This window comes from Indicator indicator, chromosome 16 (genome assembly GCF_027791375.1).
Source record: "Indicator indicator isolate 239-I01 chromosome 16, UM_Iind_1.1, whole genome shotgun sequence".
Taxonomy (NCBI): Eukaryota; Metazoa; Chordata; class Aves; order Piciformes; family Indicatoridae; genus Indicator; species Indicator indicator.
The window spans coordinates 12,482,921-12,534,220 of record NC_072025.1 but is presented as its reverse complement, the minus strand read 5'-3'; the positions used below and the strand labels follow the sequence as shown (position 1 = coordinate 12,534,220).

The following is a 51,300-nucleotide window of genomic DNA, read 5'->3' as shown; positions in this document are numbered from 1 at the left end:
TAAGCCCGCCGAGGGCAGAGAGCGACGCACGGCTCCTGCTCCGGGAGCGGGCAGACCTAGCCTCGGAAGGCGCCCACCGCTCTGGTGGAAAGGAGACAAGGCCTGGCTTGTCTTCACGGGGCAGCTTACCCTCCCTGCGCCGCCGCCGGGCCGCTGCATGAAGCCTTTATGTGATCTGCGAACGGAGCTAAGGGCATCCATCTTCCCACAGGATGCCCTTCCCGTGCACCACAAGGTGATGCCGCGGTCCCAGGAGGAGCTGGCCTCTGGCCGAGCCGTACTCAGGTGCACCACCCGCCGCCATGAGTGCTCCCTACCCTCCTCACCTCGTGCGGCCGCCATTTCCTGCGGGCGGAGGGCCTGTGCCGTGCCGTGCCGTGCAGTGCCTCGCCGAGCCCCCGCCCCACTCCGCCGGGAGAGGCCGCCCAGCGCCGCTTCCTGCCCGGGGCGGCAGGCGGGAGCCGGCTCCGTGTTTGCTTGAATAAACATGACCTTATCGCCGGGCGCTGCCTTCCCTTTGCCGGCATGGCCGTGGCCCAGCGCACGCCGACACGGCAGGCTCGGGCGGTGGCAGATGACCTGTGTTTTACTCCGGGTGCAAGCTGACCCGGCGCGGTTCCCGTCAGCCGCTGGCCACGCGTGATACAGAGGAACGCGGTGGTGGCGGCCATCAGACCTCCCGCCGCATGTCCCGGAGGAAATGGCGGCTGCGACGGCGCCCGGGGGTCAGCGGGAGCCGCCAGGGCCGGGCTCGCGGCTGAGGAGGCGGCTGGCTGGGACGACACAGAAACCCCAGCCGAGACGCCCTGACCCTCGCTTCCGCAACGCAGCGTTTCCCCGAGAAGTAACCCAGAAGTAACCCCAAGTCCGCGTACTGCATCCTACCTGACCGCAGGCTGGGCAATGCAATGGATTTTTTTCCAGCCATGGCTCTGCCTCTGTTGCCTCCAGCAGCCCTTTCTCACAAGCCTCCATCTTGTGCAATACTTGCTTAGCATCGTCTCCTGAGGTGTACGATCCTGCGGAATCAAGCATGTGAATAACATCCCGTGCCAGGGCTGGGCAAGGAATTTTCTTTCCTCCTGGTCCCTACTCAGGGCACAGCTCTGGCATTGCTGAATGACAGCCACCAGCTCTCAGTGGCCACAGCATCCACTGGACCTCTATCAGCATGGCTTGGGCCACGACAAAGCTGCTGAGTTACCTCAACCCTAGGGGCAGGTGGCCCACTGTTCCCAAACACATGTGGACACCCATCGTCAAAGCTGGACTGGGTCAAAAGTTGTGTGGAGTCCCTCTATTTGGAAGCATTTTGCAGCTAATTTGATACACTCAAATTTTCTCTCAATCTTTAAACAAAATCCCTATGTTCCACCTACAATGTTGGAAAGCGCATAGTCAGGAAATGCCTGTGGCCAGCCCAGCACCTCCTGTCCTGCTTCCATGCTGGCCTGAATGCTGCAGCTAGGCTCTTGCATGAGTGTCAGACCTATCTCATGGCCTATGTAGTAAGACACTTGAGGAAACGAACTTTGAAGAGCCTTCAGTTTGTAAAGGTTTCTTGTAGCAAGTCAGTAGCAACCCTGCTTGCCTTCATTTATTTGGTTTGGCTTTTCCTGCCTTTGGGAAGGCACCTGGTGCATTTGGTATGATCCAAGGCTTTGGAAGAACTTCAGTATCCTCAGACTATATCAGGATAGCCCAACCCAAAGCCTTATTTGCTAAGGGCCCACCTAAGGGCTCCACTCCTCTCTGGGCCAGCTGCACTCCTGGGTTTCATGCACTCCTAATTCCTCAAGGCCTCCCAAGGCAGCCATAAGCAGGAAAAACAGCTGTGTGGAGGGAAAGCTGGGGAGATGATGGCTGCTGAGGCTCATCTTACCAGCAGGGAGAGGCTGCTGGCTTTATTCAGAGCTTGTTATTCTTGCACAAGGCCAGAGGTAAGGAGCAGTAGCCATAAACCACCTCTGTAGTTTCTGTATTATGGAGGTAACAAAGTTCTGCTTGGTCTCAGCAAAAGAAAAGCAAAGTGCTCATCAGATTCCTCTTCCAAGTAAAGAAAACACTTTGCATCCTGTCCTTGAAATGGCTTACCAAAGAGCAATATCTCATCAAAGCCTCTTTCAAACCTGGGCTAACTACTACGGTTCATGCTATTGTTAACTGGAGGCAGTTTGAGAAAGGGAAATGGGGAGCTTCAATTCCTGTGACATGAAAGCTTTAAAGAAGAGGAAAATTCATAGTATCAGCCTGTGATGTCATAGCATACAGATGAAAACCTGGCTGTCATTTTTGCCTGCAGAGCCTCGCTGTGACTTCAGTGGCCTGACTTTGGGGTAGCTCATGCTTGATTTATGAACTGCAGTTTCCCCACCTTGTGTCACACAGTACTCAACCTTTCCTCCGTTCTAACACCCCACAGAGAGAAAAACACATTGCTTCCCATACATGGAAGCATGTGGTCTGCAGTGATCATTTATTAAGCCCAAAATTTCTGAGCATGCCCAAAGAGATCACTTGTATTGACACAGAGGAAAGGACATAAGAAACAGTCCAGCTTCCTCACAGCCCACCAAATGTAAAGAAAGCCTCTGTTCCTGGTGGACAACTTAAAATGCAGCATCATCACTGCTACAACCTGTTCTCTTGCTTTGCATTCCTGTCTCTGCATGAACTATAGAGTTAATATCTGGCTCTTAAAAGAATTAAATAAGCTGAAAGGTCAAAGGATAGACAAAACCACAAATATATATACTAAGATCTGTTTAAATTAGGAATTGGTACTTCTTTTTTCTTTTCTGCACATGGAAAAGCCTTCATTGGCATTTAGGCTGTGTGGTGCCCTCTTGGTACCTCAGTGGCTTCCTGCATATTGCTAGTGTACCTTGGTTGGCACTGAGTCAGCTCAGTTGTGAAGCTATGAAGAGCATCCATCTGCAGGGGGTGCTCTGTGTGCTTGCAGCACTAGCGTCAGACTGAAGAAAATGTAAGCTCAGGGAGCAGCAGGGAATACATCTGGCTTTGCTCAGCCATGGCACTGTGGCATTTCAGGTACAGATTATAATAATTTGATCATGGATTTGCAACCAGTGTCAGGTTAGATTTTGTTCAGAAAGTCAGAATGATCTAGGAGGTGGATCTGTGGGGGAAAAATAACACCTAAGAGGCAGATTATGAACTGACCTAAGCCAGTGAAAGTGAAGGGTAACAGCACCCAAATCAGTGCATTGGGAAGATTCTTTTACTTGAAAGTTCTGAGGTGGGGCTACTGGTGCAGATGTTTCTCTGTGGGATGCTAAGTGGGAAAACCCCCCAAAATCCCTTTTTTCAGACCACCTTCTAGAAGCACTATTGACTCTTGTTACAACAAAAGCAACACAAATACCACTTTGCTAATATGCACTGAGCCAGACTTACACATGTCCCCGATATTTACTTAACAAATAGTTAGGTATGTACTCTGATGTGGTTCAAAGAATACTTGTTTATTTAAAATAGCTTATTTTAAAACAAGGCTTTTTGTTTGTTTTGGCTTTTTTTTAATTTTGTTTTCGTTTGGTTCCTGGCATGATAGAACAGCTAAAACTTTCTGCTTTCTGACCTTGGCTTGTCAGAGATTTGTCATAACAGGGGACAGCAGTCTGCCAGCATGGATTTTCAGGGGCTGGGAGAGGCTCCTCACTTTTAGGGCTTGGTTGTACAACCAGGAGAATTTCATTCTCTTCCCACGATATCCTGAGACTGTCTATGGTGCAACTGGAGTCTTTCTCCTTGACTGTCCCCCAGAGCTGTATCTGGCGTTCTGCATGCCATTCCCAGCCCAGCCTCGGTGGGGTGGCATCTCGCCTCTTCCTGCTGTATCATTGCCGTCTTTCTAACTTACGGTAAGCTGCGGCTGCTGTGGCCGGCACCACCCACTGCAGGGACTCGGCGTGCACATGCTGATGGCCTTCGGCACTCAGGTGATTCTCGCTGAGATCGGGACAAAATCAGGCGGGAGGAGGGACTGCTGGCTTCTCAGGAGCTCTGACCGGTATCTCTGTAAAGCAGCAAAGACAAACTGTTATGAAAGCTCCTTCTTTCTAAGTTTCTCCTCCTGCTTTATTGAAAGCCAGTGTGGTTCAGCCCAGAGCCCTCAGCAGCAGCCTGGCAGCCTCCCGAACTAGACTGGGGTTTGCCTTGGGATGGATGCCAATAAGCAGCTGTGCTTCCCTGCAACTTGTTTTACCCACCTGAAAAAGAGCTCTGTGGGTCTTCCTGTAAAGCACTTGGGCATCTGTAAAGAAAAAATGTCATTTTCTGTAAAGAAAAATGTTAGAAGCAAAGTAACTTCTTTTTTTTTTTTTTTTTTTTTTTTTGTAAGGCCAAAAAGGACAGTTCTTGCTGGAGGTGCAAAGCAGTGTTCCTCACACATTCCACACTGCAGATACCAAGGGAATCTCATAAAACATAATCCATTTCATCTTTAGGCTGAAGACAAAGCTGTGCCTTCTCCCAAGGAACTAGGGAGCTGCAGGATCACTAGGATGATGTCATTCAACTTGGTTATAAAACATGCTGCACACTGAACTTGGCACTCGGCATGCTCAAGTTGAGCTCAAAGCTCATGTAATGAACACTGGGCAAGGGCTTACATCAAATATCACTTTGGAATATTAAAGACAGACAGGACCAGCTTCTCACCTAAATAATTACACACTGGCTGAATTCCTCCTTTATTTCAAAACCAGGCAATCACTTTCCTCACTTCCTCTCTAAAACAGTGTGCAGAGCTATCTCACTACCTCAGGAGAAATGCATGTGATTAAAAGATGAAGTAACTTATGTTCATTACCATGGGCTGAGCAAAGATTACTTTTAGCTCTAGCAGTGACTCCTGCCTCTCGAGGGGGAGAGCAAGCAAACCAAGAAAAGAGAGATTCAAATTTTCCACAAGTGTTCACAGCTACTTGTATTAACCTCAAAGGCAGAGGTGCCTGCAAACCCTCCTGAACTTCAGTTTGCATGGGGGGGTACAATACAAAAGACCTTGCATATACATGTTCACACCACACACAGTAGCAATGCAGTGCTCACAAGCTCTTTTAATTAACTATGTTTGTATTCTCCTTCTTCCTGTGGATATCATTGTAAGGCTTTCAGCCATTACAGAGTATTCTTCCAGGCTCATTTTCCTTTAAGTCAGAAAAAGATTTTTTTTTTTTGGTGGTAAAAGTTCTTGTAAGTGGCAAGAGTCAGTCTGAAAGGCAGGATTTAGTCCTAGTGTTATAGCTCTGTGTTTGGGTGAGATCCACAACCACTGGAAGTTAAAAAAAACGGGATCACAACTAAAATGTAAGATGGAGAAGCTGATAAGAAAAAATGTGGAACATCAGAAGGCTGTTTCCTGGCCTGAGAAGGACTTAAACCACAGGCAGGGCTTGAAGATCCAGGACTTCAAAGATATTTAGAAGCCTCAAACCCATTTTGCTTAGTATCTCTGGGTCCTCTGGCCTTTTCTAACTTAACTGCCTTGCTTGTTAAGGAGGATGCTAACACATATCATCACAGGGTTTGCAAAGCCAGATTCACTGAGGTTTGTGTGGGAAGTGTGGGAGGAGATTCTTCAAGATGTTAAAAAGGAAAACATGAGACACTTTGCCCTAGTAACATTCACTGTGAGAAAGCATGCAGCAGAGTTACAACATAGAAGTCCCATAGAGCCATAGCTTCAACAGAACAAAAAATAGCTGAAGCATGTGGACATCCCCTTTGTCCTGCACTGGTTTAGGCTACACAGGGACATGGCAGTAATTTAAGAGCTCAATTTCTGCATCCAAACATCATGCCAGGATGAAATGCAATCCATACAGCTATCATTTAACGAGCACACCTGGGACCACGGTCCCTTGGAGGCATGATGCCACACGTCAGCAGAGATTATTTGTTTTGAAACTTGTAAATAGCTCTGAGACTTCATTGCAAAGTGCTCTATGCAGAGTCATGACTCAGACCCTTCTGGGTTCACAGAAGGGCACAACTGAGTACAGCCGCCCTGTGCTGTTTCTAAGCATCCTGTAAGGGATTAGTAGATATTTAATTTCATTATCCTTTCTTCTTTTTAATGTAGGGATGGCTTTGTCATTGCTTCATATTGCTGACACATTTTCTTAAGTGTCGTATCAATGATGACAAGCAGAGATGACTTGATGACAAGCAGAGACAGCCACAGCAAAAAGCACTACAACAAATACCCAAGGCATTCATTCAATTTCAGATGATTTTTAATTTCTATATAGCCACTGGGAACATCATAGTATGAAAGCCATAGCTGTGCACACCACCTGTGTGGTTTCTTCTTTTGTAAGAATAAGCAATTAACCACTCAGAATTTTATACCTACCCCTTAAAGAGACCAAGATATTTATCTAGGGAAATTTGCTGAGGAGCTAACATTTATTTTACCAGACCATAGTAGTTCAGACTTCCTTGGAAGCAACTGAAATGATACTCAGGTTTAACAGCAATGTAACCTGATAAAAAATATGCAGCGTGGAAAATAGAGCCACTGATTCTGAATGGGTCATTTAATGCTGAGCTACTGACCCTCAGTTTTAAAACACAAAGCTTTAAGATCAAAACCCTGGAGGTACATAAAGGACCAATCCATCATCACATCAGTATTGGAATTTGCTCTTGTATTAGCTTTAAAGCAAGAACAAATGAAAAGTGCAGACACTGTATGAGACTGACAGCCTGTCTGAAATTGGGGATTACTTCAATCATACTCTTGCAGTTTATTCCAGTCTTCTCCCTTCAGTGGTGAAGGTCCATCAGTAAAACCATGGTTTCTGTCCCAAGCAGAGTTCCCATCATTGAGTGATAACTTCAAAAAACATGGGAAGAAATATTAAACTGGAAAGGATTCAGAGCACAGGGCATGTAATGTTGCCATGTAATCTTGGAGAAGAAAGGAAGGGGATCTGGAAGGGCTGAAGAATTTGCAGTGGTATCCAAAGACATCTGGATCCTGAAGTGATGACTATCACATTAGAGCTATTAATGCTGCACATCAAAGTCCTTCTTGCTGCATGGGCAGCAGACTGAATCATTCTCACTGAAGCTGCACAGGCTCAGACTGCACATAAGGTCTAAGAGGCGTAACTCGTAGAGAGAAGCTCAGCATGAATAGATCTTAGGTGAGGACCAAGAATGGTGGCTCCAGGCTTTAATTATAATCTATCCTTGGCAGCTGTTAAATTTAGGTGGACAACAGAATGAACAGAGCTGCATTCAGTGCCTGCAAATCAGTGTTTTATGTTAAGTGAAATTATTGTACACCAGTATGGACATAAATCTAGCTGACACAGAGGGTTGATTAGCACAGCTCTGCACTCCCAAGTAATGGCATTAAAGATGCAGTGTGACTTTCAGGGAATTAATCATAGTGACCACATCTTTTCAATGATTATGTATCAGGCATTTTTATAGCAAGATTAAATTAACTGCTTTTACCATTCATTGATATAATACAGAATATTAACTATGTTTATGAAGAAATATGTTTACCCCCTTCCTGCAGACACTCTCTGAGCTCATAAGCTGTTACTTTTCCTCTCCTATCCTCATTGCAGGTAATTGGAGGAGTTATTGACAGTGTGGTGCAGCTTCCCTTTAATGGTGCCAGAGCAGCTTTTCCTTGAACAGAAAAGATGCATAGGAAAGATGCACAGGAAGATGCATGCAGTAGAAGAGATTAACTACAGGTGCCAAATCACAGCTGATTACAACAGGTACCTGTGTAGGGAACTACAATGTATCACAAAGTATCTAGCAGCCAACTCTCCCTTTCCTTGCATATTCTCTTTGAAAATAGGATACTTGAGGTTTTCAGGCTTCAGTGGAAGTGTATCTGCTCCTTCAGTACTGACTGTGGAACCCTTGGAAGATCAACAAGGACCCAATGCCCTCTGTCCTACAGTCAGTGAGACAGTGGCATGGTCTGGGCACTCCTAGGCAGGATCTGCCAGCTTAGACAACATACACACATCAGTGAACTAAAGGAAATTACAAAAGGGATTTCCCTGCCCCAACAGCACAAACCCTGAATTCTCTGTAGGAAGGGAGAGCACACAAGCAGGGTAAGGGCAGCACTGACAGAAAGGCATGATGCAAACATGAACAGTAATGACCTACAAGTGGTGGTGGTCCATGAGTCTCATAGCCTTGGTGATGAAGGAGAAACACAGAAACAGGTTACAGCTGGAGAGGCTGCCCTTTCCTTTCTTACCTGCTTTAAGGCTCATACTTCTGCAGTTCCTGAACTGCTCCATCATCCACCTCTGCCCTGCTTGCTCTTCTTCAGGAATGGTTCAAAACGTCTCTAAAGTCAGTTGCCTCTGCACTGACAACAATCAGCAGTTCTTTCAGTGCTTTTGGAGTGCCTTTCTGCCTACTGGGAAGGCTGGCAGGATGCTCCTCTAGTCCTTCAGTGGAATACAGCGTGGCACTGCTTTTAGCTGTGAAGAGACTTGTCCAAGGATACACAGGGCTTGATGGGCTTGCTGGGGCCAAGCCATAAGCACAGAGACAACCTCTCACCACCCTTACATCAGTCCAACCCCCTCAGCTCTTGCCCAGACAGCAAGTATCTTATTTTTAAAATAATTTCATGTATCTATTAGCCTGCGGACTACAAAGTAAAGATATGTTTCAAATGAAATGGCTAGGACTTTGACACTTCTTAAAATATACATTTTATTATTTTCTGGTGTTTGCTATGAAGGTTTCGTTCAAGTTGTGAAGGTACACAGCCTTTACAAACTTCTTGAGTTAAAGATTTCTGAGTTGGTGGTTTTATGTTCTGTTTCTTTCATGGCAGAGGAAAATACATAGGCTATAAAATGGTGAAATTGATTAGATGTTTAGTATTACCTCTTTGTATATGCTGTGGAATGCTTTGTAGAAACACTGTACAAAATAAGGCAGACTTGGACAGGGAATTCAATCATAAAATTTCACGGGAGAAAACAAAAAGTTCCAGCATACTATTATTACTTTTGTAGCCATGGGAAGATCAGGTGGTTGTCACTGGCTTGTGAGAGAACTACTGCAGTTCTGGTGCTCAGACAGTATATATTTCTTGTTTATTCTACTGTTCTCAAGTGAGACCTTTTCAATAAAACTTATTTTAATTAACATAAATCAGACAATATTTAAACATACACATCTATCCTTACAGTGCAATAAAAATGTATCATTGTATAGTATCTTGTATTTGCATTATGAAAATAAAAGGTCTGTACATCAATTAAATGTATATTAATGAGTATGAATCATGTAAATTTGTAATGCATCTAAAGTTGGCTTTGGCTTTTAAGTATTTATAAATTCATAGAAAATATTGAACATCTAACAAAATAAATAAAAGGTATCATTATAATCATAGATGCTAACGATCAACCTCAAAAATTCTTGTGTTATTTTTTTACATTGCTACTAAATTTCTTAAAGAGAACTCACTTTCAGTAGTGCTCAGAAGTGAATGATTGCACCTTTGGTGATGTGAAAAAATAGAGTACATCTATTTTTCATAGATCAAAAATTCCTTCTTAAGAGAGCTGCATTTTAAACGTCTGATTGTTCTATGTAGCTGTCTTAAGTGCTTATAAAAAGCATGTAGCTTTCTCATAAAAGCTGTGAGCCTCTATTAACAGAGATTTCTTTTCCACTTGCGAGACTGAGGATTAAGCAAAATCTTCTAGTGAGTGTCCTTTTCATGAGGATTCTTCACGGTCTCCCAGCTTCACAGACTGGTAGGAAGATATCGCAAAAATGCGTTCACTACTAAACCCTCTTCAGTACAAATACTGCAGCAATCCAGTGTAATTCCACTCTGTTAGGCTTATTTCATCAGAGTCCACACATGGCAGTTTGTGGAAGTCAACTGCTGACCTCATGTTCTCTTGAATTTGAAAGTTCCCCAAGCGCATGAGCTAGCTTTACTGTAATACTGAAGAAACCAAAACAAATCTCAAATCACATGAATAGAAGTGAGCTTGAATAAATATGCATCTGGTTAGTAAATTACACACCATGGCCTAATTGCTATTCTGGTGGTGGTCGAAGGCTCCGCAGCTTTCTTTCATCTAGTCCTTTCCAGTATTTAAAGTTATTATCCAGATTCTGCATCAAATTTGGCAGGTCTGCAAATGCTAGGGAAGAAAGGGCAGAGTGTGTTTAGTTTGCAGAATTGAAAGAGTCACATGATTCTTTCTGCTTAAATATCTCTTCAAATGTCTGGGCGACTGTGTTAAGCAGGAAAGCTTAAATCTGTCATACTGATACTTGAAATGGTTTTGGCTGTATAGCTCTCATCACTCATCTCTCACTCAGGCCACTGAGAACAGCTCTGTAAGTCTCCTTAACGTTGGTATTGCAAGCCCCAGCAAAGGGACCCAGTTTCCCAGGAGGGGCATAGCTAATTAGGCTTGTAATTACCCTACTTCATCAAATCTCAGTCACATGTCACGATCTGGCATTCAGCAGAGTCACATTTCTGACCGCTTTCACCACAGAGGCAGCACTTGGAAGGAAACAGCTGCTCCCCCAAGCACTTTCCAGACTGTAGAAATTTGTCTTGAAGAATAACTGATATTTAACACGAACAAAATGATTGTGCCTAAAGTGCTGTCAGGGAGAATACGTTCAGCATTTACAGAGAAGCAAGTTTAAAACAGAGTTAAACATTGCCTGAATCTAATGTATTAAAGAGAAGTCACAAGAATGGCTTGCAGCAGTATCAAATACTTCTAAGTAATAATGAAGTTATTAAGCTCACTTGTACTGCAGAAATCTTCCATTTTCTCCCCCTTTCTTTAGAAGCCATAAGAGAGCAATTTTATATCACAGTAGTTTCAAATGCTCACAAAATAGTTAACTGTCAGGAAATACAGCAGAGTTTTACTTACCATCCCAGGCATCAAACATATCAGTAATGAAGTAGTCAATGAATGATATTTGGGATTTGGGGATGCTGCAAGTATTTCTGTCAAAAACTGGCATCACGACAGGTAAACCTTGCCTCTTTTCTTCATCAGTCTGCAAAAAACATTCTTGTCATTATTCATCTAAGACACATTCTGTTAATGGACTTCTTTGATCAGCAGACTGATTGGCAGCAACTAGAGCATGCAATTGCTAAATAGACAGAGGAACCTGAATAAATCTGAAGCAGCAGCAATTTAATTTAATCTAAGTACCTAGTCATCTAGGTTTCAGTGAAACAGCAGACAAATAGTGCCTTCCAGTGTACCCTGCAGAGATTCCTGCATTTACCTTCTGCATCTACACACAAAGCTGCCCCTAAGTAACTTCACACATTACTGATTAAATTATGACTGCTTTGGAGTCAGCCATTTTCAGTCTCTGATGGAAGCAACAATCTGTACAACTGAGAGATGGCAAAATACCTTTTTTTTACCCTCCTTTTCCTGCCTTGAGGTACCAAGTCCCAGTGCAGCATTTGGTCTGCCATATGTAATGATTGCCCTCTCCCTTTCCCTATCTTCCTAAACCCTTTCTTCAGCACAGTGTGCTAAGGTCTTACAGCATTTCTTGGAGTGCTGTTGCCCTGCTAACACTAGCACCTAATGATCCTGTTCTTGAAGCATAGCCAGCACATGGGAACAAAGAAAGTGCCCTTCTTCTGCCTCTTGTGATGGGAATGCATTTGCAGGCACAACTCAGAAAGCCCAGCTCCAAACTAAACAACTTGAAAGCTTAAATTTTTTGTGCTATATAAGTTGTCAACTTCCATCTGTCAGAAGGCAAGTGGTACCAGCATGCACAATACCCCATCATTTAAAATACAAAAAAAGAGTTGCTTGCTACTTTTCACATTACATAGTGCTGCCTTAGATGTTCTGGGACACTGGCAGTACATGCACCCTTCTCTTCCCTTCTAAAGAGATGCTCACCTGGAATTTCAGCAGTTCATTTTAGCTGCCTTACCTGTGCAAAGTACTCCTCAGAGATGCGTCCAGCCCACTCTATACACTGCTCTATGGGTCTGCAGGGGTTGGAAATGTCAGCACACTTTATCAGCATGCGCTTGATAAGGATACGGTTCTCAGGAGACGTGAGAACAGTTTTGATTGACTCTCCATCACCATTATTCTGCAATAGTTAAGAATTAAAAACTATCCATTAGCCAGATCTCTGTGTACTTACTCAAAAGCTTTGTGCCTTGGGAATGCTTTCAGCAGATACTACAGGGATTAGTCCTGCTGCTGGCTACCGTATTTGATGTCCAGCTGAATTTATAGGGGGATTATAAATGTTAGCCACAGCTCTGAACTAGGTCTGAACTCCAGTTTCTGGATTCAGTCACTGTCTTTGTGACAAATCTCTTGGGCATCTTTGGGCAAGCCATCTAATCCCTGTATGCCTTATCTGTCTCCCTAAAAGTGTGGAGAGGATCCATTCATCAATACACACATAGTGCTGAGTGCTGTGTAGGCAGAAAAATGTCATTCTCTTCTGAAATCCAAGGATTAATGGACTTACCACATTAAGAGTGGAATAGCTGATTTAGGAAGGGGGAAAAAAAAAAAAGGCCTGACCTAAGATGCATGGCCACCCGCTGCATGCAAACCTCATCAGCATGAGCATCAATCATTCTGACAGCACTGCTACTAGAAGAGTGAGATCTCACATTGCCTCCCAGGCATATTCCTCATTCCCCTTCCACCAGACCCATATTCATAGAATCATAGAATGGTAATGGTTGGGTTGGAAGGGACCTCCAAAGGTCATCTAGTCCAACCCCCCTGCAGTGAGCAGGGACATCCTTCACTAGATCAGGTTGCTCAGAGCCCTGTTGAGCCTGACCTTGAGTATTTCCAAGGATGGGGTGTCAACCACCTCCCTGGGCAACCTCTTTCAGTATTCTACCACCCTCATGGTAAAGAGCTTGTTCTTAACATCCAATCTACATCTACTCTTCTCTAACTTAAAACCACTGCCCCTCGTCCTATCACTGCAGGCCTTCGTAGGCCCCCTTCAGGTACTGGAAGGCTGCTATTAGGTCTCCCCAGAGTCTTCTCCAGGCTAAGCAACCTCAGCTCATTCAGCCTGTCCCTGTAGCAGAGGTGTTCCAGCCCCCTGATCATTTTCATGGCCCTACGCTGGACCTGCTCCATCAGGTCCATGTCCTTCCTGTGTTGAGGGCTCCAGAGCCAGACACAGTACTCCAAGTGAGGTCTTACCAGAGCAGAGTAAAGTGGCAGGATCACCTCTTTCAATCTGCTGGCCACAATGTTTTTTATGCAGCCTAGGATGCAATTGGCCTTCTGGGCCTTCTTTTTAGCCCATCAGTCTCAGTCCCAACTGCCGAGTGTTTATCAGTGTTAAAGCAATATATTAGAAACATGCTTTCAAGTAGCCTCATCTTTCCTCTGCAAGTCTAGGAAAGTTTCAAGCCCACACAACACTTAGATCTGGTCCCCAGGCTGCACTTATAAAAGCATCAACAGTACTCTGTGTTTGGAGCCAGTATAACAGTAGAGGCTCTGATGATGCAGACTAGAAGCTATGTGCAGCTTCTGTGCAGCTCTGATGAACTAAGTTTCCAAAGGACAGAGATACAGAAAATTATCTATAGATAAGCACAAGATTATTAACTGAATCTTTAGGGATGGGTAGGTACAGAAGTTTACAACAGTGCCTCCTCAGAATACAAATTTTTTGAAGCAAAGAGTACACTATACCTCTCTGGCACCTGACAAGGTCTTAGTGTCTGGTCAGAGTATCAAAGAAGTAATAATGACAATAATGTGCCACCAGTTCCTGCAGTATTTTGTATGAAGAGCAGCAGAAACATTCTGATCTTTCACTAGGACATATTTTGCAGTTCTTGGGGGGAAGAAAGTCCTTCCTAAAGGAAGGAACTGACAACAATGAAAAAATATTATTTGGTAGTATACTGGCTGTGAAATATCAGCTCCACAGTCTCACGAAAATGAGACTCCCAAATCAATTATTTTCCTTTGTTTTCAGATCCATGGAAGGGAAGATACAGAGGAAATCAAGTGAGGTGCATACATCTCCAAATGCATGGCAAAATTACATAAGAGAAAGCCAAAAGTAAGTAATGGAAACTCCAGAAACCCAAGTATGGAAATTAAGCACAGAAAGAGATGCTTCCACTAAGGACAGCAGAGAATATCCTTGTAGGTAAACCTCCAGGAATCAAGAGAGGATGTTCGCTTCTGTGGTCTGCTCAAACCAAGGGCAGAGATCTACTTGCTGGATGCGGATGTCTTGGGAATAGAATGTGCTAACTGTGCTTAGTCCCAGCATCCTGCTCAGAGTGCAGAGGTGTCTCTGCATGTCAGATGTTGGCTTCCTGTCATAGGCTTAGGTGACATCATGAAGGGAAATGGGAGGATAAAGGATGCTGGAGCTGGAAAGGATTTTTTTTCAGTTTATGAAACAAAAGAAGAAAGGAAACAAACAGAGCAGCTTCTCAGCATGGCTCTTTGAACAAATATGCATAAAAATAATAAATAATAAAAAATAAGTGGAACTGTCCCATTTGGAACACATGGTTGGGAGCTCAGCCTGCAAACACTGCACTGAGTCACTGCCATGACTGGAAACCAGGCCAGGAAACACACGCTGCCGCTGCAACCAGATATACAACCAGGCTTGAAAGAGGATCTGCCAGTCTTGTTCTGTTAGTAACGAGCACAGCAAATTATTTGGTTTACCTGCTCACACATTACAGACTTTTTAATTACAGGCCTGCTGAACTCAACTAAAAGAAGGGTAATAGTTTGCTTCTTGGTTTAAAAAAAAAAAAAAATATATATATATATATAGCCTTGGGTTTTCTTCTCATCCTTGGGCTGAATTTGCTGTGAATTGCAAATACTTTGTAGGGCACATGATTTCCCTGCAGCCCCTAGGGCTCAAAGGCAGAATGACACTTCCTTTTGATTGCCATATGTCACTGTATTTTTTTTTACAGTCTCATTGTACAGGTCTCAGCCCAATTCTTCAGCAGCAGCAGCTATTCAGTTTTCTATAGCAGGTAAGATGAGTTTGGTTCTTTGGATGGATGCTGCTGGTCAAAACCTGCTGTATCCTAATTCTTGGAGCTGGGAGGAGGTGCTCTGCACACTGGGCCAGGCCAGTACAGAGCCCTCCAGGATAACCAAGTGCTCTAGAGAATTAGGCACTCCACAAGGTCAGCTGGTGTGGTGGACTACACCCAGCAGCAGCTCCCTTGTTCTCTGTGTCTTTTCCCCTCCTATGCCAAATGCTGCTACGCTCACCCAGCGAAACTGTCTAGATGAGGATCTGGCAGCCTTTCTCCTAGTTTAGTTGGTAAAACCAGTATCCTACTGGGACTTTGGCTTCACATTCACATAGTTCTCATTAGCATCACTGGGTGCCAAGAACAAAGCTAATTCTAGTATATGCTCCTGTGGACAAAGGTATTTTCCTCCAATTAAGCTCCAGTCTGCTTTTGATGAGTGAAGGAATAAAGTTTGTTCTTCTCCCACCTTCAGATAATAAACACCCCTCAACAACCCAGCGCTGCCCTTCCCCATTACACAAAACAGTCATAAATGTGGGTTTCTAAAAAACATGCTAAGAAAACACAGAAAACCATTACAGCTCCTACAGGATGTTGCCACCAATGCAAAGTTTATTATAACCATTTCTAAAAAATCTTCTATTTGCAAAGAACCATTCCAGTGAAATTATACACTGCTCTTACTGGCAAGAAAACTGCTGGTTGAAGCTGTTATTGAAGCTGGTGTGGTTTTTCAGAATGAGTTCTCAACAGGCAATTTCATTGTGTCCATAGGGTTCCAGATGGCTATTGATTATGTCTATATGATACTGTATTTGGTTTGTGTGGTGGGGTTTTGGTAATGGGGGAGGGGCTACAGGGCTGGCTCCTGTGAAAAGCTCAAAGAAGCTTCCCCAGCTCCAAGTCAGACCCACCTCTGGCCAAGGCCAAGCCAATCAGCAACAGTTGTAGTGCCTCTATGATAAGATATTTAAGAAGGACAGAAAAAACCCTGATAGAAAATCTGCACCTAGAGAGGAATGGGATGTGAGAGAAACATCTATGCAGACACCAAGGTCAGTGAAGAAGGAGGGGGAGAAGGTGCTTCAGTTTCCAGAGCAGACATTCCCCTGCAGTCCATAGTGAAGAAAGCTGTTGCCCTGAAGCCCATGGAGGTTAACAGTGGAGCAGATGACTACCTCCCACATCAGAGCAGGTGCCTGCACCCAAAGAAGGTCATGACTCTGTAGGAAGCCTGCTGAATGTTCTGATCCCAAGTACAATATCATAGCACTAAATACTAATAGGATTCAAGGGAGTCCTATTCACCCTCAAAATGTTTGATGACCCTGTTAAGCAGAAGGTCATTAAACATTTCTGATCTCTCTCCACATTTCTGATGAACTTGCTCAGAACCCCAAGTGGGGATTTCCTCCTGCCAAAGGTTCCCAATCCCTGCCCAGTTGGTTTAAGCAGGATTTGTAGTGTCACTTACCCCATTTTCTTCTAGTGCTGCCAAGGGTTTATTAATGCTGTTGACAAACTTGTTGACATGCTCAAAGTGCTTTGTCATTTCTGTTGCTAAGACCATGTCAATAATGGCCTGGCGAAGGGTTCGATACTCATTCCTGTTTAAAGAAGGAAACAATTCAGAATGCTGGCTGCTTGCTCAAACAAGTCTAACAAAAATGCTACAGACCATTTCTGTTGAAGAGAGGTGCTGGGGGAAGAAAGAATAATAAAGGCTTGGGCAGCTGGATGAGGTACCCTTTGGTGTGCAGAGACCTATGTGCTAGAGGCATGACTGGATCTTCAGGAGAAATAGTGCAAAAGCTGGGCAGAAGCTCCAGCTACTCAGGAGGGCTGCCAGGACACCAGCCACACCAGCATGTTCCCAAGGCTTTTAGCACAAACGCTCAGGAGTGGCTCATGCTCCAGCCAAGTTTTCAGCAATGCTTTTCTGCTGTATCTTGAGAGGGCCAAGGCAATGGTCACATCCTCACCCTAAGTGCCTTTCTAAGGTTGGAAGAACAGCAAGTCCTTCACTATCATTCCCATTGAGACAAGGCTTTTATTTTTTGACTGATGGTCTGTAATTCTTTTTATCCTTGTTCTACTCAGCAAACATCTACCCACGCAGCCACAGTTTGTCCTGCACAGCCAAAGATACAAAATTGCTCTTCCGTACTTCCTAATTTTAGGCTTTACATTAAGTTCCTCAGACAGGGTCAGCCTTTTGATCCACAGGAAGAACTGAAGCCATGGAATTGCTCCTAAGTCTGTGCAGGACAAGCAGAAGCACTCTGCTGTTTTAGAAGCAAACTTCCATGAGGGCTACTAGGTCCTGCCCTCCTCTAGGATACTTGCTTACATTATCTGATGTTATGCAGAACAAAGTGAGAGATGTTAGTGACCTGGGTTTTAAACTTACCTCTCCATGTTTTTAAATATATTACATTTGTCATCCCGGGTGGTGAGCTGGAAAGCTAGGGCAGCATGATGGCTCTCCAGCACTGCAGTGTCATTGTAGAGAATTGCTAGCTCACTGCCAGCATTGCACAGGAAAGAATTTGTTCTTCCTGGGTGATCCACATCATGGACTGTGGCAGCAATGAGTGCAGCAACTTCATCAATCGGATCTAAAGTTTGCTGAAAATAGAAGGATTCTTAGTTTTCCTGGCAGACTCAATAGAAACCCTACTCTGTCCATCAGATTAAGCCAAGTTGTTGAGGAATAAAAGCCAGAACTCTGCAGATCACTGAGGGTCAGATGTTCTAGACAGAGCAATGGAAAATTCATTGTAAGCTTCACTGAACACTGCATGACTTTTTTTGGTTATTTTGTACCTCTTGAATTTTGCCTTAGACACACCTTTGACAAAGCACATCACATTAGAGAAATTAAAAGTAATAAATTAGTTTCTGTTTTCCAATAACACAGAAATTTGCCTTCACTTCGAATTAGGGTATTTGGCTAAAACTTTTTCTATTTCCACCAGATCCTTTAATTTCTTTTGGAAACTTAATGTGCCCTAATCATATTCCACTCAGATGCAGGCTAGGTTTACAATTTGTAAGGAATGTTTCCCATATATCCAGTTCTAGAATAACAATGTTTTGGGGCTACAGCTAATATGAATTCTATGAAGAATACTTGGTGGTTTAAACCCATGGAAAAATTAAATGACACACTGTTCTATATGTTCTGTATTAGATTCTGCTTCTTTTAGCGTGCTACACTCCATGCTTTGTATCTGCTTACATTGGTCACTGCTTTATGTCATCTGCTCTATAACAAAATACAAAAGGAGGAAAACCCATGCATCTCAGCAGTGTATTGTATACATTTGGGAACTAGCCCTTTTGCTGTGTTTATGCTGGCTTTTTGTGAAGGATTACAGATACAAACATTAAAATTTTAACAAAATGAAAGAGACACAAAGAGCAGAAGTGTTCCCAGTTGAATCTGGGAGTACAGTGGGTAATTTCCATTCCAATTAGCTTGAATTTATGTTCTAAATGCTCTCTCCTAGCTTTGCCAGAAGCATTCAGAATGGTTAGATTTGGTAGGTGAAAAGACAATCCCTACACTACTTTATACCTCCTGAAATTAATGTAGTGACCTGACTTTGAAGGAGCTAGCATATTATTCATTGAGGACTGTCAAGAGGGTCTTCTGGAGAACATGACAAGTTAAAGAACTATTTCTGCTGTAAGTTCATAATTAGCACTTCCTGAAATACTATCCATGGTGTGTTAGCTTCTTCCTTATTTCTTTCAGCCGCTGCTCATGGAATTCTATTTTTGTGGTCTGAAGTTAGGAGATTTTTAGAACACACTCTTCTCGGAGGGACACACTGACTAGAGCTCAATCAGGCTGAAAAAGACCTGTGCAGATAGGAAGTGGCAAGAAACTGGAGGATACTTGACCTGCAGGACAACAGTAGTGTATCTGTCACTTGTTTCCTGAGTCTGACATAACAAATTTTGCAGTAATTTACAGTACCTTTACCCCTAACTTTAGGTCAAGGATTCTAACTTTGTCATCTTAACCCCTGTGACACAGAAATGAAAATTATTCTGAGAATACTGCTTCAGTTTGGGAGCCAGAAAATTTCCCAGGCAAGAACTGATTTCAATTTACTGAAAAAAAAAAAAAATCTCAGTGTGAATTTGAGTGGTAGAATCTGGCCTTCTGTATTTAAGCTATGTTGAACTCTGGACAACATAAAAGCAGCTGGTATGTCACTTTGAAAAGATAAAGAAAGAATTTTGAACTTTGATTCTGCTTCTGCTGCAACATTTTTTTTCCTCTACCTATGCCTATAGAGGAATAGAAACAACATTCTGGAAAATGAGGAGTAGGTCATGCTCTGCAGCATTGAAATGAGTCCAGATCTTGTCTGTTTTGCATATATATTTTTGGGAAGACCAGCTAAATCTCTGGGAAATCAGGGGCTGAAAATATCCAGTGAAGTTCTATCCCCACTTGGCATACAGTATGTGTAAGTCAGCCTCTGGAGAGCACAGTAATGAGCTGCAGCTCTAGGTTAAGGACCCTACTACAGTTTTAATGAACTGTCAAAAGCTTGTTTAGTCACAAATGTCTCAGCCTGGTGCCCATCACCAACACTATCCCTAGGTAGGCCAATTCCAGGTAAGAATTTCTATACAAAAATACAACTCAGAAATATGTGCTGCCACTCCACTGCATATGCATGCAAGCACTGTTTTAATTCCTCTTCTCCAGACTGCCCTCTGGGTGTGTGAGAACATAGGTTACTCTGATTTATTCTGGCTGTCAGTGGCTCTAGGAAACCAGTGGGTGTTATGGTACAAGGAACTTTGACAAGTCATCTTTTTCAATACTCTCCTCCAGTGCAGCCTCTTTAAGCCTCTGGGCATCTGGTCCAGGTGGCACAGCTTTGGCCTAGAATGTCCTGGGAGTCTTCTGCAAAACAACTGTCACGAGGTGCAAGAGATGGTGATTCACTGCATTAAATCTGTAACTGGCATGTACTGTCACAAAAATAATTGTGTCATTAGCTCACCTATCAACTATATGGAGAAATTTTGTTTTAAAAGGAGGTTTTCTAATTTTTCCATCAAGAATAGCTCGGTTTCTGTAATATTAGTATCCATCTCTCCATATATACTGTAAGAGAGATCCTAGAACTCCTCTAAGCAGCCCAGTTCTTTGGCCTCAGAGTTACCAGAGTCATTGCCACTAGCTGGACAGCACTTGGCTCTTGGCAAAGTTTTTGAGAGATCTTCCTTTGAACACACCCGTACTTCCCACCTACACTGTTTCTTATAAATGTGGACTCACCTTTACTCTTTCCTTAGACAAGAAATAAGCAGTGGCATGTAGTACATCTGCTGAATGAGTAGAATTATGGTAGGAGTTGGAGGCATGGTAGTTAGCTTCAATAACTTGTAACCATGACCTCAGAGTTGGTTCTGAACAGTTTAGGAATTCACAGATTCCAAAGCGAGCAAATATTTTGAGACCCAGATAAACCAACGGCCTGTGGAGAAAAACAAACACAAAGATTTTGAACAAATTATGTTGAAAGAATATTACATGGCATATTTGGTTTGAATCTATACAGCATTTTTAACCAATGACATGTCAGATTAAGGACTTGTTACAAATCACCATCCAGACCTGTAGAAATGTTCTGCCTATGCATCCCATGCCCACTTTCCGAATCATACCAGTTCCTGACACTCCCAGGAATACTATACAAAGGCTTTGTATTGCTGCTGTACTACATGGAGCAATATTCTGGAGCTTGGACATTCTGTGCTGCATAAATGTAGACTGCAGCCAAAATGAGATACATTAGCAAGTACTAAACTCTGCACCTGAGAGGAGGGAGGTAATCGTGCTGCTGCTGCCACAGACTCCTAACCTAGCTGGTTTAGTTAGATTAAGCATTCCCTGTACTATAGAATGCTGTAATCACTATTCTTTCTGCACTGCAGATCTGATCCATTTCTTTTACACCCACCACTGCACGTTTCCATTGCTCATTGGCTTTGCATGCTGTAGAGGATTAGAGATAGAGGTATTCTGGTAAGTGTTTTCAAACGTGGATTCTTACAAGTAGATCTTAAACTGTTATTTTGGCATCTAACTTTGCTGCTTGATTCCAGACGCATCAGGCACTTGGATTTTTAGCTGCACCTGACAGGTGAGGTGATTGCTGAGGTCATTTAGAGCAGGATGTACATCTTCTGGCAAAAATCCTCAACAATAATGTGTCATACACTAGAACCATAATACACTACAGTTAAATCTCCCTTAATCCACCCCCCAAGGAACACTGGCAAAGGTCTTCCCAGGTTTCTGTGTCAGTGAACTGTAATGCACTAAAGCTTAGATGTAATGAATTATCTTGGCTTTACTACCACATGTCTGCTTGGACTTGAAGACAATAATAATATTCATACATAGAATTCATTAAAGGTCACTTTAATTTTCTTAATAAATGAACTGCCTTCATTTAAACACAGCAGCAAGCAATCCCAGCAATAACACATTTAACGAGGACAGGCAACAAAATGCCTCCTTTGTCCTTCTGTGGTCTCTTCACATCAGTAAGAACAGAGAAACCTGTCTGCTGATCTCATGCATGTTGGCTGGGATAATAAATTAATTCTTTACTATGAGGGTGGTGAGACACTGGAACAGGTTTCCCAGACAAGCTGTAGACATCTCATCCCTGGAAGTTTTAAGAGCAGGCTGGGTGAAGCTTTGAGCAACCTGGTCTAGTGAGAGGTGTCCCTGCCCATGGCAGCAGGGGTTGGGGCTAGATGATTTTTAAGGCCCCTTCCAACTCCTATGATAGAATTCTATGATTCTATGAGGTTACTGCAATGTGTCTATTACATGTTGTAAATCACACAACCTGAATAGACTTTGTCACTTTTTTGTTGTTGTTTTTAATTACTGTATCTACAGCACTTCATTAAAAATAGATGTAGCAAAGAAAAAAACAAAACAAAACCAAACCCTAAAGTAACTGAATGCAAATTTCTTCACTTATAATAAAATCACTTAAAAAATATAATAAAAATCTGGGGGTTTTCTACCTTTTTTTTTTTTTTGGTCTTATTAAACCATGGTCTAAAAATAAAGTGCATATATATTAACTAAATGTCTGGTCTCTTTCCAGGACATTGTTTCTGAATACCTTTCAAAACTAATACAGATCTGGGATTTTAACAAGGGATTAAGATAGTCAATTCATTGCAGGACCTAGCCCCCAAATTAGTATCTCTTAGAAGCTTTAAGCTAAGACAAAGCATGGATACACAAAACTAGACCCAAAGGAGAATTTCAGATAGACATTAGAAAATAAACCAAAAATTTAAACAAAAAGATCAGTTTACAGCCTTAATGGGAGCACTTGCTAAGTGAAGTCTAGCAAAACTGCTAATCCCCTTTTGAAAACTTCTGTGATGGAAACTGGTATGCCCAATTATTTACATATTTATCAGTAAATATTCTTCAGTTAATCTTATACATAAAATGTAGCCTGCCAAAAATAAAGACCTTCCCTAATCCCTGACAAAGGCAATGGGAATTCTGCTGAAAAGCTGTATTTGAACTATTTAGGAATAAAAATTACCCAATTACATGGAGAGAAAATAAAACATGATCTGTACCAACTGAACAAATTAAGATCAGCATGTTGACTCTATGTGGAGCAGGCCATAATTTGAATTTGAATCCCCACAAGACAGCAATTTGATTTGTAGACCAGAAGAAGAAAGCTTTTAAAATGATGTTTTGTTATTACACCATATCAAAGATATATCATCTTCACTTACATCCACTGGGAAAGCTGCAGGAAATAGTGTATGATGAAACAAGATATTTTATGGGTTCATACACAACTAGAAATGACAGAAAACTTGAAACATCTGACTTTGAAAATAAAAGCAATTCCATTTTAAAAGCACAGGCACAGCAATTATATGTCATCCTGTAATCAGCTCTTTAAGTCAGTTTTCAGTAACTTCAGTTTATGAGCTCAAGTTTACTGACCTTTTATGGGTGGCAGCCTCTAGTTCAAAGATATCAAAATCCCAGTGTTCTTCATTTTCCATTGCCTGTGTTATCTGTGGGGGTATGTCATTGAGGGATATTGGAGAGATCAAACTGCCAGCGACCTGATGAGTTTCTGTTGAGGGATATAATTGCAGATCTCCTATGAACAACCCTGAGATAGCCTTTTACTGAATGTACATGTTCAGTAATGCTGCAGAACAATGCTTTTAAAACAAAAATAAACCAAAACCAAACAATGCTTATAAAAAAGAACATTTGATCACATTTCCCCATTTCTTAAACTTCTCAACATGTTTCAATATCCCAGTAACTGCCAAATGAACACTTACGTTTTGCTGACAGTATGTATTCGTTCCCTGATAATCTTCGTAACCCATCCTGTGCAATGAAAGTGGAGAGTTACATGCAGAGTACTGTACAAAGGGTTTGTAAGGTGATGACACCAATGGCTTTAGAGAAGCCTGGCTGCAACCTGTCAAGTCATCAAAGCTGCCTCTACTTTATTTGTGTTTACTGTTAAGATTTTTCTTTTTTACATATAGTTCATAATGGATGAGAAACTGCAAGGTACAGGGTACAAAACTCAGGTAAGTAAACACTCAAATTTCTCAGCTGCAGATGGATGTTGAGCACTACAGCCTCACATCCACCTTTGTTGTCTGGACAACACACACATGGGCTCTGGATGTGTGCCACTGTATATCCACATGCTTCCCATCAACGAGGTGATGGTTCTCCCCCTGCCACTGGCAGATCAGGTCACCACAGCAGCATAAGAATCTCTGGATTTGTTGCTAGGATTGCAGAGCAACAAATTGCTCTGAGGCTTCCCTTCTATAAAAGAAGAACATATGCTTGCTTATTCTCCAGCTCCTAGCCCCCCTAGACTTAATTCTGGCATGATGCTTAGATGTGCAAACTCAAGATGAAGGATTCAACCAGAATTATATTTTTCACATTTACTTTTCAGCTATATGGCCCAAATCCTGCTTGATATTTTGAAGTACTCAGCTGTTAGTTACTGTACATTAACGTTTTAATTGATTTTTAAAATAACATATTTCTGAATGTACCAACAATGTTATGCACCCCAAGTATAACAGAAGTAAACGTGGATGTGCTGCACTTGAACATGAAATGTCTGCACTTGTTTTTATTTTCACAGTTTAAAGTAAATTAGCCTGGAGCTTTGTAATTTTAAAGGAAAGGGAGTATTAATCCCATAACTGCCTCAGTAACTCTTAATAGCACTGCTATGACACAGATATTGAGGGAACTAGATGCTGTTTATCATTCAGAATCAAAGATTAGATTTTTTTTTTTTGAGAGTTGAAATAGCAGGTGTAATTGTTTCTGGCAAATCCATCTTTGAACTCTGAATGCCCTTCCCATCATGAATTCTGATTGAGATTTCAAATCCAATAACCTGCTGCTTGTTCCCCTACTTAGACATAACCTCTGAACATGAAATGGAATAATAAGATTGTGTTTTCCACAGATCCTTTGCTGGAAAAATATTTCTCTCAGATAATTTCAAAACTTATACCATAACATACAGTCTCATGCTCTGAAATGGACTTTCTCAGCTTTTCTATTGCTCTGCAATATAGCTTTTGATTTTAGTAAGGATTTTCTGTTTTGCAGTTACCTATATATGTTCTGAGACCATGGGCTGAATAGAGTCAGAATACAAATGTATGGAAGAACCAGTAATCTCAATAATCCACACAAAGGAGGAAACAGTTGAGTTTATGAACTGTGTGTATTCAGCAGAAGAGATTCATCTTGAGACTCTAATGATTTTATATATATCGATATTCTTGCTGTATTTTTATAGTTAAGGTAACAATATATTTTGTCTATTGAGTTAGTCAATGCAACTCTCTATGAACCATTCAGCTCTTCTCCTGCAATTCTTGAAGTCTCTCATGTGTTTCTCCTGCTTAGGTATTTGCTGTGATATTTGAAAAGACAAAAATACAAGTAAACTGTTTCAAGATTCTGGCAGATAGTGCAAAAGTATCTTGACAGTTCCAACATGAAATGGTAATAAATGCTGTGTGCCTTCTTCAGTCTTTTTCTTGCCTTATTTACTTAAATTATGGTTGCGTTTTAATATGTTAACTTTCATGTTTCCAGCTCAAAGCACTCTGATCTTTTTATGAGTCTCTACAGGTACAAATATTATACAGAAAGTACCAACACAAATATACATTTTGCATTTTTTGGAAAACACATTCCTCCTAGAGACTGAAAAGCCCCCCAAGCCTGCCATTTCAATCCTAATTAATAAATACAAGTGTCTAGTTATCTTTCTTTGCCTCCCATCTATACCTTTCTAAAACGCATCACCTGGAAAAAAGAATTAGTTTTCTTTTCCATTCTAGCAAAAATAATGCTTCTAAAGGATGGATCAATTTTCTCTCAATTTTCAGAGCTATGTTATTAATATAGGGGGGAAAAGAATCCTTAAAAAAAGGAGGTGTGCAGCTTTCCCTGAAAATTTGTCATTGTAGAGGCAAAGCACATGCCAGATGATAGAGTTAACTGGGAAAATCAGGCAGTGGAACATTAATAACATCTATGTACTTACTGTCATTAACCCTCCAACGAGGTCACTTGTATGTGGATCTTCATCTTTTGTCCCCAGTTGTGGAGAGTACAGTTCAGTGGTTCTTAAAATCTCCAAAACCCGGTCTAAAGCTTCTGCGACTGGCATGGGACTGCTTTCTTGTGCAGCATTGATGATGTTTATTACCTAGTTGAGCATTAGACATGTTTTGAATTTAGAAATTATATAAGAAAGAACAGAGACACTCATCAAATACTATGGAAAACTCATAGCAAATAAACGAGATCTACAACTTTAATCCATGTGTAGGAGAATCAAAACGAAAGGGATGTTAATAAAACACTACTGCCTCTGGGGAACAAGATTGTGGCGCTAAGGGCAGCAGCCTTATTAATGGCTCTCCCATTCAAGACACAGCCTCAAAATGTCTTTGAATGGATTTAATATAACCTGCTCCCATTTGTCTCTCTCAATTCCTTAAAGAGCTGAATTTCACCAAATCCTTGAATGGTTTCAAAACACAATTTACAGTGCCTAAGTAAGAAGGAAAGAGGAATTCTGGTTCCTCCTTCACATAGGCAAAAGCCATGCAATGGCTGACCACATGGAGGGCACGCTACTCAGCAGGCTTGGGAGAACTTTTTTCAGAACATCTGGGTTTTTGCAGTGCTACCAGTGGGGAAATGGAAAGGGGGCAAGAAATTGAACCAGAGGCCAGCGCTGCATTGCTCCTCAGTCTGAATGTTGTATTGGAACTTTGTGTCCCAGTACTCCAGTACAGCACAACTGGCAACAGCTAGTGACAGTCCACATTACCTTGGTGATGGGTGCTTCAATAGTCATGGAATGTATCCTGGCCATAGAAGAGTGTCGCCGTTGTGAACTGCCTGCATGGAAAACAAAGCACAATTATGTATCCTGATTTCACTGACAAGGCACCACAGGAGGATTCAGCCAAGAAATCTTCCGTCATGTTCTGAACTGCTTACCCTGCTGTGCCCTTCAGAGGCAATTTACTGCAGAATGCATACACATGCCTGTTATGCTGGGGGGGACACAAGTGCAAAGAGATGCTTGCTGAACCACTGATATCCCTGATCAGAGACAAATAGCTGTAACAGCCTGGGAAAATCACGGCTTTTGATTTTTAACCCATTTTCAATTAAAAACCTCAGTCAAAAGACTATACAGATGTGTGTGTATAAACTGGCAGGCACAGGTAGGTAACTATTGTACTTAGGTTATTATAGGATATATCTACTTTTGCTGCCTGATGCAACATGACAAGTCATAATGAGTCAGCTTCCAAGCTGAGGTGAATCAGTGAATCTCCTCTGAAGTGAAGATAGCTATGCCAAATTAAAACAGCAGAGGTTCTGGCCTATTACTTATTGGAAATTGAAAAACACATGTTTTCTATCAGCTAGCAATTTTGGTTCTGTACAAAAAAAGCCAAGATGGGATTTCTGTGGATAATAATGTTGTGCTACCTATAAATGCAGACACAGGTCCATTTTGTGCTGAGCAGCTCTTAAGAATCAATGCTATTTTTGTGATGCTGGAGCATGATTATATTCTCACTGCCACAGACCTACTTCCATAGTTCACTACTGTGTGCTACCAAGACTGCAATGATGTATGCTTTAACAAAATCATGTAACAATTTTGAATATGTGACTTATCTATCAAGTTTTGGATGATCTGATGAAACAAAATATGACACAGTGAAAAGAAAACAAAATCTGTAAAAAAAGTATCTTCATACTTTTATCGAGAGGCAAGAAATGTAATAATTTCTTAGGTTTAGAGTTTGCTATTTGTATGCGGAAGTATCTGGGTTGAATCTCATGAGGTCTCCCATGCAGGATGGTAGACAAGAGCCTTCCATTCTCCACTGGTTTGAAAACAGACTTAAAGTAGTTTCAGAGAAGAAAACAGGGCTATTTCACAAATGCAATGTTGTTCATGAATTGATGACTTGCTATTTTATTCATGTGTGCATATACACCCACACATACTTAGCTGTATTTGTATGTGTGTGTGTATGCACATAAAAATCTGAATAGATACAGAAATTTAAAAAGATCTACTTGTTTAACATACCATCACTCCCTCGGGAGGTTGTGGATCTGACATCTAGTGATCCTTTCCTCCTGTCTTTGTGTCTGCAAGTCTGAATATCTGTGGAGAAAATTACATTGTACAATGACATCGAGTTGTGCCTAAGTTATATGTCATAGGAACTGAAACTCAGAGACAGGCTGATAGCAGGTGAGAGTCGAGGAAAGCTGTCTTTGAAACTTGCCCGATTACGCCAGCACGAACCCAGCAGTCCTCCCTGGCAGAACATGCCTAAGTATTTTTGCAGAAGCGACCTAACAGCCTGAAGGGAAAGTTGCTCTCGTGACACAGTCACACAATTGTAGTTGCCTGCCACAAAGTAGTCTCCCACAGTGCACTTGGGTGACTATGCTAGCAAACTAGGCAATGTATCCTAGGCCCCTTGTAGACTCCAACAGATACAGCTACCAAGGCTACAATTAACAAGGACCTGCAGCATGGATACCATGGATGTCTTAATTGAAGTGTTAATATGTGGGATGAGAGTAAATGGTAGTGTTGGTCGTCCTCACTTCCACCCACATGCCAATACTCCACTAGCTACAGAACAGCCACAGCAACATGACAAATAGGCAGCATCCAGCTCTTTTCTGTCACATGGATCCACTACCTACAACTGAAACATGACAGTGAATCCTGCAATACCACAATACCAACTTGGGCTCCCTATTACTGCACTTTCAAGGGTGGGTTGCTTTATATCACTTCTAAAACAATGAGGCAGGCATTTTGAGCTGGATTCCTGGATTGTCACTAACTAAATAGCAGTGTTCAGACTGTCCTGTGCAACTGGATCATAACAATGGGTTTTATTCTTTCCCCAAGTATGGTCTCTGCTTATCAGGACAAAAGAGATGTCTCATACCTGTCTGAGATTCAGCCTGAACACGTTCACATGTCTTCTCCACCTACAATTTAGGATGAGAAATCCGGTTAGTTGGAACCTTCCCATTATTATATTGAGGGCTCAAACTAAAGCAAGCATAGCACTATTTTCACTTACCTTATTGTTGTCATTGCACACTCTACTAATTGACACATAGTGTCTAATCTTTCTGTAGGCAAAAAACAGTGTGTTAATTTCCATGCAAACCTCAATTCTAATTCAGTGCTGATACACAAAATGGGTAAGAGCAACAAATTAATATAGAACAAACCCTCTTCTGACAGGAAGGCTCAACTGAGAATGGAAAAAAAAACCAACACAGTTCTGCACATGAGAAGGAATACAAAACAGAAATATCTTTTGCAACGATTGTCTCTTCCCGTTTCTCTCTGCCTCACCTCCCCCAGCTTCTTCAGGGCTACTGTAGGATGTTTAAGGTATGATGTAAATGTGAAACACACAGCAGCGCAGTCCTACAATCAAAACCTTCTACAGGATTTAGGGATATAGCAATCAAACTTAAAGCAGCACTCTTGATTATCAGGAAACTTTCTAAGCCAGCTACAAACAGGCTTAGACTGTTCCATAGGTAGCAATGTATGCAATATGTATTGGTCTTACAAGTTTGGCAACTTAGGCTGAAAAAATGTTTTTATTCTGCTGATGGACAATAGAGAATGTTAAGTACTTCCAGGAATGAACTCTACACAAACCAATTTTTTTTTTTTTTTAGGAAGTAACTGCATGAAGAAGCTATATTTGGCCTTTCCTTCATGAAGACACATACTTCTATCCAACTGTCTCAGCCAAGTCTGGAAGATAATGTGCCATGCTTCCAATGAATGTTTGTGTTACCTTAGAAGGCTTTGAAACTACTACTGCATACAATCCGATCCAGTTTCTTTCCCAATATCATATGGAACAGCTCATGATAAAGGCAGGAACAACTAACATCTATCCATGTGCTCCAAATGCTCTATTTCAGGACCAAGGGAAGCTGCCCAAAAATTAAGACATGTTTGAATTTTAACCAGGATCAAAGCACACAGTGACCTCATCACATAAAGACACTTAGCAACAGCCATGACTAGATGAGCACATGTGAGCACATCTGCATTTTTGGCTCCTTATTTGAGGAGAATTATGAGAATTTCACTTTCTCTGCACAAGTTAAATGCAGAGATTTAAGGCTCCCTTCCTTGCTTAAGTTTGCTTTATACAGTCAACAGTATATATAAAGTGTGTGTGTGCATATATGTATATAGACAGTATATAAAGAGAGTAACAGGATAATCCAATGTCTGCTGAAAACAGATGAACTGTAAACTAAACCTTAATTCAGCCCTAAACCATGGCTTTGGCTCCATACTTACCCTCCCTGTCCAACAACAGGTAGTATCTTCACATTTTGTTGTACACTATCTCCATTTTTCTTTTTCGCATAGTACATTCCTTGCCATTCCTAAAAAAAGGAATTCAAGTGTGAGGAAGTTCAGATAAAACAGGAAAAGAAGCTGTAGCTTCATACCTTTTTTCATTAAAAGCTGTCTTACAATACAAAGCCAGTCAGGACTGGTTCAACTGTGGTCACCCTTGAAATTCTCCCCTCTAACTAACCTGTAGGTCACTGTGTTGCTGCCAATGCACTGAGAACTTCCAGCGGGGCAGCCTGTGAGTGCCCTGGTAGTAGCGGCCAAACCTGAAGTCCTCTAGGAGTTGGCACCATGTATTCTTCTCCCAATCCTACCTCAGTGGTGTTGGGGGTCACTGGGGGGGAGCCTGGCAAAGACCTCTCTCCTTGTCATTTCTGGCAGTAGCACAGAGGCTAGCAACGATTCAACAGAGCCAGTCTTTTGTAACCTGATAGCTGACAAGATTTACAGTCTTGGCCACAGTTCCATCCCTTGAATAGCTGTTGTTGATCTTTTTTAATAGATGCATATTTTGAGCAGGGCATCTAGAGAATACCAAGTGATTAATAAATAATTGATCCCATACTGCATCTTCACTTAATACAGACTATCCATGCCAACTGCTGTCTTGCTGTTGAGTTCAGCAGTCTTACAAACACATCTGAAAATACCCTCATGAAGTACTTATGTTAGATATTATGTTGATGGAGCCAGCAAATAAAGACTCCAGCCCACAGAGAGCAGCGTGGTGACAGGCAGGGCTGAAAAAAAATGAAAGGCTTTTTCAAGGATCTGTTGAGAAAAGAATTGTGCATGACAAATTGAGCAGTGAGCATAGTATCTCGTGAGCTGTTTGAGGAATACAAATGAAGATAAAGCAAACCACAAAATTCAATACTCTCATAATTAAAAGTATGCATATCAATAGTTTCCTGACACCTGGGATAAGGCAGAGATGAGGAATTGATCTTTAACTCATATGTTAAACCAGAATATGCACAAAGAGGCAAAGTCATAGATTAGGTAATTCCCACACTGAAAGTGCATCCTTTTCAAGACAGGTTATTCATTAATGTGGTGTTCTTAGTCAACAGATCATTTTTTCAACTTGTGAACTTCTAAAACCTATGAAACTGTGGTAGGAAATGTGTGAGTGAAAAGGTCAGCACAATTTTGAGAAATTGGAGGTCCCAGCCAAACTCCTGCTGGTAGGTACATTTCTCCCAGGGACATCACTTAAACATAGTTTAATAACACCATATGGTCTCTCATAGAGCCTCTGTCAGCAATCCAACAGAAAAGAACTACTTCACAAGATGTGCTGTCAGTCAAGCTCAGCGTTATGTCTACATTACAGCCACACAAGTACAGTGCTCAGGCATTTCTGTGTGGCCTGGTGTTCTGTTATCCAATGCATGATAAAAACCCTAAACATTAAAAAAAAAAAAAAGAATAAAATCAATGCTGAGGTTTCAAACTTCATCAAGAAGGCCATGGCGTGCATCCATCCACTGAGCACTACACATGTGTACTAAGTAATCCCCCAATCCAGCCTTCCTTTTAAACTGGGACTTCTTGCGCTTGACTGCAAAGTTCAGCAAGCTACTTGTAGAAAACAAAGCAAACCAAAATAAACACAAAATGTCATGGAAAAACATCTCCCCCAAAGTAAGGCTGAGTTAGGAAGGAATTGCCATTGCCTTCTCATAGAGTGTGCCCGCTCCCTGTAAAGACAGCTGTCTTGCAAAGAATTCCCCAGGAGCGAGAGGAATTGTGTATCTTGTCTGATTTATTGATAGCTGCTCATCTCACTTCAGAAAAAGCAGAACACTAAGATAAAGAGCTTTGTGTCAAACTGCAGAGATCAGAGGCAGCAAGATACTAGTCAGAACCACACATTTCATCTTAATGGACATAACTTGAATCATGAAACAGAAGGCTGAAGAAAGTACAACTTGTGCTTTAACTTCTCAAGTATGGAGGGGTGAGAATGTCTTTCAATAACATGGCCTTCTAGCAAATTACAGCCAGCTGTAGTAACAAAAAATGAACTTGCAGAGATTTTTGTTTTTTGCTAAGAGAAACAACATCCTGACCCAAGAAACTCCATGTACCATGCAAACCCAAGAAACTCCATGTACCATGCAATTAAGAGTTTCTGCATATAATGCCTATGAACTTTTGCTTGGATATATTGAACTTGCTCACATTGCTGTCTTTTATCAGCACAAGAGGGGAAATGCTGCGAGAGTTGATATTTCTAAATTGCATTTAAAGGCAAGAGGTAAATTTTGTACAGCTTGCCTTTTTCTAAAGATCAGAAAATTTGCTTCCTATTATTTTTGTTATATTACATGTTTGTTCAAATAGGAAAGACCGTCCTGTTGATGGAGAATATCACAGCAGTGCACAGTTTGACTTTTGAGGCATTGCTACAACCTATAGTCACCAATATATAGCCTATTGTAATGGGAAACAGCCTTTTAAGTTTAGGATATAAGGAAAGCACAACAAACAGACCATGTCAAAATGATCCAGACACAAGTTAGGCACCTCTGAAAATGCTGTAATATCTTGACACAAATGTTTTCAAACTAAAGCAGTATTTCAAATGTTGCTCTGCACAGTTAACCTCTACTCACAAATACTTCCTGTAAGAATTTAATTTGCAATTAATATGTACCTGTAAGGCTACATAGATTACATACTATAAAACGTTCCAAAGGGAATACAAAACCTATGTCAACAGAATGTATCCACCTAAACCAGATTAAGCTGCTCCTGAGAACAGGTTAATGTAAGTAGTATTTCTTTGCCCTCACAGATGGAAGTTCTAGAGCCAGAAGTAAGAGAAGTGCATGGAAAGAGATGAATTAGGGTTAGATTTCTACTATTCAGAGTAAAATACACTTCTGTTATTAAAGACATTTTTATCAGCACAATAAAACATTAAAAATTTGATCACTTCATATCTTCAGAATTGATGTTATGGCTTTAAAGCCTGACACATCTAATGTATTTGAATTGTAACTCCATCCTAACATCACTTTTGCATTACATACATTTACTGAAATACTTTGTCAGACAACAGAGGTGTGAAGCACCATAATCCAAGCTATTATTGCTGGAATCTCTTCCAAAGACCAATATGTGTAGAAATGACTGATACATTCTTGCTGAAATGCATATGCAATCTTCACCCAGCCAGAGTGCAGCTTTTGTTAATGAATGCTTGCATTAGTACCCTGATTAACAGAGTATGACTCATCATAGCTTTGCATCAGAGCTTTTGCATCACTGCCTAGATACACAGAGTGCCAGGATTCATTTTAGCATCTCCCAGCTCTGTGTCAACAATATGCTGCTTCCCCACAGTCAGTCAGTACAGTCCAACTCTCTATCCTGACTCAGGTCTGAGCATGTGCCATGAAGTGTCTACAAACACACCAGTTGCTAAATTTCTTCGTGTAACCTCCACGATCTTCTTGCTATAAGGTACTTTGACATGTTCAATAACATCAGAAACATTTACAGCTTTTTGTCAAAGTGTAAATGAAAGTTCCTAGATGGATCCTCACACTACACCCATAATAATCCCAAAGGAACATCATGGAGCTACCAGACAAACAGTAACGTCTCTCTGTAATGGCTTCTCCTGAAGCCAGCTGCAATGCCTCATGCACTTTCTTGATGCAACAAAGATTTCTAATGGAAATCCATTAGGCATCTCCCATGTCACTAGAGAATAAAAGACACGGGCAGCTGACATTGCCTACTGCTCTCAAGTGATACAGCAATTGTCTCTTCTGCATTTTTACGTTCCAAACTTGGAAATCAGTTTCCACATTTCATGATGAAATGCTTCAACATAGTTCTTTTCTAGTTTACATCAGACTGGATAACATGTGAATTCACCCCACTTCTCTTTGGTACTCCCATAATTTTTGCTACCTACAGCATATATTGTAAAGAAACATAGCACGCCACTTATGTTTGTAAGACATAACACCTCTCCCTATCAAGAGAGATGTTACATCTCCCCAACATCTCTCCCTCCTCTCCCTAACAAGAAAAGAGAAAGAAACCCTTAAAAAGTGAGCACTTTTTTACTTCCTCTTCTTGTTTAAGTCACTTGAGTTGAGCTGCAAATCCCTGATGCAAATCCCTGCATTTGAGCTGCAAATGTCTGTGAAGCTGCAAGGTACATCATATCACCCCTGCACAGCAGTAGCTTTTACAGGCAGCAAATGGTAAATGATACTCACCTTTCCTATCTTTATGCAGGAATTGATAGTATCTAGGAAATCAGCTTTTTTTTCATTTATAGGCACTTCTGTTAATTCCTTTCCTATTAGTTCACCTATTTGATAGCCCATCATTGTTTCAAAAGCAGGATTGACATACTGTGAAATAAAAACAAACAAGAAACCATTCAACAGCATGCTTAAAACACTACAGAATCCCCTTTTTTCTGTTTGCTTAACCAAGGGATTTCTTTCCCAGCCTGAAAAAAATGTCTGCATGGACTGCTCCTGAGAGAGATGCCTACATTTTTTTCTTTTTGGAGCATGCTAGATGAGTTGTGCAGAGGATGCGCATGTGAGCAAAGAGAGGGAAATTATGGAAATTGCTGAATATTGCATATCCACAAAGTTTAGACAGACAACATGAATTCCTGAAAAATGAGCTGTCAGTTCTCAAACCCAAAAACCTCAAATCTACCTCAGTGTTCCTAAAACTCTCAAATTAGATGGTGGGTTACTACAGGAATATTAACCTTATTTATTGACAAAATCAGTATCTTATTGTGTGTAAGGACAAACCATCACTATCTCCCTGTCCAGGCAAAGCCCAGCAAGCAGACTGCAAGAAGTGTAATCTCATCAAGTGAATTTCCCTCTGAACTGAATGTTGCACTTTGCTGCAGTTTTGTGGCCCTTGCCCAACAACACTGACGACTGGTACCCATAGCCCACATCTTCACGGCCCTCTCACTAGCTGAGTTACAACACAGGCCCTGTCATAACAGCCTCTGAATGCCTCACAGTGCTTCAATTCAAGAGAAATGAAAAGGGTGTCACTGGATGCTTTCTGCTCCTAAAAGTTCCCCCTAAAGGCTCCTTTCAAAAGGAACTTTTGGGGAAGCCCTGCCTGCCAGAGCTCTGGGGCACTTGCATGTTGGTTCTCTTGTATTACAGGGCTGTCAGCAGAGGGACAAAATGTGGTCTGAATAAACGTGTTCAAAACAACTTCAGGATGTGTTCTGTGATTTTTGTAAAAGGGATGAAGAAGGCACATCCTTCAATGAAACTGCTGTTGTCAAGATTTGCCTCAAGAGGGTACAACTTATATGGATGCTGTAACTCCCAGAAGCTCAGACTCAAGCTCTACTGATAATAAAATTGCTCCTCATAGCCTTCACAGCTAGGGATGGAACTAACTCCTCTATAAGGGTGATATTTTTCAAGACTGCAAACCTAAGCACAATTTCTCTTCCCCTTTTAAAAGAAATTTTTAAGGTAAGATTACACTAAAAACCAGTTGGACCAAGAATTCCAGTCCATCAAATAGTATTAGATTCAAGAGAAAAAGTGTACTACCTTTATGTAAATAGAACATCCATTAGATTTGCTTTTCAAGAGCATCAAATTAACATACAATTTTTTTTTATTTTGGGTGAAAGAATGCATGCAAGCCAATGGCTGCTTTAATTCATGATATCAAAGAAACATAAAAAAAAAAACAGAAAGGGGACATTAAATCCTTATTCATTAAGTAGAAACAATCTCCCTTAAAATTAACTTGATTTATGCAAGATACTTTAAATGGAAAAAAAAAATCTATTCTCTAGCTAAACCCACTCCAATCTTTTTAGGAGCATTAAGTCAGGTTAGACTCCTGTACTGTAAGAAAGAGTAAATGTAACCATGGATGAAATGAGATATAAAAATAACTGGAACAAACCTGTATTACATGGTCTTCACTTGTGATCTCAATGGCTTCTTGACTTTTCTCTAATGCTGTAAATAATGAATTACATGCTCTGGAGGAAAAAAAAGTATTTTATTAAATTTAATCTACATAACTTATTATATATGACAAAAAGATATTGCAACTGCATACTGGATAAACTTTAATGGTTAACATATTTTCTTCAATTAACTGACATTCAATATGTAGCTGCAATACAGTAACATAAATACTTTTTTAAGGATGTGGCTGAACTGGCAATTTTTTGGGGATAATGCTTTTGGTAACGTTACCTTAGTTTGAACTGTGCCTGCACCTCTCCAAATTCCAGCTGAATCAACTCATTGTAACAGGCCATTATATTAGAATTTTCTACATATCTCTGCAAATAAAAGTTTGAAAATATTTCATTAATGCACATTTACCATGCTCAAGGGTATGAAGCTTTGATAAAGAACAGAAATGGAGTATATTTGCCAGAAAAGAACATGTTGTAAAATAAGCAACATGAGAAGTTTATTTTTTGGGACTAGTAAAATTCTTCAGGTTACTGCATTTTGAAAAGGTGACAGGTCCTCTGTGATTGTCAGCATGATCAATATATAAAATTATCTACTTTGAATGAAGTTGTGCAATTCCATGATACTTATTTAGAATAACAGAGAAAAAAATCATGTTGTGTATCAAGTCATCAAAATTTGAGATTATTAAGAGTTTCCAATTGCTAACTGGAATTTCCAGTTGCTATACCCCTAAACTGTACACATAGAAGCAAGCAAAACTTCCTGGCAATATACCTGCAATTGGATGTAATTATTCATTTTGGAGTTTGTACAGTAATGACCTCAGTATCTTTGATTTTTTAAAACATCTCATATTTACCAGGTACAAGCCTGAATGTTAAATCTTTATTCATGGTAAATTGCCACATACATACATTGATAGTTTGGGAGCAAGGATTGACTATAAATGGTAAGCCACCATCAAGGCTGCTAAAGAAGTTTCTACACCTTGCTGTTAGTCCTATCCTCAAAGCTCTGATCCGTAAATAACTCGGAACCTGTGTTGGATTACTGATGTGCCCACTGGAATGACTCTGCACATGTAAGTACAGATATTGTCAGGCTAGCTTTTTGAGCACTTCCTGTGTTAAGATCTTACTACAAATAAGTAAGTAAGTGCAAAAAAATCTGGTGAGCATGCAGTCAAATACTCTGAATCACGTTGTGCATTATGCACGTTTTTGTTCCATTGTCAGATTAATGCAGTGAGGAATCCACTTCGGTGACACACTAATAAGCATCTTCTTTGCTTAATTGGAATAGTTGCCAAGGACCAGAGTCAATGTGAAACTTTTCAGGTGCCTCCAGACAATACGTAATAGCACTTCACAGTGTTTGAAGCCTGTTTGCAGATGTCAACTGGCATTTGACAGAAGAGATTTCTTACGGCACATTCTGTTGCTCATTGCCAGCTGCTCTCTGGCTCTGCTATAGTCTCTTCAAGTCAATTTTGTCAGTGTTAACCTTTCCAGCAGAGCATCATATACTTGCTCTGAAATAAACTGATAAAGTAGATAAGTCTCAGCACCACTTCTTATTCTATTCCTGAGAATATCCACCTACTTAATCAGCATTATTCTATTTCCACTGGTGTATGGTAATTCAGAAATTATATATGTGTATACACACACACACATACATATATATATATATATATATATGTAAGAACAAGCAGCATGAATAAATTTACAGGCTGAATTACTGACACAAATAGTCACTGACACCCAAGATTCTGGATAGTTTCTTGCATGATGATTTTGAAACATGGAGTGTAAAACATACATACCCGTGTGAAGCCAGCAGAGATGAGGGGCAATATTGATGACTCTTCACGATCAGCATGCCTTTTAGAGAAGGATGGTAAATTCACAGATTATTTCTGGAATCAGCTGAGATCAAATTTCTCAAGTCATTGACATACCTGTACCTCAGATGTCACACTAAAGGCTAATATGGCTAGATCCCTATAGGATCATGAATCAAATATTTTTTGTTTTTTATAAGCTTTCATCTTTTACACAGATAAGCCAAAATGTTATTTTCCTCTTAGAATGTAATGAGCTGCTTGCATCACAAAAACCTAATACTTCAAGAAAACAAACAAATTAGTTGGATGGTTGGACTAGTCCTTCTTTGTTCAGTACTGGATTATTTGTTGCTTAGGCTGCCCCTAGTCAAAGATGCACTTGAAAGTCTACATGGCCAAAGGTTTATGAAATTACTTGTTACCTGAGTGTACTAAATTTTAGGTGGGCAGCTCAAAATGCCTGAATGAAGATGGATTTTTTTAGTGTTGCCTACACTGTGTCTTCTGTCATTTGAGGATAACACACTCCTAAAATCTGAGTAATTTTTTTTTTTTAAATGGCTACACAAACTATAAAAAGACACTCCAGCACATGTGAATGGATGGCTGGAGTCTGGAAGAAAGGCCATTATGTTAAGTTTCTGTAAATGACCAGATGGAGCTGGTCAAATTTAGCAGAGGGCACAGTATAACTTTTTTTTTATGTGTGCAATTTTGAGTCTCATGGCACCTCTTATTTTTGTTTTCTATGCACTTGGTTCTTATGCATGACAAGAAGGATGCCTACTAAAGTACAGAGTTTGCCCAGGGTTGAGCAGAGAGAGAAGGGCAGCCGTCAGAAAAATCTCATGCCAGCTATCCCATAATGCTGCCTCCCTGGAGAACAAAGAAAAAGGACAGGAATTCTGCAGGAGGCAAAAACATCCAACAAACCCCAAACAACAAACTGAACTGCAGGTAAATGAAGGAGAAGACTCCATAAGCTATTGGCTCTTTCACAAATAAGCTTCTTGCAGCAAGAAAGGAAACGTGTGAAAGTTCTCTGCAAAATCCTAAATGGCAACTCAAGAATGCTTGTGATTAGCACGTGGAAACCTGACATAGTCAGCTCAGTCTCTCTGGAAAGCAAACTCACCGCTGAAGATTCCAGCAGCCATAGAATCATGTAATAGTTTGGTTTGGAAGGGACCTCCAAATGTTATCTAGCCCAACCCCCATGCAGTGAGCAGGGACATTCTCTATTAGATCAAGGTTGCCCACAGCTCTGTCAAGCCTGACCTTGAATATCTCCAGGAATGGGGCCTCAACTACCTTCCTGGTCAACCTGCACCAGTGTTCCACTACCCTTATGGTAAAAAACTTGTCCATAACATCCAACCTAAATCTACTCTAATTTGAAACCATTGCCTTTTGTCCTGTCTCTACAGGCCATTGTAAACAGTCCCTTGACAGCCTTCTTGTAGGCTGCCAGCAGGTGCTGGATTAGCCCTAAGTACATCTGAAAAGTTTGAAAAATCTAAGCTTCTGAGATGTTGTCACCATAGGGGGCTATTATCATGTTCCAACCCACAATGTGAACATTTTGGGAAAAAAAAAAAAGAGTTACAGAGAAAAACTTCTTTTGAGCAATTTCCTAACTGTGGTCATCAAGCCCAGATTCCAAGATCCCTCCACTTTTGAAAGGAACTGCTGGCCTACAGAACCATAGGTGTCTTTCTCTCTGATGTACATGAAGAAGCTCCTGAGTTACTATTTACTTTTTCACTCCTTTTTTTGATCCCTTTTTTCTTTAGCATTAGTTCAATGAGAGAAATTCTGACAGTCACCATAAGTCAGAAGACTTCCTTGCGTAAAGACATTAAAGATTATATTCACAATAGAATCCACTGAAAATTTTAATTAGAGTTTTTTTGTTCCCTAGAGATGGTAGTGGAAAACAGTGATGAGAAGAGAAAAAGAAGAAGGGAAAAAGAGAAAAAGAGAAGGGAAAAAAACACCCAAAAACAAGGAAAAAAATATCACAGTTGGGTTTCTCTAGTGAAAACTAGGAATCAAACCTGTGGTCAGGGATGGTGAAAACTCTTATATAGTATAACACCTTATTGCTAGCAAAACAAGAAGTTCTAATTCAAGCTTTCTAATGTACTATTTACTTTTCCAAAGTTAAGATTTACATTTTCTTGATCACATGAAAGTAAATATATGAGTATTTACCTTCTTACTACACCAATAATTACTGTATTTTCAGAGGGTTTTGTTGTTCTGATAGACCTTTAAATAAAAAGCAAGATTGTTAAACAGGTTTTTTAAGTTCACATTTCAGAAAACACGACTTTACAGAATCTTCACACATTACTTTTCTTAAAACGTCTTTTTTAAAGGGTTTAGCAACAAAAAGCGAAATCAAATCCCAAGCTTGCTGGACGATTAAGGAGAATAAATTTAGCAGTGTCTGAGACTCCATTAAAAGAAAGACACAAGGAATAACAATTAGTCTAAACCTCAAATACTCTAAGTAGGGAAACAGCAAACATTCTCTACTCTGAAATGGCATGTAATGGACTTGTTTGAAGGACTTGGCTTCACTAAGGATCATTACCTTATTCTGGGGCAGAATGGTAAAAATGTAACACGGGGAACAGAGCTGGTATCTAGTCTTTGTCTGACAAAGATCTTATCTAGTTAGTTTAGCAAGGAGAGTAGCCTTTGTCCCACTGCCCTGAACCCAGCACAGACACCCAGGGTACATAATCTGACCCTGCCACCCCCTACCCCACAGACTATTACTTAGTCTAGACACATTCCCAAGGGATATTTCACTGGAAAGTCACTGAAGCAAGGCACCGCTGTCTGTCAAGTCTCTGGAGAGACTCAGAAAGGCAAATCCTTTTCCCCATTTTTCATGCTTTACAGCAGTTTGTGAAAGTATTTTTGGAATCAGTTTGCAACTCTGTTCTTCATAACAGATTTTTCAAATGTTGTAGGTATGGAAATGTGCACACAAAACACCGCCTGTTTGCATCTGGAGTTACTCAACAGCAAATTACATTTCAAAAAATTCAGAACACTAAGGAAGTGAATGTACTCACTAAATTGCTTGGTGGCTCATGCGAGCTTTGCAGTTAATTTAATGTGCAAACAAGGAACCAAGTATTTGAGGAAAAAAAGAAAGGAAAAAAAAACCACAACCAAAACCCAACAAACAAAACAGTTCAGTATGGGAAGAAATTTGCATGCAGTGGCTGCAAATCAGATTGAGCTTCAGACATCCTATCACAAAAGCAAAAGTGCTGCAGCTATCAGATGTAAAGCTCTGAGGTAACATTATTTAATGCCGCTCATGGACATCTGTCCAAAAAAATAAAACAATCAACATTCGGTAGATTTCTAAAAAGGTCATATAAAAGCAGAAAACTTTGTTAATGAGTTAACTATATAGTTAAACATTAATTAAACTTACCTGCATAATGCTTCTGCATCAAAGTATCTGGAATGTCTATGGTCAATAATGATAATGTCATGGTGTTTATCAAGAAAACATTCTAGTGCAGACTCGGGTGTCCGGGCAATATTACATCGAAATCCAGCTTTCTCGCACGCCCAGCAGAACCCGTTACTCTGGTTATCTTCTTTGGCAAACACTAAAAGTACCTAGGTTAAAGACAGACAGTGAATCACTACAAACAAGTCTTCCAAGGTTTATTTCATTGTTTTTAACAGAAGTGGTCTCTACAGACTATTGGTTTTTATAATTGTCTGCAGAGAGAGGTGCTTCAAGTGGATAAATCAGTGTGCAAGAGTCATTTATATCCACACAGGATGAAGTGACTCATCATAAATTACAAAGAGAGCTTGGGCAATCAGTTGAGACTAGAGGCCTAAATTTCAGACAGTGTACATGAAATAACAGTGAGCCTAGTCTTCTTCCCCAAAGTACTGGATGCAGCCTGTGGGATTTCTGGAAACTACAGACAGGCTGGTCAAGATGAAGATGTGAAAGACTTAAATCATAAGCAGTACCCCTGTATAAGGAGTACATCCCAATGTGACTCTTGTGCAAAGCTTGCCATGGGATTTACATTAGAGGAGGAGATTACTATGGTTGGAATCCAGAAATGGCTGCCAGATCTATGAGAAAGTATTTTCTCTACCCTAACTTGCTGTGTAATTGCATTAATCTCTGAGCCTTTTAAAAATCAATTTGATGCCTATATACACAAAGTATGATAAGCCCAATTCCTTCTCTGTGTTTTAAATTCTAGGATTGAATATGGTACAGAAGACAAATAAAATCTGTTAATGAAGACACTGACTGATACTATTGTGCTTTGCATCAGGATAATATTCTGTAGAAGAAAACTTCTTTTGCCTGAAAGAATACACAGAATGGCAGACTATAGATCTATGTTAGTACTGAGTTTGTGGGTGACTCAGTATATGCAGTATTTTGGGAAAGATGGATAACTAAACCAGCATTTGCTCTATTGTCTGAGACACCAATCTTTCTAATTTAATCAAACCACACTTAGATATATGCTTTGGCCAGACAATAATGTGGCCCATATGTGACTTGCACCACTTCCCGCTGCCATTTATCTTCTGGGCAATTTTATATATTCCAGTGCCGGCTGCACTTTGGACTAGGCTAGTGGAATGTCTACCAGTAAATCTTAGTATTTCCATGTAGTGCATATTTTTGTAAGAATGAAGGACTTTGTTCTCATTTAGCTGAGATTCCTTTTATAGCAACCTGCAAAACTGTTTGCAAAAACATGTCATAGTTTGGGCTATATTTAGTGAAGTTAATTTATAAGACTCTAAGAATGGAAGAATGCTTTTCAACAGCAGCACAGAAAATCAGCAGATTTGAGCTGTGTGATTGATTCTGGCACAAATGTCATGCCAGCCAAATTATAACCATAAAATGGAGGAATTTGAAGGTGGCCTATGACTGAACAAAAGTGATAAAATCATTAGTACCAACAAAGGAATCAGAAATATTCAAGGAATGCTTCTAATTTATAGTAGAGGAACAGCTACTTGAGACTGTCCTAAGATCAGGTACTTGATATTACTGTCTGTTCTGACAAACAGCTCAGGAAGATGTTGAACTGCAGTTTCAGATTACTTTCACTCAGGATTTTCGTAATTACTGACTGAGGAACATCTTGGATTACTAATGTTTTTGTACACCTTGGGATACGGAAGAATTTTTAGAGGAAGTCAAAATAAGACATAATAAGGGGACAACTGACATACAACCTTTATTAATAAAGGGATAAAGGAGGATTCATTAATACCAGTTGACAAAAAAATTAAAAAAATACATGCTTTGCCAAGCTAACTTCATATCTTTTGTGATGATATTGCAAGTCTGGTAACAGTGATAACGCTGGTGTAATGGACCTTGACAGGACATTTGCCTTAGTATCATTTTGATGAGGCTTTGATTAAGGATTAACTACTAGTAAAGTACAAAACAAGACACACACTAAACTGATTGCAAGCTCACTGATAGCATAAATAATGACAGATAACTGAGAAAACAGGCAAGATTTCTAGGATGTCACATAGAACGTCATGATAAAAATCTGTTAGGTGCACATTATTACTTGACAAAAAAGGTCTATGAGGATCTCTATACCCCAAAAATTTCACTCATACATTTTAGGCAAATATCTGTGATGTTTAGAAATTAAGACTTCAGTTTGAACTTTTGTATTACCTGAAGTTGATTTTGATGAAGTCTCATAGGGCCAAACTGCACATCTGTTACTGGTGCCTAGAAGAAATAAGAAGGGATCTTGTTAATACAAATCCACCTAGAGAAGAAAAAAATTAGTTCTGCTAGATAAGACATTTCTTATTTACCACTGTCTTACAGATATATTGTTATCATTATGAGGCTGCATCTTCAGGAAGGTCTTATTTTGCTTTTGTAAATTTATATGCTAAGCTGCATTAGTACAGTTAGAAATCAACAAGTAATTTTTTAGTTGTTATTTTAAACATAAAATAATGGATAAGTCATGAACATTTGGTAGACAGATTGTTATTTTTCTGTACCCTCTGTATCACTCTGGCTGTTCTGCAAAACATGGAAGTATTTATAAATTGCTTTTTCTAAAGTACAAAACAAAAGCATTAAATCTCCAGATGAAAGGCAAAAGTACGTAACTTGCTCTTAGAATTTCAAATTTAACAACTGCTCAAGACTATTACAGAAATACACTAATTTCATTTCTCCAAGAGCTTTCTGCTGCATTCCCGCCCTTCTGTCCAGCCCCTCCAGGAAAGGTCTCAGAACTCAGATATTTGTACTTGCTGATGCACATATCAAAAATGCTGTCATATGCCATGCTTTCTGCACACCAGTGATTCTCACATTAGATTCCATTCAAGTAACACAGGCAAACAATTTAGCTTAGGATGCATTTCCTTGTGCCACTTCAAGGAGTGGAGGTCAATGACCAGAAATGCTGTTTATTGCAGCTGTTTCTCTTTGATACAATTAATGATTAATCAAGCTTGAACACAAATTCTTCAATTGGTATGAGACAGACTTTCTGAAGTAGCTTAACATATAAATACAGAGGAAGATTCTAACAGGATTACACAGGCTAGGTTCTTTGGGAATTCCCACCAAGTGAGTATCTCCACTTTCATGTGCTTACATATTTTTCACCTTTGGTCTCACATGGAAACTAAAAAAGCAGGAATAACAATGCCCCTGATTCAAAACAGGAAACAGAAACCAATGGTTCTTGGAATTACACAAACTTCAAAAGTAACTGGAGTAAAAAAGGCAGAAAAAAATTACTTTTGGCAACGCAGTATATCGAAGATATCTCTGGATTCATACGTACAAAGAAAAGATCTGTTGAGCACAAAGACAGCATTTTTACATTGCTCTTTTTTTGAAGTTAAAAACCACACTCGATGATCAGATTTATTGCTTTGCAGCCTAGAATTTTTCCTAGAATCATCAGCACATCCTGCAGAAAAATCTTTTAGAATTACACTCTTCTTTTTTTCTACACCCTTACTGCTTCATTGCTCAGCCCTCAGAGTTTCTCATGTGTGATTTTATTTATATTATCAACTTGGAAATCATCACTGCAACATTAAATGAACAAGAAACAAGACAAGGAAAAATTGCAACATCGTGCCTGCAAAAACAAGGCAGGAACCAGTGGTGTCTGCTTGTGTTGTTTAAGAGGGAGTCTAAAAGCTGATGGTCTTTCTGGTCAGATCAGCTTAGTTTAAATACTCTCCAGTCAATTTTTTCTAATTTCAAGACCAGAAATCCCTCTTCAGTTGGAAGAATCAAGCTGCTTTAATCTCCTTTGTGGTCCATCAGCCAATTATTCAAAATCTTCCCTAGAAAAACAGCAAATACTTTTGGTGGTAATGCACATAGCAGGAAGCAATCCAGCTTTTTGCACCGGTGTTACTGGTTTTGCAGCACTGACAGTAGTAACTCTTTATTCCGAATCAGTAAAAGCAGCAGAACTGTTTGAAGGACAAGGAAGGAGCATATCTATTGAGTAAGAGATGCCTTTTTATAGTCACTTATCTGAATAGAACCACAGTTCAAATTAAATTTTGAAACATTTATTTTGTATACTCCAGCTGCCAGCACAAAGCAGCAAGTGTTTGCAGTTATACCAAGAGATGGGCCTGAGTTGTGAGGTTCAGATCCAGAGCTGAACTTCACTGGCATTTAGGGGTATGCAAAACCCCATCTACCAGGGCAGCATACCCTTGGCCTCAGTCCAAGAGGAATTTTAAAAAATGAGATAAACCCAGTATAGCCAGTTACTCTTTTTCAGATGCTTTTTCTTAAAACAGTTGTGAATGGTCATTAAAGCATTTAAAGGACTGAACCTGAAAAACACTTTTCTGCCAGAAACCTGTGCTCATTTCCACACTAAAAATACCTGTCTATGCACCATTTAAGCTTAAGTTTAAAGCGTTGCCCAAATGAGATAAACTGTCTTGTTACACGTTAACTTGCTATCCTGAGTAGAAGAAAAACCCTGGTCTGCATCTCAGCTGGAAAATTGTAGTGAATGCCAGTTAATTCTTAATCCTGTTGAAATCTGCTCAAACAACTTGATTAACCATTTCAACATTTTGTGTGCTGATGGTAGGACTGAGAAGTAAGATGCTGATTGAGTACTGTGTCAAAAATCAAGGCTTCAGCAAGGATTAGCAAAAACTCTCAACTATCAATAAACTAAATGAGCTTTAAAAACACCTCTAATGCTGCAAGCTTAGCCAAAGATAGCACTTGTAATTGCACAAACACATCCTTATTCATTCACACCTTTTGCTACTTCTTTCTTGAAGTGTCCTTCCTATTGAAAAACAAAAATCCAAGTACATTTTTGGATTTACAGACATGACTTACTCATGTGACAGCCTTGCAGGCAGGCACAAACCTGTAAGACAGGGATAGAATTCATTGTAAATTCCTGGAACTGATCCTGATAAGAGTACAGCACATAGGAGTGTGGTGAGACCCAAGTCCAGGACACCTTGAGCACCCTCACTATGCATGGAAGTCTTTTGAAAAACCCTTCTCCTTTGCCAAACACTCTCAGAGGCAAGCCTATAATTTGGAGCCTGGACCAAATCAAATAGATGTTCGGAAGGAGTCCTACCACACATTTCTGACAGCATAGCCTGCTCTCGTTGCAGCCCCATACTTAAACCACTTCAAGAGTGCAGGCTGGCCGGAGGGCTCATGGTCTCAAAGACTTCTGTCACTAGAATAGTTTGCAACAGTAACTCTCAGTCTTTGGAAAATACAAACTTTTTTGGCTCATCACAACAGGTTCAGCTCAGTTCCTCTAGGTCTGGGGGTGAGAGATGCCTGTAATAGCAGGCTGCAGGTCAGCAACTACTAGTTAGCTTTAATTGCAAACAGCAGCTCACTTACTGCAGCAGCTTTTACACCCTCTGCTTAGACACACAGCAGATAATCAGCTCCAGGCTACTTTAAATGCTCACACACAGCAACTGCAGCCATTTTACATTCTCTGACCTGCTGAACTACTGCTGATAGCACTTATTTTCCCCCAGATTTGCCTTTCTTATTTGAACACTGTACTTTCTGTTCTGTCCAACCATGCCTGGCCCTGGCACAAAGTGAGATCTGTCCCAAGGCAATAGCATTAGCCTCAGATATGATAACTGTCTATGGGGAAGTCTTCTACTGACTATGTGTAGCTTAACACTCGCTAGAAACGATCTGCATCTTGTTGAAGCTGAGTTGTACACATAGAAATTGCCAATAGAAATACTTCATGTTTCCAGGGTCTGGAGAAAAGCAACTGTTCAGTAAGTAAGAACAACAGAAATAAGCTTTATAAAGAAGGACCCAAACAACTGTGACTGATCTGATTAAAGTACAACAAATGCAATGCTGACCTGATATAACCTGGTAAAGTACTTCTTGCTATGAGTCATTCTTCACATTTTACCAGAACAGAATCTGCAGGAATGGTCTGTTCATGGTTGCTGGGTTGTTTTTGTTTAACTTCCTACAGCTAGAAAAACTTTAAATGGTCTCGTTCAATGAATAAATGCAGAAAGCAATAAAGGGTGGAAAGAAAGCCAGCTTGATCCACATGCTGCCTATGGTGATAAACTGCCTGGTTGGCATGTGGGACAGATCAAAGCAACCCACAGGTCTCCTATTTGCTAGAGGTCTCGTATCTTGGCTTTCTCCAGAATGCCTCTCTTAACCATTACCAATTAGAGAGGAGAGCAAACCTCCTAAAAAGGGCAGAGTCAGCCCCCAAAAAAACTATTGCCTATTAAATCTCATGCAATATTCCTGCTACAGAGAGGAAAACACATTCCTTCTGCTGGCTGATATTCTTAAATCACTACTTTTATGAAGCTTTTGTGGGATGTTCTAAAGCAGATCCCTGTGCAGCCTAAGGTAACTCTCACCAGAGCCAGGACTATGGGCTGCTGCACCATTACCCACTCATGAGAAAGCCTGGCCAGGGAGCTGCTGGCATCCTGGAGAGCAGAAGCACTTGCCTGAAATCCTCCTCCACAATCTACAACTGCTCTATCACATTCTTTCTGCCACAGATGGGGCTGTGTGGATGACTCTTTGGCCGGGCATGTATTTGCCATGCACAGCCCTAACCCCCTAATGGGATCCCTCTGCAAAGGGCAGCTGGTGGCATTTCTGTTTTGCTACCCTTCCCCCTTTTGTAGTTTAGAGTTTGCATGTTATTTTCCTGCAACTGATGTAAACAAAGAAGTGACAAACTTTTGCTGAATGGATTGCAGAAATAAACTGCTACTGTGCTGACAAAAGAAAGCAGACAGGAAGAGAATTTCTGCAACACTAAAAAACTGCCTCTTCAAACAGACTTCAGCCTTAAGGCTCTAATTGTCATGTGTGACATGGATAACTACAATGGTTAGACACAGGACTTTATCTCTGGTCCTAATGGACTGCAAACAGCAAAATTATTCTTTTTACTTAGATCAGTATTTTAAGACATCAGAAAAAGTGTTTTATATAATTTTAAAATATATACATGTTTTCTACATATACTAGGTAAATTATATAAATCAGCATGAATTGACTCATCACAGGAAGGTTTAGCAGTCTTGATTATAGAGATATGCTAGGAGTTGTAGGACTATTAACACAGACTGGATTTTGACTAGTCTAAGGAAAAAAAAGAAAAAGGATATATTTTACAAGGGAAAACATATCCTTTTTTTTTAATCTGATGGGTTAAGCATAGATTTATCACCCTAGAAAATGAAAGCTCATAGACTTGTATTATACCTTAAACTTTAACTGATCCAGAATCTATCAACAACAGAAATTAGAATTCTACACGATAAATACTCTTTCTCAAAAACCTTTGCCAAATCCTCTTGGATGCTGAAAGCTAGGAAATAACCCATTCAGTACACACTGGCATGACAAGGTCCAGGACCTAGGCCAGCCAGGTCATGCCTCTGTGTGAGCAGAGAGGGGCTTTGTGACTGTGGCTAACATTTTTGGGTAAGAAAGTCTTCATGTTCTGGAGCTATAGCTTTTTACCATTCACATTTTTGTTTATAACAATCTTTATAATTTTCTGAAATGTATGAACACTAACCCAATTCATGGTCCTTAACCCACTTGCTTCTCAGTGAACATCTACCTAGGTAAGGAATTTAAGACTTAGCTTCCCATTCTCTACCTGCTTTCTCCTAAACACTTAACAGCACTTTTCACATCTTCCTGCAGACAGTACCATTTTGTTACAAACTTAACATTGGTACACATTACATAAATTGCTGACTGGGCAGATCTTCTTAACAAGCACAACCATTTAGAGCATAAAACAAAATTTATAGTCCATGCATTGGATTCTGACCTGGTTAGCAATAGTGAAAATTTAGAGTAATTCCTCCAAACACAGAATATGTAGGGTTTACTTCAGTGTAAATGAAGTGGGAATCCAGCCCCATACAGCTACATTTTTTGTTGTTTGTAGTCAGTTAACAGATCCAATAAAGACTAAGAGGGGACAAAATACCCAAGGTTTCTGCCTTTGCTCAATAGATTCAAGGACAAAGGTAAACCTGGCTCTCAAAGACCCTGAGCCATACGTAGTCAATTTATTCTTGACTGAAATATAAAGACAAAAATTCTGAAAGGCAATTAAAATCTGCTAATATTGCTGTTCAGCTTAAATGAAACCTATTCAACCGAGCCTTGATATTTTTTCCTATTTCCTAAAAGATGTAGACAAGTGTGACATGCTCAGTAACATGTCTAATGTAGCATTCTGATTCAGCCTAATTTGCTTTGATAAAAACTAGCATTTACATTAATCTAAATTGGGTTCCCACTCATGCATTTATGTCAACAAAACAATACAGATATAGATCTATATTACAGGATCTGAAGATCACCTAAGGTTCTGTTCTTTTCTGTTTTAAACTGATTCCTAGAAAGATTATCTGCAATGCTGCCATGTATTGATACAAGACACAGCATCAGAGATGGGGTATCGTACCCTTTGTTTCCTTAATCCATTTCTTCAGTTTTAGCATCAGTAATGAACCAGTTTTACATAAATGATTTCTTGAGAGACAAACTCCGGCTTCTTATTCAGATTAGCAACATAGAATTTGGACAGCTTGCAGTTCTTGTGAGATGAAAAGCTTTATTGAGTATAAGTGTGTTTCCAGAGCTCTTGAGTGAGGCTGCTGGCCCTGTTAACCATGAGACCCACTCTCTTATTCCTGAGTTCCTGACAATGCCTTTACTGCTCCTAAAATTGAGCCACTCTTCCCCCTCTATGCAGTCTGGAGGCAAGTTTAGGGTTAACCAAGGTCCTGAGGAAGCTACTCAGAAGATATTTACATGCATCTGGGACTGGGACTGCTTCACTGGCCCTCCAGACTCCTCCAAGGAAAACCCTGCTGATTTTTGGCTACATTTGGCATGACACACAGGCCAACCATTAATATATATGTTTGTTTGTTTGTTTGTAGTCTGGGCCTAATTCCACACTGCATTTCTTCATTGTTATTCCAGTGCAATAAGTAAAGCTAAATTAGAGCAAAACTAGAGTAATACTGTTGCAAAATCAGGCTCTCTGCCTTCTAGCACACTTTAGACATAACTGAGAACTCCCATTATGTACCATTTATAAAGTCTCCCCTTACCCGTTACAAGAAACCTCAGATATCAAGCTGCAAGCATGGCATTAGTAAAAGTGAATGGTTTTGTTTTATTGGGAATAATTAGCAATGCTATCCCGAAGTAACTTTAATTATCATTTGTGATGAGGTATGGCCTGAGTAGCCCCTGGCCCAGATGAGTGTCCCACTGTGACCAAACACCAGCCAGCTGTCCCTGCCATTGGTAAGGGCCAGAACTTTCACACAGGATGTGCTAACAATTTGGGGGAATTTTTTAGCTCTTGATAGGGTTCTTATACAAGGGGCAATGGTTTTAAACTGAAGCAGGGTAGATGTAGGCTGGACATAAAGAAGAAGTTCTTTACCATGAGAGCAGTAAAATACTGGAACAGGTTGCCCAGGAACGTGGCCAAGGCCCTGCCCCTGGAGACATTCAAGATCAGCAGATCTTGATGTGGCCCTGGACAGCCTGACCTAGTTGGAGGTGTCCCTGCCCACTGGCAGGGGGGTTGGAGAAGATGACCTTTGAGGGTCCCCCTTCCAACTTAAAGCAATCTGTGAATCCATGAATTATCACTTGGCATATCTACAGCACTACTAGACAGATCTCAAAACTTGCTGAGGGAGGAAACGGTTGCTGTTTCCATT

At 40.4% G+C, this 51,300-nt stretch overlaps 1 protein-coding gene across 2 annotated transcripts; it reads right to left on the bottom strand.

The window, feature by feature from the left end:
- Positions 1 to 10,022: 10,022 nt before the first annotated feature.
- PDE8A (phosphodiesterase 8A) lies at positions 10,023 to 43,735 on the bottom strand. Of its 2 annotated transcripts, XM_054388222.1 has the most exons (21): positions 43,697 to 43,735; positions 41,432 to 41,622; positions 40,186 to 40,242; positions 37,951 to 38,008; positions 36,396 to 36,484; positions 36,097 to 36,175; positions 34,398 to 34,535; positions 30,094 to 30,182; positions 28,838 to 28,889; positions 28,700 to 28,742; positions 27,817 to 27,894; positions 26,530 to 26,600; positions 25,735 to 25,899; positions 23,471 to 23,519; positions 23,118 to 23,253; positions 20,391 to 20,589; positions 17,493 to 17,710; positions 16,536 to 16,689; positions 11,992 to 12,138; positions 10,950 to 11,079; positions 10,023 to 10,193 (listed from the first exon to the last, which is right to left on the bottom strand). In XM_054388222.1, exons 1-21 carry the CDS (start codon positions 43,721 to 43,723, stop codon positions 10,087 to 10,089), a joined length of 2,277 nt encoding a protein of 758 aa, XP_054244197.1. In that variant the 5' UTR covers positions 43,724 to 43,735; the 3' UTR covers positions 10,023 to 10,086. The 2 variants fall into 2 exon arrangements, with proteins under 2 accessions (XP_054244197.1, XP_054244198.1); XM_054388223.1 differs by lacking the exon at positions 34,398 to 34,535.
- Positions 43,736 to 51,300: the final 7,565 nt, after the last annotated feature.

Excerpts from the sequence above, each read along its gene's own strand:
- PDE8A (XM_054388222.1), bottom strand. The coding sequence starts at position 43,723 with ATGAGACTTCATCAAAATCAACTTCAG. Across the intron at positions 36,485-37,950 it reads TCTCTGCTGGCTTCACACGG|AGATATGTAGAAAATTCTAA; the intron begins GTATGTATGTTT and ends TTTTATTTGCAG. Across the intron at positions 12,139-16,535 it reads TAAGTGACACTACAAATCCT|TCAATCAAAACTGTTCTCAC; the intron begins GCTTAAACCAAC and ends GGTGATGGAGAG.